The 66,649-nt window shown below is 43.2% G+C and overlaps 5 protein-coding genes across 7 annotated transcripts in view; 4 read left to right on the forward strand and 1 right to left on the reverse strand.

The window, feature by feature from the left end:
* gabarapl2 (GABA(A) receptor-associated protein like 2) overlaps positions 1-4,632 on the reverse strand; it is a 9,185-nt gene extending 4,553 nt beyond the window's left edge. The window contains exons 1-2 of the mRNA XM_071542014.1: positions 4,442-4,632; positions 2,695-2,750 (exon numbers count right to left, since the gene is read on the reverse strand). Coding sequence (XP_071398115.1) covers positions 2,695-2,750; positions 4,442-4,475 — 90 coding nt within the window. The 5' untranslated portion in view covers positions 4,476-4,632. The remainder of the gene's footprint in view (positions 1-2,694; positions 2,751-4,441) is intronic.
* A 1,530-nt stretch (positions 4,633-6,162) lies between these two features.
* Positions 6,163-11,526, forward strand: tmem231 (transmembrane protein 231). Of its 2 annotated transcripts, none has more exons than XM_071542013.1 (7): positions 6,163-6,604; positions 6,754-6,920; positions 7,111-7,239; positions 7,335-7,478; positions 8,411-8,492; positions 8,588-8,705; positions 10,147-11,526. In XM_071542013.1, exons 1-7 carry the CDS (start codon positions 6,466-6,468, stop codon positions 10,256-10,258), a joined length of 891 nt encoding a protein of 296 aa, XP_071398114.1. In that variant the 5' UTR covers positions 6,163-6,465; the 3' UTR covers positions 10,259-11,526. The 2 variants fall into 2 exon arrangements, with proteins under 2 accessions (XP_071398114.1, XP_071398113.1); XM_071542012.1 differs by having other exon boundaries at positions 8,588-8,693; positions 10,038-11,526.
* A 2,411-nt stretch (positions 11,527-13,937) lies between these two features.
* Positions 13,938-25,346, forward strand: chst6 (carbohydrate sulfotransferase 6). The gene is made up of 2 exons (XM_071542015.1): positions 13,938-14,061; positions 21,168-25,346. The coding sequence occupies exon 2, from the start codon at positions 21,254-21,256 to the stop codon at positions 22,451-22,453; it is 1,200 nt and encodes a 399-aa protein (XP_071398116.1). The 5' UTR covers positions 13,938-14,061; positions 21,168-21,253; the 3' UTR covers positions 22,454-25,346.
* A 4,480-nt stretch (positions 25,347-29,826) lies between these two features.
* spire2 (spire-type actin nucleation factor 2) lies at positions 29,827-52,938 on the forward strand. 2 transcript variants are annotated; one of them, XM_071542016.1, is made up of 15 exons: positions 29,827-30,205; positions 36,454-36,497; positions 37,743-38,132; positions 39,100-39,180; positions 39,282-39,446; positions 40,788-40,874; positions 41,269-41,386; positions 43,045-43,211; positions 44,651-44,873; positions 47,006-47,133; positions 47,416-47,553; positions 47,691-47,758; positions 48,753-48,780; positions 49,476-49,573; positions 52,088-52,938. In XM_071542016.1, the coding sequence occupies exons 1-15, from the start codon at positions 29,908-29,910 to the stop codon at positions 52,395-52,397; spliced, it is 2,343 nt and encodes a 780-aa protein (XP_071398117.1). In that variant the 5' UTR covers positions 29,827-29,907; the 3' UTR covers positions 52,398-52,938. The 2 variants fall into 2 exon arrangements, with proteins under 2 accessions (XP_071398117.1, XP_071398118.1); XM_071542017.1 differs by having other exon boundaries at positions 47,419-47,553.
* Positions 52,939-57,951: 5,013 nt separating this feature from the next.
* On the forward strand, positions 57,952-59,028 carry LOC139663370 (beta-2-syntrophin-like). Its single transcript, XM_071542018.1, has 2 exons — positions 57,952-58,876; positions 58,967-59,028. The coding sequence occupies exons 1-2, from the start codon at positions 58,150-58,152 to the stop codon at positions 59,026-59,028; spliced, it is 789 nt and encodes a 262-aa protein (XP_071398119.1). The 5' UTR covers positions 57,952-58,149.
* The last annotated feature ends 7,621 nt before the right edge of the window (positions 59,029-66,649 follow it).

Raw genomic sequence — 66,649 nt, forward strand, 5'->3', positions numbered from 1 at the left:
TCAAGGAATTTCTCATAATTTCAGATAGTCAATAAAATATTGTCCCACCACCACCGATTTTTTTCTACATTTATTTGGTAATGAGGAGTGATAGGTTCAGATAAATGAAGTTCCACTGTATTTTATGCGGACCTTGTTTCGGATAAATGAGGTTCCACTGCATTTTATGCCGACGTAGGTTCAGATAAATGAGGTTCCACTATTTTATGCAGACCTAGGTTGGGATAAATGAGGTTCCACTGTATTTTATTTAGACCTAGGTTCAGATAAATGAGATTCCACTATATTTTAAGCAGACCTAGGTTGGGATAAATGAGGTTCCACTGTATTTAATGTAGACCTAGGTCAGGGTAAATGAAGTTCCACTGTATTCTGTGTGGACCTAGGTTCAGATAAATGAGGTTCCACTGTATTTTATGCAGACCTAGGTTGGGATAAATGAGGTTCTACTGTATTTTATGCAGACCTAGGTTGGGATAAATGAGGTTCTACTGTATTTTATGCAGACCTAGGTTGGGATAAATGAGGTTCCACTGTATTTTATGTGGACCTAGGTTTGAATAAATGAGGTTTCACTGTATTTTATGCGGACCTTGCAATATGAACCTCATTATCAACACTGAAGGGAAATATCTTACATCTTCCACCAGTGATGACATATTGTATTTAATGCCCTAACCAATGCAGCGATCCTACACAGTGGGAGGAACCTTCATCTGCGCTCACCATCTCTGTGGCCTATTCTTTCCCAGTAGTGTTCCCATTGAACAGGTGCAGAATGAAAGAACCGGTAAAGAGGATCGAGTTTAACAGGCATTATCATCCACACAAAGGACCTTGAAAACAGCATACAATGAGGCATTTCTTCAGTCCGGTTTGTTTAACACCTACTGTTGTCCACACGTGGCACGGGGTCACTCTGTAGGCCCTCTGACCTGAGGTCAATTTGCAGCTCGGCTGTATTCCGCTACAATTGGCGTGGTGAAATTTGCCTCGAAGGCAACTGCTTTTCAATGGTGACAAGAAGGTGTGTGTGCTTTTGTTACCCAGTGTGAAATTAATTACACTACAATAGGGCTGCAACTAACGATTATTTTCATTGTCAATTAATCTGTTGATTATTTTCTTGATTAATCGATTAGTTGTTTGGTCTGTAAAATGTCAGAAAATGGTGAAAAATGTGGATCAGTGTTTCCCAAAGCCCAAGATGACGTCCTCAAATGTCTTGTTTTGTCCACAACCCAAAGATATTCAGTTTACTGTCATAGAGGAGTAAAGAAACCAGAAAATATTCACATTTAAGAAGCTGGAATCAGAGAATTTGGGCTTATTTTTCTTAAAAAATTACTCAAACCGATTAATCGATTATCAAAATAGTTGGCGATTAATTTAATAGTTGACAACTAATCGATTAATCGATTAATCGATGCAGCTCTACACTACAACTGTCCTGAAATCAGATCACAAACACAGTACATGATGGGTTTCTGGTGGCTCGAAACTAAGGTTCGACTGATATGGGTTGTTGAAGGCTGATACTGATATTCAGTATTTTAAATGTTTTCATTTTCCTGCCAAAATGTTACAAGTATTCAGTGTTTCCTCCAGAATTGTATTCTTGTCAGGGTGGAAAAGCCTCTGAAACAGCATTTAGACCATCATGGGACTAGACCCAGACTAATGAAATTCATTTTGGGTTAGCAGCTCTTTAAGGCGGGGTGACCACCACACCTGTTCAACGGTAGGAGAAACTCTGGCACACATTAGACTTTTTAAATGTTTAATCATCTTCTGTACAAAGAAAATAAAATTCATTGCAGCTTTTGCAGACTATTTTCCTCCATCGTATCAGAGGTGAAGAACTGGCCGACATCCAATATTTAATGTTAATAAAAGGCCAACACCGGCCTGATATATCAACAAACCGATACATGGCTCTACTCGACACATACATCTAATGCAGCAGAGACTCTCAGGCTAAAGCTAAAGCGGCCGCTAACTGCTGAGTCAAACCCGGTGGCCTAGTAACCCACACCGCTGCAGGGGACGGCAGATGTAAAGCTGAAACACAACTGGAGCGCGGGGGGTGTGGGTGAAATACTATAGGGCCTTCGCTAGCATGGGGGTGTGAAAGAGACAAGACAGTGACAGTGGACCAGAAGGAGCTGGTGGACTCCCAACTAGTCCTGGAATATCATGGAATTCTGAGAGGTAGATTCCAGACAGGGGAAAGTCAGGGAATTTGATCAATTCTCTGGGGAAAGTCAGGGAATATCATTGAATTTTACAAATGGGTCACTTTACAGGAATATAGCAGAATGTGTTTGATTACTCGTTTCACACATTCATTGCATTGGATGGTTTTCAGCCCAACTGGAGTGGAAACCAGACTGTTCCGGCCCTTTAGAAAAACATCAAACCAGGAAGGAAGGACATTTTTAGGTCATGGAAGACACTCTTAGTCATGTAAAGTCATGGAAAAGTCATGGAATTTTGCATCAGGGCCACAGTGGGAACCATGATCCTCTGAGGGGTGTCAAAACCCCAAATCTGTCAGTCATGACTTACTTGAGGTAATGCCACTCACTCACTCCTTGTATCTCTTCTTTTCCCCCCTCAATCCCTGCCATTCCCTCACTCATTCACTCCTTCTATCTGTCTTTCTGTCACTCAAGCCCATCCCCCTTTACTCACCGGTACTCTGTCAGGATATTTGTTGCGTATTTTGGCTGACTCCACACATCGGTGCTCTGAGGGGAGAGACAGGAAACAAACAGGAAGTCGAGAGATTAAATGGATGAGCAAGGCCTCTGAGGAGTCTCCCCCTGATGTGTCGCTGCCAAATACAGCCAAGCGTAGTCCAATATAGTGCTCCATATGCAAGATCAAGCACCGCATAAGGGCAGACAGGAGGCCTTGCTGGAAGTAGAAAACTGCTGCAATCTACGTAGCAGGGAGGAGTAGATGTTGGACACCAGGCAAAAAATACTTTATCAGAGAATTTCCCAAGGCTGACATCCATTACAAAGAGGTTAACATGCCACAAATCACAGCAAAGCCACTTGGTTCCCTGCCCGTTTCACACTGGAGAAAAATTATCTTTTATTATTCTTGTGTAATGGACCCAAACCAAGCCGTAATTGTCTAGTGAACATAATGAACTGGGACGGTATTCTCTATCAAGTGATACTCGCAATTTTTGTACTGTACTGACATTAGTGCCTCTCTATTCTCAATTCACTTTGCTGGCAGGGCCAGATGCATCAGGCAGACAGACTGAACAGAGACCCTGCAGGGGTGAGGAGGTGTGGTGGATCCATTTAGGTTCAACACATCACACTCTGCTTCATTAGCCTAGATAAGAGGCCTACTTTTGGAAGCACCTCTACAAAATTGGCAGCGGCGTTTCATCAAAAAAAAAGGGAGACCTGAGGTTATCTGAAGAGGGTAGAAGAACAGAAGCTGTGGAGGAGGAGTGGAGGGAGAAAATAGAAATTCAAACCCAAGCAACTCTGGGTTGTATTGGGTTTAAACTGCCAACAGCCAAACACAAAACGGGTAGACAATAACAGAAATGTCTATTTTAGCCTCCTTCTAAGAGTTGTCTTGACTTCTGGGGTTAAAAACCATCTCGCCCTGATAGTTGCCATTTCCTTTTATATGGAGAGAACGTTACACCAAACTGCATACAAAAATCAGGTACTTCAATATGGCCTTGATAATCGGAAAACGTGCATACCTGGTAGAATATGACTTAAGACCTTTAAGCCTTGCTTTGGAGCAATTCTTCAATTCGGCATGTGTCTAATACAAATGGTAGTACCTATTTCAATTCAATTTCAACTTTAATAATTGGTTCGCCTATAATTCCCACTCTTCTTCCATCAAAATACACCGTGGAGGGCGGTACCTAGCAGTGTGCACCAATTCTAAAAGTTGTCATTTTGTTGAAATTAAGTAGTGCTTGATAGATCATATGTACGCCGAATTTACCAGCAGGCTCTAAGGATTTGTGAAGGCCTCAAGTCGTGTTCTACCAGGTAGGTGCGATTGCCGATAAGCAAGGCAGTGTTAAATTGCCACATTTCTGAATAGAGTTTGGCGTACCGTTCTCTCCATATAAGAGAGAACGGCACGCGCCGAGGCTACAAGCCAACTTGCTAACATGATCTGTCAGCGCTGTACAAGGTGAGCCCCCGTTTTCTGAGGGAAGACGGCTGTCATTTAACTTGCAGTAAGCGCATATTAGCGTTTTTTTTTGCAAGCCGCGTAGCCATTATGGTTTTTACAGCAGTGACAGGGAGCCCAGGCAAGCATGCATGTCTGCACCTTCGGGATGACATGGCAAACTCCAAAACAGAGCACAGGAAACTACAGGAAAGGAGGATGCATGACAGTATCAGTAAGAGCATCTGTTTCATAACAATCAAAATCCCTTTACCGAGGGAATGATCCTCTTTAAACATCCATTTCATTTTTGCTGGATCCCCACACTGAGGCGTGATGCTAAATTCGGAATGCGAGCGTCTAAATAAGCGGCTAATGTCGATGCAATGGAGCAAAATCCCGATAGAAAAAGATGAAAACAAAACGTCAACAATGTCTCTCTGCCCAGAAGCTTCCAACCGTCCGTCTAGCTGTGAGGTGACGTCACTGTCTGCTCAAACCATTCGCAGCAGGGGAAAAGGGGTAATGCCGCCTTCACGGGCTGTCGGAAATATTCGAGTTGAGCTTATATGAACGACCCTACAACGCAGTTCACATGACTGGGAAATAGGCAATTTTCTATGATACCAATACAATATTTAATACATCAATTACATGACCGATGTGCATTTTTCTCCTCTATTCTGTCGATGCAATACAAAGTACTTGAATAACACTTGAAAATAAAAGCACTTGATTATGCCACAGTTGTTCTTTCTGACCTTGTATTCAGACGTACGAGCTTAGGAGGAGACATTTAGGGCACCATTGAGCATGTGTACTTCAATATTTTTTATGTACTTTGGTCACCTTTACATTTTTCTTTTTTTTTCTTTTTTTTTTACATTTCGCATATAGTGATGACTGTATTTGTTTTAGATTTTGTAAAGGTGAGAGTGTGAGTCATCAAGTGATACATCGCTCAAGCTGAAAAAGAAAGAGGAAATAGAGGAGGAAAAAAATAAGAAGAGTGAACATATTTGCATAGGCCTATATTTACATTTAATAACGGCCAGAACCATAAACATGACTGCTTTCCAAGCCTCCTCTGATATATCTATATTCAGTTCTTCTTCCCATTTAACTTTTTTTTCAAGAATTGTATAACCTGTAGCCTACTTTAAGATTTTGCACAACATTAATACAAATAATAGACTAATATCTTGATTCAAAGACATTTGAATTGTATTTCAATCGTATATTTTGTGCCTCCAACGGCGAATCCCCTCCTCACTTGTTTTTTTTAGTTGTCACTTTCATTAGACTCTTTTGGAATGACTTTTCTTTCTTTCTTTCTTTCTTTCTTTCTTAAATGCCACAGGTCACAATTTTGCTTTGAACTTGTAGCTTGAGCTATGTAGTTTTTTTTTTTGTTTTTTTTTAATAAAAAAAAGAAAAAAGAAAATTAATTCATCGTTAATTTGATAATGCCTTATATGGATAATAGTAAAGTTTTGGATGCTCTACCAAAACTTCTCACATTTACATTGGAAATTACCTAATTCCTGGACTACTTAAAATCAATTTAAAAGTCTACAATAACCTTTTTATAACCTGTATTCCTTTTTTGTAATTTTATGTTCTACTCACTTTGTTATGGCAATGGATTTTCTGACTGATCTTTTATTTTGTACTGAAGTGTTTGAATACCATTTTGTACTTGAAACTTAAAAAACAAATGTTACTAGTCACATTTTATTACATAATTATTATTATTATTATTAGTAGTAGTAGTAGTAGTAGTAGTAGTACTTGAAACTTAAAAAATGCTACTAGTTACATTTTATTACAGTTACATTATTATTATTATTATTAGTAGTAGTAGTAGTAGTATTAGTATCCGTTAGTCGTTGGATTTGGTGCCGTTGCCAGGATACCAGCGGCAGCCATGGTAACCGTGAGACGCTAAGCTAACAGACAGGAAGTAGCCGAAACATGGCGCGGCTTACTACTACAGTAACAAGCTAACGTAACTAGCAAAACAAACAACTTTGTTGCCTTAATTAGCCTCTCATACGCGATTTAATTCCGTAAGCTAATAGATGGGGGTTACTCGGTCCGAGTTAGCTCGTGTTTTGTTCTCACTCTGTAGTCTGTGACCGGTCGCTAACGTTAGTCCTCTGTGACAAGGACTCAGTTAGCATCCATGCTAGCTTGAATGTTTCCTAGCTGACTGACTGGTGGTCCACAGTACTACTCACAACTACATTTTGCGGGAACACAAGCTTATTTTTCTACCCCAAGTCTGTGTATTTTGTTATGGCTTTCTATGAAGTCTATTCTCACCCGGCTTTGATTCGGTACAAAACCAGCGTTTGCACGAAAGCCACTTTGTTTCTGGTGGCTGTTTTGTGCCTGACATACATCCCGCCTCTGCTGGTCGCTTACAGGAGCCAAGGTACATCATGTCAAACTCTAAGTTGTTGCTGTTGTGGCCGCTGTTGCCATTGCAGTTGAATACATAGGCTAAATAACATTGCCTTTATAAACGGTACTGTTTAGACCACCAGAGAACCTTGCTCGCTGTTTAAAGGCATTCTATTTTAGGTTTCTGGATAAAGAGGAGCACCTATGAGGAGCAGCCTGTCGTGAGGTTCCAGTACCAGACTCTCCTGGTCGCGGCAACCAGCACCAAGGGAGACTATGTTGCCTGGAGCACCTTTCCACATTTTAACAACATGCAGGGGGCCAACCTCCGGATCCCCGCTGTCTCCGTAAGAAGGGATCCTATTGGGTTCTACTTGAAGTGTATACCACAGTGTCAAGAATACAGTTAGAAATGTGGAGGCGGTTTGTCAGCTTGTCACTTTGATAAATGTTATAGTGAGTTTGTGTGTGTGTGTGCTGATTTGAGTCGTACGTGTGTATCGATGTACTTTGTGTGCACGCCAACACGCTCCACAGGTGAGAGAGGAGGACCAGAACCAGGACGGGAAGTCGGACCGCCTCATCTTCCGACTGCAGCTCCCTCTGAAGCCCGAGGAGCAGCTGTACGGCGTCCAGCTGCTGCTCACCTTCAGCTACCAGCTCTTTGTATGTATCCTGCTGCACTGCACCAGACCGCCTAACCACTATGTATACCGTATATAGAGCATAGATGCAGCTTCTGTCGTTCCACCGCTCTCCAGAGGATGTCCACGGTGGCGATGCAGAGCCTGGCCTTCGTGCAGCACTCGTCCTCCGTCCCCGGGGCCCAGCTGTTCATCAGCGGAGACCTGAGGCTGCAGCAGAGAGCCCCCCTGCCTCACCGCGGGCTCTACGACGTTTACAATGTGAGACCTGCCACCGCGACTCTCTCTCTCTCTCCCTCTCTCTCTTTCTCTTGCTCTCTCCTTTTCTCTTTTACACTCCAATACATGTGGAGTTTTGCCCATAGACGTGCATGTGAGTGCCTGTTTATCTGTGTCAGCCCTGTGACTCTGAAAAGGAATAGGTGGGCACTGGGTAGAGAAAAGGAATGAATGAGTGTGCGTATATACACACGTGTTCTGGTATTTTGAGGAAGATGTTGACCATTTGTCTTCACATACATGTCACCCCCCTCTCCCCCAAACCTATTACCTAAACACTAAGTATATGGGATAAAGCGGTGGTGCTCAACGTGGGGTCCGGGGACCACCAGGGGTCCTTGAGGGGGTTCCAGGGGGTCCCCAGCAAATTGATGAATTGTTAAACTTCACCATTGTTTAATTTACAAGAAGTTAACACAATTAGTAATGTGGAAGAATGACTGTTTTGATCATAGTTTCACTGTTATCTCTCTACCTACAATACAGATAGTCATGGAATTCTGGACAAAATCATATCTACCAATAAAAATATTCTCAGATTTAGGTCAGAGAGACCAAATCTCATCAAATGGGGGTCCGTGGCCTTAATGTGTGCTACATTTGGGGTCCTTGATATGAAAAAGGTTGAGAATCACTGGGATGAAGCAAATATTCCCTAGGTTTAAAAGAACTTGTCACTAATCTGCCGAGTGTTCAGTTTATTGAAATATCACCAGTGCACACCCACGCGATGTTCTTTAGCCCTCGTGCTAGTGACAGGAGAAATATTTGTACCTCACCTTATCGCACTGGAACTTTCCGTCACAGTGGCACACCTTTGATCGCGATGCGGAGACAACAGAAATGATAACGTGGCAGCTATTTCTAAAGGAATTGTTCTCTGCCTGTTGTTTTTCCCTTTCTCGGCGGCTCAGGTGTCGGTGATCGACGGCTCCAGCCCCTTCGCCAGTGCGTACGATCTCGTCAACATCATCGGGGCCTACCAGGATAGAAACCGTAAGTTGACGTGGTTCGTGCCTCAGTCCGCCAAACACCAGACCCCCCCCACCCCAAAGTGTTGTCACTCATCCCTCTCTTCTTCCCTCCCGCAGTGACCACAGTTCTGTCCTGTCCCAGCCCAGTCTGGACCGTGGGCCGGGCCGCCGGCTCGCCCTTCCAGCTGAACGCCGAGATCCGCTACCCTATGGAGGTCATTAGATATCCTTTAATGTATGTACAGTAAGTGTGTGGAGCGTATGTGTGTGTGTGCGTTGAAGGTTTTATTTACACTAAGATACACCACAATTTGAAATCAGATTTTTTTTTTTTTAATCAACACTGGAAAATGCCGTCCAACCTGTTAGACAATACAGTCTACGTATACTGTCTTCTGTCTCCCTGCCATTATCTGAACACAGTCTTTGTGTTATCTAGGCGTAGGAGTGGGGAAGCAGATCTGACGCTTAATGGACTATATTTATAGTGATGCAACATTTCACAACAACAATAGCAAAACAGACGCCTCCAGAATCATCGCCCTACTGAATTGTGCGTGAGCCTGTCGCACCTTTAAAAAGACGACAGTATCTTCAAACAAGCATATGAATGAATAAATAAGTAGATGGCTAGATACACGGATAGATAACTAAGCTCGTTAATTGTGAATAAATGAATAATATTGTCTAAGAAAAGAAGACGCTTGAAGTGTGCTCCTCAACATTTCCCACGGTCTTTGTGTTGCAATTCAATATGGTGGTTGTCCTTACACTTGTTATTGTTCATCTGGCACATGAATTGGTGGCATTAATAAAGATGGCAAACATTTAGACGGTGAATAGGTGATAATACGACAGCCTGCGCCAACAGGGAAAACCGGTGAAAGTTGAGATGGTGGCTGTAGTCGTCCATAGCTGCTACCTGCATTGTTTTGGTGAAATCAAACCAATAAATCTTTCTGATATCAGTTCAAAACAAAGCTGTTTTAATATAGAACTGTCAGAAGATAGAAGACATGTTAGGGGTACAGTTTTATGCAAAGTTTAATATAGTCTGGAGAGTTTAATATGTTCAATGCCAGTCTATATGAGGGAGGCACCCGCCTTAGGGAGGCACTGCTGAACTTGGCCACCTCCTGCATATCACCGTCTGTCAAGTGGGAAGTCTGTCAAACAAAGAAGAGCTGCCTTGTGCTGTTTTGTTTTTTAAATGTCACTCATCCTTAGGCTCATTTATCTGATGGAGTAAAAAAAACCCCGATCAAGTATTTGATGGGTGTTGCCAAGTCCAACATCAGCCCAAACAACATTTTTACACTGTGACATTAATACATGATAAAAATGAACCGCCTACTGTGCATAGAGATGTATCCGTTTTCCTATGCTTGCAAAGCCTAGCACTTTAAGAAGCTACTATGCAGACATTACGTTTCCTCCCTGGACCCAAAGACAGGGCCGGAAAAAGATGACAACAAAGGTTGTAAGTCAGATTTAACCCACAACATTCGTATGTTGCTATTCAGAGAATTTACCCCCACGGTTTTTGCCTTAACACCCCCTCCTCCACCTATCGCCCCGGGTTCTGGGAGACCGTCAAGTTTGCCTGGATCCAGTACGTCAGTGTTCTGCTCATCTTCCTCTGGGTCTTTAAGCGCATCCAGACCTTTGTTTTCCAGAACCAGGTCCTACCCACCATACCCATCCCACTGGGAAAGCCGCACCTCTCCTGATGGCGCCGGCGATGCTTTGACTCCCTCGTATACGAGAACGCCGCAGCGCAATAGGTGACACATCATTAGTTCAATGGTAGACAGCTCACTGCTGTACAGTACAATGGCTGCTTTGTCGTAAACACAGGAGGAAAAGGGATGGGAAACATTGTCTCATATTCTGTTATCTCACAGTTACTCTGGTACGACACTTTGACTGAGCCACCATACCAAACAATGACTGTTCTGTTCATGTCATGGAGGGAACAAGGACGGATAAGTCACTTAAAAGGAATCAACTTCCCTGTTAAGTGATGAGAACATAGGCACCAAAATCATCCATGTGTTCCCAGTACATCATTGACTCCAAACACTTTAGCATACACTATGTTGAGTGACAGTAGGCTCCAAGCTAACACTTTAGCATACACTATGCTGAGTGACAGTAGGCTCCAAGCTAACACTTTAGCATACACTATGCTGAGTGATAGTAGGCTCCATGCACTTAAGCATACACTATGTTGAGTGGTAGTAGGACACTAGCACTATCCAAAGTACGAAGACTGGCCTTTTACTAATAAAAAGGTTCTTACCTGTATAAAAAAAAGAAATATAATTAACTCAACCATGTATGGTAAGCAACAATGTATTCATCCATTATGCAGTGATTCCTAGCTGTACAGTCTCCCATTGCCATCACTTTTACTTTCTATAGAAACAGGGAAAGTAGTCCCTGCTAAATTCAACATTATGTTGAGTGATAGTAGGCTCCATGCTAACACTTTAGCATACACTATGTTGAGTAATAGTGGCTCCATGCTAACATTTTAGCATACACTATGTTGAGTGATAGGGGCTCCATGCTAACACTTTAGCATACACTATGTTGAGTGACAGTATCACTCAACATAGTGTATGCCAGTAAGTACCAGAACCTGTGATCTACTGGGGACACATGGATGATTCTGCTGTCTATGTTCTCATCACTTAACAGGTAAGTTGACCTATGGGACAATCTACTGAAAACTTGCTGTATTCCTTTAAAACTTAGCCCTCATTCACATTAACATTGGTTACTCATATAACACACAGGTACATACATTTCTGACCTTACATTTTCAAGGACAGGTATTCACACAGACCCTCCAGCTGTGCTATTCTTTGCCCTCAAAAATGCATTTCCTTCAGCCTGTTGACCTGCTCTGCACCTGGCTGCTTTATAGAAAAACTTCTGAATTTAGATTATTTGTACATTTGACTATGACAGATTGTGACAGTCATTAAAGAAAGAAAGTCTTTGTGTACCTAATTTTTCACCTATACCTTTTTGTAATGTACATAGCCTTAGGCCACGGTTAATAAATTTTTATACATTTGTACATTCTTTTCTTTTTCTTCTTGTCAGTTCTTTTACATGTCCTTTTACTTTCATCTTTGGATCCTTTCTGGATAATTTGATACTGTAAAGAGCCACATTTGAATGTCATCACACTGGCAAGATTCCATTGGTGTATTTCATTGCAGTTTTGCCGGGAGGGATGGAAAGGTAGCCTGTTGAGGACATTTGTACGTGCTCAGTCATCCTTAGTCCCTGCTAATATGTGACTGATTACAGTTACCCCTAACCTAAGATGCACATCGGCTACCATAACACACCTGACCATAAAAACTGACACCCCAGTGACTGAGTTGTTGACATGTTATATGTTTGACAGTAAATTATGAAGTCTTTTTGAGTAGTGTGTCGCCCGTAACCACTTCATTTGTTATGATCTGGGAAGAAAACCTGATTGTAGGTCAAAGCGTATACATGATACATGACAGGCGGCCGTCTGTACTGTAATCTACTGACTAACGAATTGTTGAGGGGTTTGTGGAAGGAGAATCAGCAGTAGCCTACTTTAGAGGCAAGAGCCATGGTTTAATTTTTCTATGACTCACTCTGTCCCAAGAGAGGCTTTGTGTCTGTCTCTGTGTTTGTGTACATGTCTATAGTCTGTTTGTCTGCCTGTCTAGCTATCTGTATACCATTCCTATACTGTATGTGTGTGTGTATAGAATGTGTTTGACATCTTCCAGTCGTAGGATGGCACAAAAACTCTTCTCGTCTTCTCCAGTTCTGGACCAGCACCAGTGCATTAGCTCATTTAAACCATGCAGTCAGCCGGTCCAGGTCCAGCCAGACTGTTCTGTAACAGTCACACCCTGTTTGTTTGACTCCGCTTCACTGTAGCACCTTATAAAATTCTCATTTGACTATAAAAGTCACATTTGCATTTTACATTTTAACCATTTCGCAGACACCCTAAGGTGCAGCCGCTGAATGACATTATTGTCGGAAGCAGTAAAATAATAAGAAGAGTGAAAGGCAGAAAGCAGTGCGAAGGCATGTCGAATAAGTACAAAACAATCCTGTGTTAACTACCAAGGTGAGTGTAATGGGATTTCAACTGGTGAGTACAGATGACTAAAGCAAAGAGAAATCTTCTCATTCTGTTTCAGGAAAAAAGCATCGGCAACCCAAAAATGGGGAAATCATTCTCTCACGAAAGCATTAAATGTTATGATGAGAAGAGTATGACGAATTTGTTTATTGTCACCAGGGAGCAATATAGGGAATGCAAACTGAACCGGTACGGTAGAGTGAACCGTAGCCCTGTCACATGGGTGTAAGTTCCTCCTGAGGGTGTCAGACCGGCTGAGCACCCTGGGGCAAAGTCACCCACTCCTCTCCCCTCCCCTCCTCCGCCATGATCCGGCAGCCTGTTACCGGTGACCACAGGGCTTCGGTGGTGCAGGATATGAGTCTGGCTCATGCAGGAACCAGGTGCATCCTTTCCCAGTGTGCATTATTTTTCTCCGGGATGAATCTCGTGATCAATTGTTTTCTCCCTCCATTCATTCGCCAGGACTGATGGGAGATGAACTGAGGTCCATTCTACTCCTTTCTTTCATACATGACTATAGTTGCATCATCTAAACAAGGGTGTCACTGTACTGGAAGAAGTACTCAGATAAGAGGTCAGCATCCAAAATAATCTACTTAGGTTAAAGTATTTGATATGAAATTTCCTTAAGTATCAGAAGTAAAAGTGTATTATTAACATGACATCCTCCTTTTTCAAAGCTATGAACGAGAGTAAAACTATGAAGTTCCCTAAAATGGAAATATGCAGGAAATCTAAATCAGGGGCCCTTGAAGGGTCCCCAGCAAAATGAGGAATAGTTTAATTTCATTATAATTTAATGATCCCAATTACAGAATGCCAAAGAGAGTGTAGACATTAAAAAAAAATCAATACTAAATCAACAAGTAAAATCTTCCCATATGGGTCACTGGGGCTAAATGGGGCCCAAAGTCAACTTTTCTACCATTGTGATGATGATGCGACTAATTTTTTTTTTTGACAGATAACTGTAATTACATGAGTGAAATTGAGACAGTAATTCGCAAACTTTTCCATAGATGACTCATCGGATGCCACAGACCATATGACATACAGGTTATCACGGCGGTGCGTCCTCTTTTTTCCGCTGGATTACGGTGCCTCGCCTCCCCCTGCAGAGGCATCGTGCCTTTTGGCAGGATGATGGCGTCAGGTCCCGCCCGCTGTAATACACCCCATCCTCCCTCTCTCTCCCCCTCTCTCTCTCTCTGTCCCAGCCCGGTTGTTGTCGCCCCCCCCCCCCCGCCTCCCCGCCCATCCCACTGCCAGCCAGGAGACCCACTGGCCACGTCTCAAAACTCCCCCCGGCTTGCTTTGTACACAACACCGGACAGTGGAAGAGACCCACAGCTGAGGTGGACCGCGAGCTGTCCGTAGAGCACCGCGCGCTCGCTGCCGTGTCCGTCGCCCAGGCAACACGGACGGGAAGGTAAAGGTAAGACAGTCCGGCTAAACATTGGTTCAAAAACCAAAAGCTGCAGTGACCGGACTTAATCTCTTCGGCCAGGAGCGTTATTTTTTCTCCTTCTTCTCCTCCTTGGGGACTCGTGTCGGGTTTCCGACGAGGGACCGAGAAGCAGCGGACGCACTTGAGCCCCTACGGCGAGGGAATATCAATTAACTTCGTGCCGTTAGTCCCCCAAAGCAAAAAAAAATAGCCTACAGAGTTCGTAGTTAGCTTAATGGAAATGTCGGTAGACTTCGCGGGATAAATGCATAAGTTGTGGTTTGTTTGGTGGCCAAAAGCTTGCCGTGTAGCCTGTCCGTACTGGAGCATAACCCCCGGCTTCTCAAACGGTTTCCACCACCGAATAGACCCACATTAGACTCCACGAACCCCCAATTTAACCAGATTTAGTCCCAGGGATCCAGTATGGTAAGATTTTTGTTGTTTATGATTGACTTTGGAGTTGTTTTACTGTGTCTACACTGTGCACTCTTAACAAAAAAGGTTCTATATAGCACAAGAAAATAGTTCTTTAGGCGTGTACCATAGTAGAACCGTTAGAAAGGTTCTCTTTTACATTTGTGTAACTGTCTACACGGTAAGCGGGGAGATAACAGCGGGGGAATTGAAACCAATGATAAGCTATTCCTCGTTTTGCTGTGGGACCTCCTGGAGGGCCACCGCACCACACTGTGACACCCACAGAAAGGCTTGTAATGGACTCTGGGAAGCGAGGAGGGGGTCATGGAGGTCATCCAAATGCACACACTACAGGTGGGTTACTCTTATGGCTTATATTCAGGGATGCAGTGGAGGGTAAACTCACCTGAACTCAATTTACCAACCTTTTTATTTGTAGAATAGAGTCTACCACCTTTATTCATAGTATTCCCATGATGTCACATGTATTTCCAACCAATATGGCGCTTTACAATACACACAGCTCAGTGGCTGTTTGTATTTGATTGTTTGACTGTTTATTTATTACAATCACCTGTTATTTCCCTACCAAGATAGCTGTGTAGTGATGTAAAAGAATACTATGAATAGGCTGACATAACTCTTTTAACATAAATTCAGAGTATAGGCTACATCACACAAGATGTAAGTTATATGGTACAAAAAATGATGATGATCGCTGACTCTATCTCATATAGTTGACCCACCTTTTTATTTACCACTGCATCACTGTCTGTGGTATAGGGATGGGACGATATGCTTATCTCACAATACAATATTCGATACTTTGATATGGGGTTCACAACCACGGTACGATGTAGTTAATATCACAATTAATTTTTCACATTTTGTCACATTTTTGTATTGCGATGCATTGAATTTCAATATAGTGTCCCATCTTTACTGTGGTATGTTTGCATAGAGAAAGCCGGCTTTGGACTAGATTTTCAGTATATTTTAGTACAGTTCATTTCCGATAGGGCCTCGAGAGCCGACTCATTCAAGTGAGCAGCTGTTTTCGGCTTGCTGAAGAAGAAGAAGAAGAAGAAGACGGCCTGGCTGAGTCGTTTATTTATCGTCTGAACTCAGTGCTCTTCTTTACGCTGAGATTCATGATGGCGCTCTGAGGCAGCTGCAGAAAATGTTCATCCCTTAACTCTTAACGGGCAAACATGCTCAATGAGTTGCTTCAGCGCTTCTGCACTAACCGTACAGGACGATCCGGGTTGTCAGGAAATACTGTTCTTGTCCGGAGTTTTGACTTTGCATGTCAGTGGCCCATGAAAAATTGGCTTCGGAAATCAGGCAAATCATTCTTGAAGTGATACTTGTTGGCGGAGTTGGGACACTCTTCTATGTTGCAGCCCCACTTTGCGATGTAGGCTGATAAGAGGTGTATCTTTTACATCAAAATCCTGCCTAGAGCCACTTTAACTCTGGCTCGTATTTCAGTTCACATTAACTTCTATGTAGTTTGTTGAACAACCTGATGTGGTTTAGGTTTCCAGGGAGCAGAAAGTGATTTGAGGCTGCCCAGGCTTCCTACTGCAACAGACATTTTACAATATTTATATATCTGAATAAGGCATGTGGCGGAGGGTGACGCCACCTAAACTCAGTTTAACCACCTTTTCTATTTGTAGAATAGTTTACCACCTTTTCAGGCAGACATAAATCTTTATGAGATAAATTCACAGTATCATAGTAAGTGGTTCATATTGGTGGCTGTTTGCCTTGATGATCACAAACTGAAGGTCACCGTTTATCCACCTTTTTATTGGACCACTACATCACTGATTGCAACATGTATAAATATGGCAACTTCACATCTATTCCAACAAAGTTATTACTGTATACCTGGATTGCAGGTGGACGGAGGGGCAGGAAGGGCGAGAGAATAAGATAAGAGATGAGAGGACTTTAATGATCCCTGTGGGGAAATTGCGCAGGGGAAATGGGCGGGTATTTGAGCAGAGACGCAACCGAGAATTACAACACTGGACCGATTTAAGCACAGATACACGAATGGAAAAAAGTACCGACAGTGACAGCAGGAGAGCACGCTGAGATGGAGAGAGGGAGAGGGGAGGAGAGGGAGAAGGATCTGTCATGAAGTCTGTTGTTTGCCTTTGTATCCTGAGGGTCTGGAGGTGAGGAGCTCATGTTGGGGCTTGTTCAATAAGCAGCGGAGATTATGGTACGCTTTCATGGATCCCCTCAGCAGTGAGCTTGGCCTCCCGACGGAGGCCTTAAGGAACAGTCAGCATAATCCTCCACAACCCTCTATCTCTCTTTCGCTTTCTTTCATTTGCTCTTTTCCGTTGTTGTGTCAACGCTTGTTTGGTGCGATTCGTGTTCCAAAATCCGTCTTCCTCTGGCTTGCGCTGCCTTTGTTTTCCCCTCTCTATTCAGCTCAGTTTAGTTTCCTTTCTTGGCATGAAAGTTAGATAAACAGTGGTGACAAGAAGGGCTCAGCTGATATATCTGGCCCGTTATTGGGCTTTCATTAAAAGTCGTCCAGTCAGTGTCGTCCACCACTGATATGATGGAGGTTCCTCCCTGACCACAGCTAAATCTGACATGACAGGCGGTAATGTGTCCCAGAGTTTCTCTTACCATTGAATAGGTGTGGTGAGTCACCCAGCCTTAAAGAGCGGTCTGGCTATCCTAACTAGTCTGGCTTCAAACGCGGACACTCTACCAAGACTGCGTTCTTGTCTGTAGTGGAAACACTGCAGTCAGCTAGAGCTGCCGGTCAGTCCTCTGTTCTAATGTTGCTTGACCTATCGGCTGCCTTTGACACGGTTACCCACCAAATCCTCCTCTCCACACTCGCTGAGCTTGGCTTCTCAGGATCTGCCCTCCGCTGGTTTGAGTCCTGCCTCTCAGGGAGATCCTTTAGAGTGTCTTGGAGAGGGGAAGTGTCTAAATCGCACTGCTTGTCCACAGGGGTACCTCAAGGGTCAGTGCTTGGACCCCTTCTCTTTTCAATATACACCACCTCACTTGGTGCAGTCATCCGCTCACATGGCTTCTCATACCATTCATATGCTGACAACACCCAGCTCTTCCTCTCGTTCCCGCCAGACGACCCCACGGTCTCGGCACGGATATCGTATGCCTCGCCGATATCTCGGCATGGATGAAGGAACGCCACCTTCAGCTTAACCTGTCAAAGACTGAGCTCCTTGTCATCCCCAGCCAGTCCTCTGTACAACAACAGATCAGTATCCAGCTCATTCCCGCAATGTCTGCCAGAAACTTGGGTGTCATGATTGATGACCAACTAACATTTAAGGAGCATGTGGCTTCTGTTGCTCGGTCATGTCGATTTGCCCTGTACAACATCAGGAAGATCAGACCCTACCTGTCTGAACATGCAGCACAACTCGTAGTACAGGCTCTTATAATATCACGCCTTGACTACTGCAACTCCTTACTGACAGGGCTCCCGGCATGTACGCTCAAACCTCTGCAGATGATCCAGAACGCGGCGGCTGGCATCTGGTCTTCAACCAGCCAAAAGAGCACATGTCACTCCGCTGTTCATATCCCTCCACTGGCTCCCAGTTGCTGCCCGCATCAAGTTCCAGTCCTTGATTCGATCCGCGAACACCTCCTCACTTGATGGACTGTGTAATTGCTAAAAAAAAAAAATGCACTGCCTCTATGACCTGCCTCAATGCACTGCCTCGTGGCACCTATGTCCTGTTGGACCAGAACTTAGCTTTATGGCACTTACTCTCGTTCTCTCCTGACTAGATCCTTGCTTGTGTTATATTAAAATCTCATGTGTACGTCGCTTTGGATAAAAGCGTCTGCCAAATGGGAAATTGAAATTGTAAAATTGTAGCTGCACACTCTAAAATAATTTCATCATCCTGGATTTCAATGGAGTTTTAGTGTCCCATGATGGTCTAAATGCTGTTTCAGAGGCTTTTCCATCCTGACAAGAATACAATTCTGGGGAAATACTGAATCCCTGTATTTATTTATTTTTGCGTGAAAATAGTCAAATTTAAACATGTTGAATATTGGCACAAAATATCAGCTATCGGCAGCTTCACTCCAAAAATACTGGTATTAGTATCAGCCTTCAAAAACCCATATCAGTCAAACCCTATTGACAGCATCAGTTCTAGTACATACTGTAATTTCCACTTGTTACTATGACAGTCACTATCACTGTGTTTGTGTTTTAACAAAGGATCAGAGATGCTGTGACTATCAGTATGTCTGTGTGTACAGAGTGTTTCCTCACAAAGACAAAAAAAAAAAAAGAACAAGTCAAGCAGAAACTCTCAGATAATGACTCCCAGAAAATGAATGATCAGTGCAGGCTGGACATAGAAAGGACAAATCAGATGTAATTGAAGATGTAATTGCTTCGATCAATTCAAATTCTCTCTGTCTCTCTCTTTCTCTGCCTATCGCACACACTCAGCTGCATTTACACATGCTCATACACACTCTGACACTCCCCCCCCCCCCCCCCCTCCTCATAGCGGAGGGTCGGTGGATGTCTGCGACTGTGCAGATCAGTCTTTCCAGATGTTAAGTGCCCACATGTGGATGCAGCGCCTTTTGGTCCGGTACAGTATGTTCCCTCTGCTGTTCTGGCCCCAAAAACTCACTCATTCTCTACTGCTCTGCAACTCACCTGTATGTTTTTCTGGTTTATTACCCCTGCTGGCTTTGATTTCCATATTGCACGTCAGCAGGTTGGATCATATAGTCTTGAGTTTAAAGTATATTCTGATGCAACAGTAGTGGAGAAAAAGGCAGTTTTGTAGCAGATTTCAAATGCAGTCAACAACGCCTTATGGTTTAGAACCCATACATAAAAATATAAATACAGTATGTCGCCATATAAGACCCTATACACCAGTCTGACATACATGTGAAAATGTAAGATACATTCAAAAATTGTCAAATGTATTATACCATGTATGTAAATGCATGTAGAACATATGTAAAAGTGGACATTTTTGTAATATTGACATACATTTCCTCCATGTAGGTTAAAAGATACAAGGTTTTTATATATCAGTGAAAACCTTGTATCTCCAAAATGTCAACTTTTCAGGAACTACGAAAGCCAACCTTGTTTTCAGCTTGACCACCATGGGTTTTGAAAGGGTTTCATAAGCACACGAGTAAACCTCTCTCAACCTATAGAGGAGCATGAAATCCTTCAGTTGAAGTGAAATCATCAAAGTCATTAAAGAGTTACAAACTTTTCACTCGACAGCGACAATATGTGTTTTCCATATGACGCCCCGTGAGATCGGTTTCACTGTGATGACTCAGGTTTGTAATGTGAAGCTTTAGGTGCCTCCTGTCTCATATACAGCGCACTCTTTTCCTCCTGGACTTTGTTCTCATAACAGCGTGTTACGGTGATCCTGTGCGGTGGCAGTGCCGGCGGCTCTTCCCTCCACTCGTTAGTCCTTCAGCAGGGGTTGGATGACTGGAGAAGTCACTACATCCAATGCTTAGTCACCTCTCCCTTTGTCCCGCGTTGGCAAGTCTTCACCCAAACAAATTCCTGCTGATCTAACCAACCCTTCCTGCGAATCCAGCCCTTACTGGCATTCATCTCTGAAGTGGACTTCTTAAATCTTAGACCAATATGCTTATTCAAACAATGTAGGACATCAGAAGTTGCTGGCATGAATTTTATTATAACTAAGGCCAAGCTATTGGACCAACCCTAGTTCTAGTTTAGACTAAAATGTTCCTTTCCTTTTCTAAAGAGATCTTCTTGGGCAAGTTAGCTTGATGACTGTGTGTGTAAAATGTGTGTGTGTCCATAAGTATATATCTATATGATCTACTAAAATAAGGTTTTATGAGTGACAGTGGGCCTTGTGTAAATCATGTATATACAGCTACTCGTAAAAAGCAGAGCCATCTGGATGGTAGAAGATGGGAAGAACAATGTCGACTAAGGTGGAGGTTATAAAGATAAAGCTGATTTATGCTGAGTTTGTGACAGATAGGTTAGACAGGATGCTGCAGGTTTATAATGATAATAAGCCGACTTCTGAAACCTTGACTTCTGAAACCTGTTAATATTTTTTGGATTTTTTAGGATTAACGTGCTATACTTGCGCTTAATAGTTCTCAAAGTGAGGTCTGGGGACTCCCAAGGGTCTTTGAGGGAGGTCCAGGGGTCCCCAGCAATGTGAGGAATAATAGTTAATTTCACTATAGCCTAATTCAGTAGCACTCATCCCAATTACACAATGTATCAGAATGACTATCATAGGTTTCACTCTTATCACGATTATCTCCCCACGTACAGTGTAGACAGTTCAGCAATTAAATACTAAATCAACAACAGTGGATGCATATGGATTGCTGGGGCAAAATGTGATGAAATGGGGGGCGGTGGCCTAATGTGTGTCTATTTGGGGGTCCCTGACATCAAAACATTTGAGAACCTCTGTACTACCTACTGCATGGTATACTGTTCACCACCTGTGATACAAACTATAAGAGGCGCTCTCCAGTGATTTGCCTTGCCTTAGACTGCAGGAACATCGCAAGAACACACATGTTGTCCATTACCTATTTAACCCCCCCCCCCCCCTCTCTCTCTCTCTCTCTCTCTGTCTCTCTCTCTCTCTCAGCCTCTGTGACTCACAGCTCCAGAGAGAGAGAAAGAGAGATCCACACCCAGCGACCTGACCGAGACCGACGGCGACTCCGACCCAGCATGAGTCCTCGCTGCAAGCTGAGCGTCTCCACCATGACCCTCCTGGTGATCCTGCAGGGGGCGGCGGTGGTGCTGCTCTGCGCCTGGTACGTCCAGCTGGGCCCGTGCGGCCACGCCCCCTCCGAGGGCAAGGTGCACGTGCTGCTGCTGTCCTCGTGGCGCTCGGGCTCGTCCTTCCTGGGCCAGGTGTTCAGCCAGCACCCGTCCGTCTTCTACCTGATGGAGCCCGGCTGGCACGTGTGGACCGCGCTGCCCAAGTCCGGCGCCCGGGTGCTCCGGATGGCGGTGCGGGACCTGTTCCGGAGCGTGTTTAAGTGCGACTTGTCGGTGATGGAGGCCTACCTGCCCGAGCGGCACAACCTGTCGTCCTTGTTCATGTGGAGCGACAGTCGCGCCCTGTGCTCCCCGCCGGCCTGCCCCCTCACGCCGCGCGGCCACTTCAGCAACAGCAGCGAGTGCCACCGGCAGTGCGACAGCAGGAGCCTGCGCGGCGCCGACGAGGCCTGCCGCTCTTACAGCCACGTGGTGCTGAAAGCGGTGCGCTTCTTCGAGCTGGAGTCCCTCTACCCGCTCCTGCAGGACCCCGGCCTGGACCTCCGCGTCATCCACCTGGTGCGAGACCCGCGGGCCGTGGTGCGGTCCCGGGAGCGGTCGGCCAAAGCGTTCATGTTCGACAACGCCGTCGTCCTGGAGCAGAAGGCGACGGCGGCGGCCGACGTGCAGTACAGCGTCATGCAGGAGATCTGCCGCAGCCACGTGCGCATCCACGAGAGGGCCGTGCTGAAGCCCCCGGACTTCCTGAAGGGCCGCTACAAGATGGTGCGCTACGAGGACATGGTGCGGAACCCGCTGCTCGCGATAAACGGCCTGTACGAGTTCGCCGGCCTGGAGATGACGGCGCCGCTGCAGGAGTGGATCTACAAGGTGACCCACGGGAAGGGCAAAGGCACCAAGAAAGAGGCCTTCGAGATCACCTCGCGAAACGCCGCCGACGTGTCGCAGGCGTGGCGCACCACGCTGGCCCACGACAAGGTCAAGCGTATCCAGGAGGTGTGTAAGGGCGCCATGTCGTTGCTGGGTTACAGGACGGTTAACAGCGACAAAGAGCAGAAGAGACTTGGCTTGGACCTCCTGGCGCCGAGGGAACGGTATTACTTCAGCTGGCTCCCGCCCAAAACAGAGCATCCCAATAATGTTTAAAACATAACTGACTGATGACAGAGACATTATTACTAAAAGAGTATATTAGAATCAATTCTGTATTCAATATAAGCAGTACTGACTATATTAGTATTAAATGATATAGTACTATTATAGACAGGTGTTGCTCAACTGAGGGAAAAACTGGCATGATGTCCTGAGCTGCTACCATCAGGCAACGTGTAACAGAAAAACGAATGTGAATCCGGTCCATTGGTATCCACATTATATTAACCTGGACATCATGCCAGTGTCCCACATGGCTCTGGTCCCACAGAGGAGGAGAGGGGAACCCGAGGCCAGTATTGTCTGGGATCGAGACAGGATGCTCGCTAATGTCACGGATTTACATCGGGGGGGGGGGGGGAGGTTAGGAAGCACGATTACACAGTTAGCCAGGAAGCTGTGTAGAAGGTTTGCCTATAGCTCCATGTATTGGATTTGAATCAGTAAAACTACAGCTGAATATTAAATTGAATATTAGATTTTTTATGTAAACATCCAGCGGTATTTTCAGCCTAAATCACAAAACAATTCAAACGATTTATCTCTCGCTGCCACTTGGGGCCGCCAAAGTGTGACGTTGCCTAGTGCAGCTTTAAGTTATGAAAATAGTCATACATACAGTACATATTGAAATCTAATATGTAACATGCTAATCATCTTCAACAGTTCAGGAGTTGTCTCGTGGTATTTATTTGAACTGGTTAAGTTTGCGTAATCCTGCTTCCTGGAATACTGCCTTACTCTTTATTTATGTGTTTACAGGGGTTGCTTGCTTGATTGATTAATAATTAGGATTTGTTTTATTTTCCATACACTAAATCTCTAGTGTTTGAGTAGAGAGTCGAGTACGTTTCAAATCACGTTGATTTACACCATCCACAGCCAGATTAAAGAGACAGGTTAACTACTCTTAATAGTTGGATTTAGTTTCTCTGAACCCCTTCCTTTATATTAAGATATTGATCAACCATATGTAGTTTCTATAGAGGAAATTGTCAGTATCAAGGCGTACATTCTGGAAAAAACTGGCTTCAGCTTTATAACACATAGCCTGTTGTGGGTGTCCCTAGACCAGAATGCAATGCACCCACTAGACACTAGACTGAGTGAATGTGTCTGCACCAAAAAAAAAACCCACTTCATCACAAAACGACACCTGGAATGCGTCGAACATCACATTGATGAGATGTAAAAGTGTAAGAGTAACATTTCACAGTGCCATTTGACATTTTGAATGCTGGCCTGCTGTTTTTTCTTCCGCAGACACTTGTCACATTGTTGTGAAAGCATTCTGCACCAGCACTTTTCAGCTAACTGGGAAAAAAACAAAAAAAAAACAACCTCCCTCAGCAGAAATATTCCTTCACCGCTACAGGATGCGCTTGTGGCTGCTGCATTGTTTTGGTTAGTATTCCCCTTTGAAACCAATAGGTAGCGTATTAGTTTGCAGCTGCCGACACCCATTGTGTTCAATGAGAAACGCTAACTGTGAGCTGTTTTCAGATCAGCTGAAAGACAAATGCCTGGTGAAGTGAAATAATGGGCTGAAATTCAACATGTCAAAAGTAGGCCTAGTGCTTTAAGAGGGCGACTGTTCATATCATTAAAGATGAGAAACTGTTAGGCTGGTGTGTGCTGTGTGTCAGCCTGAGTCAGAGCAATATGCAGCGCATGGAACAGAGTGTATGCCGAGTACATCGTGTTCTGTGTGTGTGAGAAAGACAGAGGGTGGGGGGAGAGGGAGGGTGAATGCAGAGTGTATGCAATTTTTTTTGTATTGGATTTTCCAGTTTTATATCGCACTAGCCAGCTAGTCAGGTACTCCGCTTTTGCATTAGTCGTTATCTATTCATCTGCTCGATGTGTTCAAGAGACAGAAGGCAGAAGTGAGCTGAGCGCTGCATTGTTAAATCAGTGTTTAATAGCAGTGTTAAATCAAGGTGATGTAATGTCTTGTTTAAAGCTAAAAAAAAAACAGCCATGATGCATGGGAAATACTCTGTTCCTTAGCTCTCTATTATCCATGTTGATTTCCCTGTCCCTATTTGCCAATCCATATCCAAGCTTAAAGCAATATTTGCCCATGTCCACTGCCCAAGTGTTTTAAATAACATGCACTCAACACCCATGGTGACTCTTAATACCCGTAGTGCTGTACTGCTGAATGATGAACTGAAAAAACACAGGTTTGGAAGCGTCAAAGTGCCGTTATTTGGCTTGAAAAATGGATCCCTGTTGTCTGATTGTGTGGAAATGGATGGGAGATGATCTCACCGCTGAGACGCATTTGCAAAAACAGCGAAGACAGATGTTGCTCAGCATCTCCTCTTATAATTGTCCACTGTTTCAGAGGGAAATAGAGGGAATTTCTTTTCCTCTCTGTGCTGGGTTGAATTTGTCACGGATTGAACAACAATTGAATTTCCCCGCAGTCCAAAGTCGAATGTGTAGATTTCAGTGAATGACGCATTTCAGGTTGAGCCTGTCAGTCAGATGCTTAGAGAAAATCCACCACTGATCCCATAAAGTGCCTTAACAGCTAGCAACAGGTCTCCCTATACAATGTGAATAATATGAAGCATCCACTATGTGTGTGTGTGTGTGTGTGTGTCTTGCTGTTTGAGAGTTTCAAAAGCAATCACTTTGGTTACAGTGACTTCCTATGATACTGAACTACCATTTGTAACTACATGATTTGTGCCTTTCTCCTAGACTTGATCACATTGTAGTTTCTATGTGCTGTCAGTTGACAATGTCAGTGCCTCACAAGGGGATTAGCTGACAGACTAGCCAGTTTGTTCCTGTATTTATCTGAAGACAAAATGATTTATGAAGCAGAGGTTATATGGTACTCATGATTTTTAGACTAATGATTGCAATAAACATTTCCTTGTAATCTTTGTCTCTCGCATTACTGTTGCCCGTTTAGAAAAAGATGTGTGTAAGCTTTGTTGATTTGGCTTCATAGCAGTTCTAAAAAGATGACAGTGAGACATCAGTAGTAGTATAGTTTTTACAGTGGAGTGTTATTTACATAAGAGCGCCATCTGCTGGCTCAGTCTAGTAAATACTGGTGTCTGAGAGACCAGTGAACTGTGTTTTACATCTCTTCACCAGGGATGTAGTGGAGGGTAAACCCACATCAACTCCTTTTTATTATTATTATCAATTACCTATAGTGCAGGAACAAACCCTCAAAAAGGGCCTTAGTTTTTGTTCTACCCCTACCTTGTTTTTTCATAACTTTGACATGTCCCCTTCATGAAATGGATGGTCATAATTTTTCTTTTTACTGCAAAAGTCATTAAATTCATCAATGAAGTGATTCACCACATAGGCAAAAAAAAACACCTGCCCTGAAAGAGGGAGTACCAATTTAATCCCATGTCATTTTCTACCTACTGGTTGTATTTACATCATATTTGCACTGATGGTCTACAGGTAGTGTCCCTACACTCAAAAGCAACCAGAATGTCAAAATATGGTTCTATTGTGAATCAGCAGCCTTTTATATAAGGCCTTATTATAGGCGGAAATATCAAACAGTTAATTTGTCTGAGAAATACTCACTTCTAATCCTAATCCTAATCTAATAATGCTGTAATCAGTACCCAATTATGATAATAATTCATTTCAGGTAGTCCCTGACATTGTCTCATCAAAAACAAGAAGTAATAGTTTGTCACTGAGCACTATTATTGTGACTATCCAGTGAGTATAACCTAAAAAAGTACACAAAAATGCCTGCCTTGTAACAGGGAATACCAAGTTGATCCCATGTTTTTTACCCACTGGTTGTATTTACATACTTCATATTAGCACTGATGGTTCTCAGGTAGTATCTCTAGACCTCAAAGCAACCTTAAATTAACAACAATGTCCAAATCAAGGGCTTGGAGCCAAAGGGGCGATTTTGATCAAATATGAGTATTATATATCAATTGAAAGGACTCAGTGAGATCTTTTCAGTGCCAAAAGGACACAACTGAAATCATGACTCGTTTTAATTAAACAAAAACTGAAAGCCATAACAGTAAAAGTAGGGTTTTGTTTGCTGCCAAAAGGGCGTAACTGCACTTACGCCCTTTTGACACCAAGCAAAATCCCACTTTTGACACTGAACAAGCATTGTGGGTAGAGGATTCTAACAGCACTTAGGTCAACTCAAAATGCATGCTGACGTAAGTAATGCTAGCATGGCAGCATGATCACATCATTTTTAGTATACTATTCATATCCTAATTAATATTCTAGCTCAATATTAGATGAATGTAAATATATTAATAGGCCCATGAAATACTTAGGCCTATAGATTCAAAATGTTATTTTATAATGTTAGGAGTGTGAACTGGTCAAGATGAGCTCTGATAGTCAGACTGCTGGTAGCTGAAGTTCTCCCTCAGTGTTATGAGGAGTTTTACAGGTCTGTGAATGTGCCCCAGGACACATCAATAAGTGATGTGTCCTGGGGCACATACAAAGATGTATTATGCTAGCAAAAGAAAAAAAAGTAGTAGTTTAGAATCAAAAGTAGTTTCTTATGTCTATAGAGCTTTATTACAAAGGTTTATTAAAAGCTTTTAACAGAAAAAATGTATCAATCAATTTGATATGTTCCATGTAGCCTACAATTTTAAAGGCCTTGGTGAAAGTTGCTGAGCATTACTTCAAGATGAAGATATTCATTCTGATCTTGTTTTATATTTCAGTGTTGATTGAAGTGTAATTGCTAGATTTGTATTAAAATGAATGTGTTTTACAATTGTTTACTTACATACGCCCATATTCTGCATGGCTGTACCATGTATTTCACTCTTTTGCCATTTTTAAAAAAAAGTTAACAAATATAATTCAACTTAAATTGTAGCAGTAATGCTCAATCTGATAACACAAAAAGTTAAAATATTGTGCTTAGTATGTGGTAACGGCAGCTGATCAGTACAATTACCAGAAGAATTCCATAATTCAAAATAAACAGTGATAAGAAGAAAAATATGAGAGAAAGTAATAAAGATAAGGCAAAACATTTAAATAAAATAGGTTATAAGACAGCACAATGTAGGAAGGTATGGAGGTCCACATCAGAAATTAGGGGCAAAACCAGACCAGACAAAAATGAAAGTTATATATTCTCATATCCAGTCAAACATCCACACACCTGCCAGTGTCCTATACCTGACAGACTAGCCAGTATATCACACATTGTACTAGTTGATTTAATCCTTGATGAATTTCCCATATTGAACGCAAGTCTCGTCTAAAAGTGAGTGGAGGTGGGAGAAGACCCTTTCAAGTCTGAACTCAACTCTTTTATTGCAGTAGTTCATTTAATCTAATCTCAAAGGCCACCAGTCACTGGCCCTAATTAGGCCATCTGTTTTAATTATCTTTAGGTTGGGATCCCATGCAGGGTTCTGATATGAAAAAGGGTCCCTAGAAATACTAAATAAAACTAAAATAGCTGTAAAAAGAGAGGTGGAATATCTCCTGAGTCTTTAGGACAGAACACTATAAAAGCGATGCAGCCTGCCCATTATAACTGTCACTGTCCAGTTTGATTTCTGATCTCTCTCCTGCTGAGGAATGTCAAATGTATGTGAATACATGTGGAAGATGTATAAAAGTGGGCGTTTTATAATCATGATATATTGGTTTCTTCCATATATATATATGAACACATCAGAAAAATGTTGTAAAATATATGTATATATATATTTTGCTCTGAATGTGTTCAGTGTTAGTGTGCTGGATGATGCTCCTGCATGTGCAACACAGTGGTGGAGCTGCAGAGGCGAGAGGAAGCTGCGTCAAGCTCACACAAATAGCCAGAGTAAGACCGGAAATAGGCGGTGTTGCCTTCAAAATAAAAGCTTGCCTTGATAATCTGTCCAGGAGGGCTTTCATCCTCTGGCGGCCATATAGGAGGTCATCGGCTCTTGGCAATAATTGCTGTTAACAGCTGCTTTTATTTTCTAAACTTACAACTTTCTGCTGTTTTTGACTGGGAGCTGAACTTTATTACTAAGCTATCTGACAGATTCTTTGTTTAGATAATGCTAGCTAGCTAACTAAATCCTGAAACTAACGTGTGCTATGTGGAGATTTCCGTGAAACATAATGCTATAAACAAATAGCCACACACCGGAGCCATTAGCCTTTATGCACAGTTTGTCCTTAAGGGCTTCCGTCGCCCGGTAGCTTTGCTGTGTGTGTTTACAAAATGTGTAGCGGTTTCTGTCACCCTCTAGTGGTCAGAAAATCGCAAATTTGATCTTGTCGTTTTCTGAGAGCAATAATTTTACTTTGAAAGTTGTGAGCGGAAGTTTTATATAGTTGTATTCTGTTCAGTTTGACACTGGTGAGAGAAGCTGAGAGAGGGGAGGACAGGGGAAGGCTGAAATACCTGGAATTAAACCGTCACCTCCCACACTCGGCATTCCCTCTCGTTTACATCGACTCTCATCACCATAGTTAACAGTTATTCGTGTTGCAGTTGACCATTTTCAACAAGTTCCAGTCCTTCCCTCCCTCTGCTGGCTGCTGGCAGGTGGATGCGACACCGGGAGGGAAGGTTTCCTCCGCCCCGCCTCCCCCTTTCCTTCACCGGCCGTTGATTGGCATGTTCCCGCAGATCAGACATCGCTCTCATTTGCTGACATGGCAACAAGCGGCGTCAAGTCGGCCACAGTGAGCCAGGACAACACCGGAAATTAGGTGGATTTACTGTCAAAACAAAAGCGGAATTGTCTCGCGCTTGGAAAAAAGCGGGGTAAGGTGAGATGGGGGCTATTGCAGGAGCAAATAGTCATAGGATACTGTAAAGAAAAATAGAATATCAATAAGACAACTGGGGGCTATTTAAACATAATGCAACAATTTCAACACTAGAATGTGCTAAGTAGAAAGGTATGATTGAAAAGTAGAAAAAAAAATGAACTACACCATTGTGGTAAGAATGGTGTAACAGCAATAGAATATACTGACACACAGAAAAAACAAATGAAAAATGTCAGATATGAAAACACCAAAAATTATAAAATGTATAAATATCAAGATGTGATTTTTTTTTAACCTTTGTTTCTCGAGGAAAAGTCAACTGAGCTCCATGCTCTTTTCCAGCAACACCCTTATTCAAATTCCTACAATTACACATATTCAGACTGGGAGCAGTCACAGTCTTCTACAGGTGGAAAGAAGCAGTTGAGGGTTAGGTTTGCAACATGTTTGACAAAAAGGGTTTTATTTTGAAAATTCAGACCGGAAGTCCGGCTGTTTATTGTGGCTAACCTGACACTGGTTATGGTAACGAGGTGCATCTGCGGTAGTTGAGTCTAGGTAGACGTCTGCCGCCGTTAAAGATCGGACAGGAGCCTGGGCCGGACTCAGCGCATAGCCTCAATGGCCACGGTGCCTACCGCGTGAAGAATGGGCTCCACGGCATCACAGCCATGGCCAGATCGACGAACAGAAGCGCCGAGGACGGGGAGTCACGGGTGTCCGCTCCCACGGACCGCGGAGAGCAGCGGGACCTCGCCGACCCCCGGGAACTGTCTCTGGAGGAGGTGCTGAAGTCCTACGAGCAGCCCATCAACGAGGAGCAGGCATGGGCGGTGTGCTACCAGTGCTGCAGCGGGCTGAGGATGCCCCGCCCGCCGGCCGGTAGAGTTTACCGGGTGAAGGACCCGTCCTCCATCCTCCTCCACAGAGACGGAACCGTGTCGTTACAGCTGGAGTCCCGACACAACGGTAGGACAGCTGTCCGTTTGTGCTTCTCTAGTTGTTCATCCCCAACTTCCCTCTGCCCCGTCCCTCGTTTGGAGACTGTCACGCCAAACTCTTGTCAAAAATATTGCACTTTAGTGTGACCTTGCTTATCAACAAGGTACATACCCCTTGAAATATGACTCAAGATCATTTCTGATTCTTTAGGAGCCACTCGTCAATTCGGCATACATATAATCCACAAAGCAGCAGTTAATTTGAATAAAATGTCAACTTTTTCAACTGGTTCGACCGTTATTCCTACAGTCTTCCACCAAAACAGACCGCGGTGGGCGGTAGCGAGCAGTGCGAACCAATGCTAAACGTTAAAATTTTATTAAAATAAGTGCTGCTTGGCTGATTATGTAAGGGCAGAATTTAAGAGTGACTCCTAGTGTTTCGTCAAATATCTTGAGTCATATTTTATTAGGCATGAACCTTTGCCGAAAAGCAAGGCCACGTTAAATTACCCGATTATTGTTTGGAGTCTGGCTTCGAGTAACATTCTGCCTCTAGGAGAGAAAAGGGTATCGGGGCTACCCTGTCCCGTGCCAACCAATATGGTATTCATTAATAATCTATCATCAGCTACATAATTTGTTAATTTTATTCAGCCTATTTGAGCTTTGGGTTCCCTTCACACAAACGGCCACAGTGTTTTGATTGTGACTGTTGGTGTTTTGTCGCACTCCGTCTTGCCAACAGGGATGACTTGGATTATGCCGGTAAATGATTAATTATTCATAGAGCACAGCTTCACCCTCGTATCCTCTCTTGGAGAGTCTGTTTAGAAGACTTCAAAGGGGCGGGTGGAAGCCCATAGGATTCACGCAGTGTTTTGATTGTTTTCCTCCACTGGAAATACCTGCATAGTGTCCTGTGTGGAGCAGCCTATGCCCTCACTGCGGGCCGGGGCCCAAGGAACCAGTTTCAGGAGTCTGCACCTGCCTAGCCCCACAACACATGCTGTTCTCACTTGTTTGGAGAGATGTGACCACCAAACTTTATTCAAAATCTGTTTAATATTTGCTTGCTGTCGATAAAGACGGTTTACATACCTCGTAGAAAATAACCTGAGAGGTTATACGAATCATTAGGAACCACTCTACACTTCGGCATACATCCAATGCCCCAAGCAGCACTTATTTCCTTTTTTAATTTATTTGCCTCTTATTCGCCCAGTCTTCTTCCATCAAAATAGCTTACTCCGCGGTGGGAGGTAGCGAGCAGTGTGAACCAATTTCAAAAGTTGCTATTTCATTGAAGTAAAGTGCTGCTTGGTGGACTATATATATGCCCCACTTTCGACAAAACTCAACTATTCCCCCCCAAAAAACTCTCAAGTCATGTTCTACCAGGTATATACTTTTGCCTATAGGCAGGCAACATTAAACTGCCAGATTTTTGAACGGAGTTCGGTGTGATTTCCTCTGGGCTATTAACTGCCAAGAAGCTAGAGTTCCTGACGGCGGTTACAGGTCTACTTAAAAAGACAAAAGGTAAAAAAAAAAAATTAAAGGAGAGGAGGGGAAGAGTTTCAGACAGGGCAGGGTACCACTACTACAATAGGAAAAAATGTCGCAAGCAGAAAGAGATGTTATCAAATTTCAGCTAGAAAACGGATAGTCTCTGCAGAACAGCACACCTGCGTGCTAATGTGTCGCCAAGCAACAACCGTTAGCTGCTGTCAAGAAAACTATGCTATCTCCAATCAAAGTTCACGCGCATGGCTCTGACGCACCTGCCTTTTCCTTCACAATTAGATTCCTTGCCTTCTGTTCAAGAACTATGTTGCTTGGCGGAAGAACAAAATTTAACCATTATTCGTCTATTACTAAATTACTTAAACTAATTTAGTGGCATGTAGTGACCTGGGTCAAATGAAACTATTCCTCATTTTGCTGGGGACTCATAACTCTCACCAAGAGTGTTGTTTATCCTAGTAGTCTTTTGTTTGTTTACTCCCTACTGATCCATAAGCAAACAGAGAGACCATAACTAAATCCCTCCACCACCATGCTATATCATTCTCCTATTGTGACTCTACCTACATTATTAATGCAGCTAGTCAGCGAGAGGACCATTTGCTTAAATTTGCTGTGAAGTGTTAGCGACCAACAACCTCCCAAAACATTAAGCTAGTATTAGAGAAGTTGACTTACACTTTTTTTTTATTGGGCCATTATTCTAGAGTAAACACACAGCTGAGATGAACAGTAATCCTAGGTCATTTTAACTTTTTATAAGAGAGTTTAAAGCAGTTTAAGGGCATTGCAGCAGCTTTATTATTAACAGGGACTTTAATTTTTATTGTGTGTGTTTTTTAATGGGCATTTTTATTACCCCGTAATGCAAACCTGGGGTGAGTCAGTCACCTCAGCCAGTTCAGGAATGCCTTCCCCGGTAAGATAAACACACACTGTGGTATTCTTCACAGTAAAAGACATGAGTCAAACACTTGAAAGAGGATCACCCCGAGTGTTGCACTTGCTACTTAACACTTATGTGGTTTTGTCATGTCGGTGTCAGCAGATAACCAGCGTGTTCAAGTTTTGATTGCTTTAAAGCTGCTGTAGGCAACATTTTAATGTGGAAAATCCAGCTGTCTTATCAGTCTAAAATGACAAAGTGAAGCCTCCCATCCCCTCTAATCTAAACTGTATTCTGCAAATAAAACTGGGTATACCACTACATCCCCTGATTCAAATTCAAATACATCAGCACTGTAACATGTCTATTTGCAGTAGGAAGCCCGTGCATGCCTCGAATCACTTTCTCCTCCCTGGACACCTAAACCACATCAGGTTGTTCAACAATCCACACAGGGGCGGGAAAGTTAATGTGAACCGAAACATGAGCCGGAGTTAAAGCTGCACTAGGCAAGATTTTGATGTAAATGCTTTAGTGCGGTTTTAAACAGACCGGCAACTGTCGTGCGTCATCGTTTTGGTTTTTTTTGTATTCAGATTCCTGTCTAAGAATGAGAACAAGATACCGATAACATGTTTGATTTTCTGTGCTGGTATCTCTGATAATTGAAATTTAACGACCCTTTTTTTTTTAAAGTGCAAATGCAGCGCTGTCTGGGTGAGGATCACTTTAACGGCACGAGAACCCCCCCCCCCCTCATTAATAGATGCATGACTAAGGAGGCCTAATGGACATCGCATTGTCCCTTGTAAAAAAAAATGACTGTGCTCACTGCAGCTGCAAAAGTCCCACATTAAAAGAAATGCACTCGCTCCTGGTGATTTCTGAAAGCTCCAGCTGGAGTGAGGGATAAGATTTAGGAACAACTTATAGTGTGTATAGATTCTGTTTTACAGGCTATGGAAAGGCATTGCAGGGTAAAGGTAAGAGGATGAGGTCATGGTTATTCACTGGGTACAGTTGAGGCCAATAGGAAGTCCAGCTACTATCATATTGGGTGAAAACCTCACATCTCCAAAAAAAAAAAAAAAAAGAGTTTATTCAATGAGGTTTTGAAAGGGTTTCATCAGGGGTTTGGAGGTTTTCCCTCAACCCATAGAGAAGCATGGAAACCTTCAGTGGATGATAAAACATGAATATCATCCCTGTGAGTTTATGCCAAAAAGTCCAACTACACACAGATGGATCTTTGAAACCTCAGCTATGTCAAATGTCCCCGCTTCTAACATCATTTACCAACCACAAAATTCCAGACCCACTTATATAAATAGGCTTAACTTGTGGGGACAAAGTGGAGCAGATATTTGGCCCATGTGATAAATTTATTAGACTAGGCTTAAAGGGAGCATAATTGGTCCCGAATGCTCTCTCATGTGAATTTTCATTTTTATTTTTCCCGATTCGGCTTCCAAATAGATCTCCAGTGATTCCTGTTTGATCTTTGCTCTCCATTTTATAAAGATAAAAAAAAAAAACGACAAGCTCCAAATTTTTGGACTCGCCCAGGCTGAGGTGTGGCGAGCCCAACCCGCTCACGCTCGGATGAAGCGGTAGTTTGAGGTGACGGCTGTATTCGTAAAATGTCGACGTTCCTGTTTCTTCTTCTTCTAATTCTTTAGTTGTTCTTTTTCTTTAATTCCATCCTCCTCCTCCCTCTCTCCCTCCATTCAGTCGCAGCCGTCGCCTCCGTTCCTCCCAGCCCCAGTTTTTTTTTTTTTTGCTCTCTGTCACTTTGTAGTTTCTTTCAATTTCATCTCCTAAGACCTTATTACCATGGCAACAGATGGCGAAGTCCATCTTTGGAGAGTGTGTGTGTGTGTGTGTGTGTGTGTGTGTGAGTGAGTGAATCAGGGTTATGAGGACAAAATCTTCTCCGTCATTAGCCTGATGAAACTGTGTGTGACTTGAAGCTAATGAGAGCCAGCTAACACCGGGGTGGGGGGGGGTGGGGGGGTTATTTCAAGGAGCAGCGTTACTCAGCCAGATCACTCTAAAAATATAATACAATAACTTCCCCTACTGTTGTTCATAATGAGAGAACATTGGTTGGTATAAGACATCCATAAGCACAAAGATTCAAGTTTAGTCTGACAGATTCATTTTGAATTTGCTATTGTTCTAGGTTCTAACTCAAGTTAACGAGCACCATTTAATACCTATGGGGCAGAGGAGGGGGCTGGAGTCACATGACTAGGACTCGAGTCAGACTTGAGACTTGACTTGACTTGGGTTCTGGTGACTTGGGACTCGACTCTGACTTGTACTCTGATGACTTGAAAAGGTTTCTAAAGTCTTGACTTGAGATCTTGTGTTTGTGTAAATGACTCAGATTGAAAAGTGATGAGATTTGTTCCAGCAGACGACTGAATTGAAATTCTGTTTTCTGAATTTGTATGGAATGATTGAATTTATTGAAGTTGAAACTTGATTCTAGAAATCAAACTCATGATGCTCTTACCAAGTTCTTATCCTATTAAAACCATATTGCATTGAAAAGTCCTAGATATTTAGTTTTCTTTAAGATATTAAATTGATTCTGGACTCTTGATTTGTTCTGACTTGACTTGCTGTTCTACATTTAGACTTGGGAGTTGACATTAATGACATGGACTTGACTTGGAGTTCTACATTTAGGCTTGAGACTTGACTTGGGACTCGAGCAAAGTTGACTTGCTCCCACCTCTGCTATGGGGGTGTTTCAATAAGCAGGATTACTCCGCCAAATAGCTCAAAATGATCATAAAATAAATTTTATCAATGAAATTTCCAATACCCACATTGAATGGCTATTGGTTCCTTTTCACAGTCATGCGGCCAATAGGGAAATCTTGTGCCCTGGACGTGTCGTCGATGCGGATTCCTCCTCTCCCCCTCTTTTGTGCTGACCGGCCCGGGCAACTGTGGGAAAACCGCGGTCGGTTACGCGACCCGACCCAGTATCTGTCCCATTATCCGAACCTGTCGGACAGGTTCGCAAGGGGGCTCGCGTTATCGTCCCCCCCCCCACCCCCCACCCCCAGAGAGTCTCTCCGCTCTCCTCCGGTGTCGGCCGCTGTCTTTGTTGCGCGTCTCTCTATTCAGACAGAGGGAACAGTGTGACGCTCTGTGTCCGTCTGCTCTCGCGTTCGAAAGCCCTCGCTCTCATCGCTTTGTTATCCACAGGAAAAGATGCTGTGACAGGCTGACCCCCCCCCCTCCAACCACCCACACACACACACACACCACCACCATGCCCAGGCCTCTTCTCTCTGTGTCTTTCACTCTCTCCACATCTCTCTCTCTCTCGCTCTGCTGTAACTTTCTGCTGATCTCTCCGCCTCGCTTTCTCTCGCTCCGTTCCTCTCTCTCTCTCTCTCTCTCTTTCTATCTCTCCGTCTTTGTCTCCGTCACTCTTTCTCTCTCTCTCTCTCTCTGTCTGTCCGTTCTCCCGGTTTCTCTGCAGTGAGAGCTGCTGAACGAGGAGTTTCAGGCCTCTCGGGTGTCGTTACTGACATCTGAGCCGGGGAGAGAAAGAGCTTTTTCACACACACACACACACACACATGCACAGGGCTGCGGCACATTAATGCATGGCCCGAGTTGTGACTGGGGGACACACGGAGTACAATATGTGATTTAATGACTCCGAGATTGAAATCGGGCCCCTCTCTCGCTCCTCTTATCGCGGCGATAACGTTAGCAGCACGGTAAGCCGAGGGTGGGAACGTGAGGTTTTTTTTGACAGTGAATCATATCCAGTCACATGCTGTACGAGTCTCAAGTACTGACCTGCTGCGTGTCTCTCTCTCTCTTGTCTCTAGCAGATGACACCGACGGGCCTCCCCTCGCACCCGTCGCAGAGCATCAGGTGAGCATCCGGGCCCTCGGAACACTCAGAAGAGGCATCACTGTCAAAACGGTGGCCGGTCGTAAAAAAAATACACACCGTTACGGGCTTTATGGAAGCTACGAGCTGACTTAAAGCCTTTCTTTGCAAAGTCATGCGTTTCGGGAAGAAGTCATCGGTGTTTTATGGCAATATTGAGTCATGAATTTTTACCTTGCACTTGTTTTCCAAAACGGAACAGGGTCTAACACCGCCATCCCCCCTCTTGGCATACTGCAGACTTAACGTTAAAGCTCATCGAACAGCTTTTCTTATTCATTCCTTTCTCTCATTTCATCCATCTTTATTCGACGTAAGGGCAGCAGGTGATTGGTTGAGCAGAGAGGAAGCCTAGTAGGTGATGGATTGCTGGTTCTATCCCCAGTTCTGATGGTGCCAAAAACACTGCTGAGGGGAACCTAAATACAGTATATAATGTGTATCAACCTGCATTGGACTGCCATTGAAAAGTGGCTCACATTAGTTAAAAGGCTTTGATACAATCTCACATGCACAGTCAATGTTGGATCAAATAAATCAAGCAATTTATCCAATTGACTGGACAAATCAAACGCACTATAAAAGCTTGTTATATCAAACTTATAAATGTTTTATGTCTTTGTCAACCATGATGAATAAGTCAGTCTCCAGCCATTTGTTTGTTTGTTTATTCATTCATTCATCTGTTCATCACATGTGATATCTCAGATGCCTCTGATTGGATTTGAACAAAACTTGGCGGAATGATGCATCTCACCACTGTGTTCTGGTGCTTTTCACATTACACTGATTAGCCCAAGGGGGATGCTACATGTTTGTTTATTTGTTCGCTCATTCGTATGTTTATCTCACATGATATCTTATTCATCACTGTTTGGATTTTGACAAAACTTGGGGAAATGATGCATCTCACCACTTTGTTCTGGGATTTTTTTTTTACTTATACTCATTAGACCAACAGGGGTGTGAAATCATTTCTTTGTTCATTCATTTGTCTGTGCAACACATATGATATCTGATTGGATTTTGACAAAATTTGGGGAAATGATGCATCTCACCACTGTGTTCCAGCACTTTCAAAATGACACTGATTGGCCCAAAGACGGCGCTACAATTACAGGTCAAAAGAAAGTGACATATTTTTAACTTATTGGCTCAGAGGGGGACTGCCATCTGTGGCGGAGGACATGCTTACTGTTTCTTTTCTGCTTCATCTGTCCGACCCAGCTGGTCCAGTCGCTGGGCGTGGCCATCTACCGGGCGCTGGACTGGGGGCTGGACGAGAGCGAGGAGCGCGAGCTGAGCCCGCGACTGGAGCGCCTCATCGAGCGCATGGCCGCGGGGGACCAGGGCCCCGAGGGAGACAGGACGGCCGGGAACGGCACGACGGACGAGGGCTACAGCGGACAGGAGGAGGAGGAGGAGGTGGAGGAAGAGGAGGAGGAGGGGGGAGCGACGAGGCCGGTGTGCACGTTCCTCCAGGTGATGGCGCTGTGCGCGTCTCGCCTGGCCAACCCGGGCCTGGCCCCGGAGCACTACCAGGCCGTCTGCAGGGCCCTGTTTGTGGAGACCCTGGAGCTGCAGACCTTCCTCATCAAGATCAGAGATGCTAAGGAGGTGCGTTTGGTTGGATTGTTAATCGATCATTCATCATCACTGGTTTCCATAATAATACATTCCGTTTTGGAGTAGACATGGATAAATGATCTATGATGATTAATTTCCAAATGTTTCGTGTTGAAATTTAATTGTAAAAACTGAATTTGAAAGGGCATTGAGGGTTCGAATTTTTACCTCAAACTAGTTTGAAATAAAAGCTGCAATAATGACCAAATTCAAACTATTACAGTCACTTTCAAATTTGTATTCAATTCAAATTTCAATTTAAGCATAAAAAATTCAAATAAATGCTATTCCAATTCAGTTTCTGCTGGCACTAATTTCTGCCCATACTTTCATCTGCCTCTGCCTCTTTCATTCTGTTTTGTATCCTTTGGTACAAAAGCAATCACAGTTTCAACTCTCACTGAAAACAATAGGTACTGCTAGCAACAAGCCAAAGGATAAGTTAAAGGACGAATGCAGAAGCTTTTTTTCTCATAATGTGACAAGTGTTTGGAAGAAAAATGAGACTAAATTCAAAATGTCATGGTATTCCTTTAAATGAGAACAGTAGTTTGCAGTGTTTGTTTTTTTCACATGGTAATCAAACTGTGTTTCAGTCTAGTTCTGACACATCTGTTACCACCAGAGTAATGTGTTCAGATCACAGGTGGAATCCAGTATCTAGCACAAATGCTTTTGATGTAAAATGCAGTGATAGAACTTACTGTATCTCCTGCACAAATCTCTGGGGAAACTCCAAAGGGTGAGGCCCGGGAAATGAGTTTTGAAAGCCATAAATCTCAGAACCTGAGTCATTGGTCGTGATCAGCAACCCTGTTATGGTCACTATGGGCTCTGAAGCAGTACAAATCTTACTTATTGCCCCTTTAAGACCATTGCTGCAGCTCATACTTCTGTTATGTTACTGTTATCACTGTTGGACAGGTGCAGCATTGTAAAAAAAAAAGTTTGTTTTCAGATGCTGAAGAAGATCAGAACCGAAGAAACTCAGGAAGACAGATCCACGGCCGAGCTCGACGCGTTGAAGCACACGGACTGGGTGAGATGAGGGGACAATATGACAGTATGTCTCATTGGAGAAGGCAGGGTTGTGTAACGTGTGTGTGTGTGTGTGTGTGTGTGTTATCCGTCCCGTCCCAGGCACGTCTGTGGGTGCAGCTGATGAAGGAGCTGAGGCAGGGGGTGAAGCTGAAGAAGGTGCAGGAGCAGCCTTTCAACCCGCTGCCCACCGAGTTCAGCCTCACGCCGTTCGAGATGCTGATGCAGGACATCCGGGCGCGCAAGTTCCAGCTACGCAAAGTCATGGTGAGAGGGAGAAAAACCTGACTTTTTAATATATATATTTTATATTTACAGTTTGTTTTTGAAGGAACACAAAGGCTTTTAAACCTGCAATAAGCAATATCAGACCTTATAACCAATCCTGAAGCTAATGTGTGCTATGTGGAGATTTCATTGAGACATAATGATATAAACCAATATCCACACAGCAGCCAGCTGTGTTGCTGTTTTCACCTCTTTTCTAAAGCTTGTTGTCATATTCGGTTCCTGAACGAAGCTCCTCTCGGACCATTTAGAAGCTTTTCATGTTTTTTAAAACTAGCTTGTCTCCTCCCATTCCTGGAAAAAAATTCTGGTAATGGCGGATTCAATGAAGCGAGCGAGTGAACTTGTTAAACTAGTAAACTTGTTACCTGCCTCTTCACTTGTCACTGTGGGACATGTAACCTTCAGCAGGAGAAAGATCTGGCAAAGTGAGACTGGTTAACCCATGACACTTTATGCACGGTGCTTTGCGATGTTTGTCCTTGGTAGGCCTCCGTAGTGCAGCGGCTTTGCTGTGTGTTATTTACAAATGTGTTGCTGTCTCCGATGCCTTGCAGTGGTCGGAAAAATGTGGTTATCGCAGCTTTAATTTGCAAAAATGATCCATTAAGTAAAGCGCAGTTCTAGTTAAAGGGGCATTAATGAATCTATGACAGTTATCGACCTCTATGGACGACCAGTAGGAACAACAACACTGATAGAACTTGTCTCCTCTTCCACAACAATCTGGCACAGACCGACATAATGACACAGTAAGAGACAAGACCTGGTTAGTATAGTTGCAGTTGCAGTGCTAAATGCTAAAAATTCTGTATAAATAATAAAGTCATGAACTCTTTCCTTCCTTTTCTGCAATCCTCACCCTCCTGAAAATGTATTTGCACCATCATAGAGTGTGGTGAGATGGCCCTCTGGAAATGGGGCATACGGACTCAGAGGGCAGACAGGAGCGAGACTGTTGTGACTCCCGGAGTTTGTCATTGAAAGACCTTGCTGTGCTCGCCTTCCCCTTTTTCATGCACTGCACTGTGCCATATATATACTAGGCTTTGTTACAGGTAATAAATATGCCGCGTATCATCATATATGTGACAGAGTGTCACCTTGAGGCCAGTCAGACACAGAATTCAGCCAGGAGACAAATGTTAAGAAAGGGTTTTTATGAGTGTCTAAGCACTAATGAATGTATATCACTATTACTATGCAGTAACATTATAATTACTTCGCTTTAAAAATCTTTCAAGTGCCAAGACTTATTGCATCTTACTGTGTTATTACAGATGGTACTTATTCATGATGTTCCTCTCTTGTCTTTCCCAGGTGGACGGTGACATTCCTACCAGAGTGAAGAGAAACGCCCATGAACTGATACTGGACTTTATCAGATCAAGACCTCCACTCAAACCGGTGAGTGGCCTTGACTGGTAGTAAGTTACACCAGCAATGTAGTAATGGAGGGTATATTCAATTAAATGGGAGTATAGTCATCCGTTTTTTCTGGGTATCTCCACTGATATCCGCTGAGGTCCAGTAGAGATTATTCTCCTGGGTTTCAGTGTCCCATGGTGGTCTAAATGCCGTTTCAGAGGCTTTTCCACCCTGACAAGAATACAATTCTGGAGGAAACACTGAATAATTTTTCGGATGGTTTTTTTTCCCATGAAAAGACATTTGAATATTGCCACAAAGCCACAGCCCTGAAAACCCATAACGGTTGAATCCTGCTTTTTTTTATCCTAGTCACCTCTCCCCAGATTTGTCAGGAGTGTGAAAGTCCTCTCCTCGTGTTTTCTCTCGCCAGGTGTCAGAGCGCAGCCTCCCTCCTCCCCCTCAGGAGCAGCAGTCCCTCCACGAGCAAGTCCTGGCTGAGATCAAGCAGGAGAGAAAGCTGAGGCCCGTGGTCCCGCCCAGCCCCAGACGTAAGGAACAAAGTATTCACCGTGGCCTGCTTTCCACTGCAAATATAGACACAGCTTGACACATAAACCTTCATCCTGATAGGGATGAAAGGGATTTTTTTCCCTATTCACCTGTGGTGCCTCACCTTAGTCAAAGTCTTGTGTTGAGAGACACAATGGACAGTTTTGAAGTGGCCACCGAGAGGCAGTGTTGAATATTCTACTAACTGTGTGCATTTGTCAACATAGAAAACCAGTTGGATGACAACTGGGAAACTATTAAGCTATTGTGTCCTTTGTTGTTATAGTAGCACAGTGCTGACATTAAGTGAAAGTTAATGATAGGGTTCATTGGGCTGCTCTTGATGGGTGTGTGTGTGTGTGTGTGTGGGGGGGGGGGGGGGGGTGTAAATTGCCTATATGCAGTCACTGCATGACTTTCAGTTGGACCCATGTTATGCTTTCACTGTGCTTTTCAGATAACAAATGATATAGTGAAGGTGAGCCGACCACCCACTCTGCTAAATACTGACATCAGGGCTCACACTGTAGACTGCACACCCTGTACTGCAGCCTGTGAGGGTCGCACTACAGTCAAGTACTGCAGACTAGTTTGTAGGAACAAGGGAGTTTTTTTCCTTTTACAGCTAAAGTACATGTGGAGGTGGTATTGTATTTCATATATATATTGATTAGCTATTTACAGATCAAGGTCAGGGTAATGCAGTGTGTGGGCTGTGGATAAAGGTGGCTCATTTTGCCGAGAGGGTCAATACACACAGCACACAACCTAAACAAAACAAAGAAAACACTGATCAATGCCTTTACTGAAGAGGATAAACATGTTGGAAATGAGTTTTCCATCAGCCTCTCCTTCCACCATCTGCCATTACCAGAAAGCTTTAGCTCCGTTTGTGCTGGAAGAACAGCAGCCTGTCCTGTTTTGTGCTGTAAAGCAAGACAGCAGATTTCCCACCGAATCCGACCCAATGCTCCACAGTGTAAGATGTGTAGCATTGGGTCAGTGTAGAGGCTGCCAATCTTCTCAGCAGTGGTCTCATTTTGTTAATGGCAATTATACTAATGTCTTAAAATGAATGCGGTAAAGATTTAATGATGTTAAAGGAATAGTTCACCCAAGAATGAAAATTCTGTCATCATCTACTCACCCTCATGCCAAATGAAACACAGGTGGAATTTGTTAGTCCATATAACACACAGGGAGGTCGCCAGCACAACTTGGTAGCAGCCTTCTCCAAAACAACTGAAGTCAATGGGGACCTGTTCTTTAGAGTTCAATCAATCAGCTGTAGTTAAGATTTGATGGTGTAAATATACTGTAGGTCTTTTTGGAACTCTGAAGAACTGGTCCCCACTGACTTCAGTTGTTTTGGAGAAGGCTGCTATGGAGTTGTGCTGCAGCCTCCCTGTGTGTTATATGGACAAACTTCACCTGTGTTTCAACTGGCATGAGGGGGAGGAGATGATGACAGAATTTTCAGTTTTTGGGTGAACTATTCCTTTAAAATGCTACACATGGCACCTTTTTTCAGTCGAAATAAAGAAATAGAAAAAATAACCGAAAAATGAAATGCTCACATCCAGAACCACTCTGCATATTCTCAGTGTATCTGACGTACTTGTTCCCTTGTTGCCGTGTGGCTTTCTCTTCTCCCCAGCGTTCGGCTCTCTGCCCTGCCTCGCTCAGACGTGTCCCTGCAACGCCAAATCCACCTCGTGCATCGACCTGTCCGTCTCGGAGCCGGGGCCCCGGCCGACGTCCCGCCCCCGCGTCCTGCTCAAGGCCCCGACTCTCGCCGAGATGGAGGAGATGAACATCTTCGAGGTGAGGCTGCCGAGGAGAAAAGAAAAGGAGTCATTCTTGTCGTCTCCAAGGGCCGGCTTTGAGAATACAAAGCGTGCGCCGCCGCGGAAGAATGTCAATGTTCTAGTCAGTGTTTCAGATCTGAAGTGGGCTAAAGATGCGTCTGTGCAGCTGCAGAATGGCACAGTGGGTGGATAGTCGTGATTAGGGCTTAAGCGTTTCAAAAATAACATTCATTAGCCTAAGGGGAGCGCTACAGTTACAGGTCAAAACATTTGTTATTGATTGGATCATTCATGGGGGATGTCATGGTTTGTTTTGTTTTGGTTTTTGACATGGGGATAGTTCAAAACCATCCTTTCTTGGTAGCTTCCCCCCCCCCATCTTTCTACCTTTTCTTTACCTTGCATGCAAATATCTGTGAGTGAGGTTACAGAAAAGTCTTTCACAATAATGAAAGCCTCCCCTCTAGCCACTGGTAGGCACTTCACATCCGACGCTTGTCCTTGGCCTGTCGAGCGCTGTGCTCCCTCCGTCCAGCAGCACAGACGTTTAGTACAGTACTGTAAAATCACATTCACCACTTGAAAAGGAACCAATTTACAGCAGATTAGAGTTTTAGTCGTACAAACATTTCTCGGCGGCAGAGCTGCTCTGGAGGCAGAAATAATTATTGGTTGAGTTAAACCTCAGTGGGCGGAGCCAAAGAACCACAGTTTTTCCGGCTAAGTAACATTAGACTGAAGCCCAGTGAAAAAGACAAGAGGTAAGAGAGGAGGAAGCTAATATTATGAAGCCTAGCGCTCTGCTGCTAACTGAAAAATGCTATCTAGCCATACTAAGTTACCTAGGTTAGCTAGTTAGCCGCTTCAAACTAGCCATACTAGCCTATAGCTAGCTAGGAAAGCTAGTTAGCTAACCTGCTGACCTTCCAAAATCTTGAATGTCATTCATATTTTTATGTATATTTTGACCAGAGTTTTGTCCTCGCTATTTTTGCTAGTTAGCCAACTTCCGAACACTCTGAGAAACTGTGGTTCTTTGGCTCCGCCCACTGAGGTTTAACTCAACCAATCAGATTATTTCTGCCTCCGGAGCAGCTCTGCCTCTGAGAAGCTAAAACTCCCATATGCCAGTTTAAATGGAGGAGCATGTGTATTTCAGCTTAGTGAGTTGACACAGAGTCTAACATGTTACATAATGTACCTCTACTCTTCCTCCCACTTGTTCTATCTCTCCTGCCCTTCACCTCACCCCTTCATTTCCTTTCTTCCTCCTTCCTCCCTTTCCTGTCCCTCCCTCTACCCTCCGCCTCACCCCTTCTCCACCTCCAACCCCCACTATCTCCACTCCCTCACTTCTCCTCTTCCTCCTCCCTGCCCTACGCCCCCACACACTTCCCTTCCCCTCTTCCTCCTCCATCCTGCCCTCCGCTCCCTCCTCCTTCCTCCCATCCCCAGGAGGAGGAGTCCCCGGACGGCGGGGAGCTGCGGAGGACGGAGAGCTCCCCCACGCCTCTGAAAAGGGACCGCTCCTTCTCCGAGCACGACCTGGCCTTGCTCCGCGGGGAGATGCTCCCTTCGCTGTCCGCGTCGGGCCAGCTGGGCGGGGCGGTCCGGCTGAGGGGCGAGCGGCCCCGGGCCCAGACGCTGACAGGCGCCGGGCCGCCTCCCACGCACAGAGGTCAGTAGCGTAAATGTAGACCGCCCATCCCGGCAACGGCTCCTCGGTTATAAAGGGTTCTTTCTCTAAATAGAGCCGCAGTGACACAAAGTACCCTCTGATTTGTGGGATTCCTACAGGTAATGTCATTTCTGGAATATCATGGAATTTAAAGAGGTGCATTCCAGAATTTGTTCCAGAATGTATTTTCCAACTTGCTTCACGCATTCATCGCATTAGATGGTGGTTTTCTTGCTGTTTTTCTCCACAGCAAGCCCAGCTGTAGTGGAAACCAGACTGTTTACCACTTCAGAAAAACAACAGTAATAAACCAGGAATGAAGAACATTAGTTATACAAAGTTATGGAAAAGTCTTGGAATTCCATGGGCCACATCAGGGCCACAGGCGGCAATGGTCAGTCCGCACAAATAACCCAGTGCAGGTCTTAAAGTTTAATATTTCCCATTTGAGCATGTTGCTATAGAGAAAACCTTTATAAAAAAGGGTTCTTTATAGCATCCGGAAAGGATTCTGATGTGGTACAAGGCTAAAATACTGGGCAGTCGGGTGGCCTAGTGTCCTGTAGCTGACCCCGACCTCTGACCTTTGACCTCCCTGTACAAGGCAAGAGAAAAGAGAATTTTCCTATGAGGATCACTAACGTAAAGGATCATTTCCTGGTAATCTATCAAACCCTTTTTCTTAAGAATTGAGATCAGTAACTTGGTGTTTTAGGGCTGGATTACATCCCGGATAATAGGGATGTAATTTTTGTGTTTTTTGATAGATAACAACTCCTCCGTTTCACACCAATGGACTGTTTACATTGGCTGCAGTTTTACCTCTTTTCCTACAGAGGGAGACACACTGTCACACTGTACTACAACCACAGGCATGCCAGCCTACAGCTTGTGGTTTTCAAGGATCTGCACATTCACACTCTTTAAAGGATTTAATGAAACAGTGAACAAGATGTGCATGATTTCACATAAATCTGCCAATAAACTGATATCCAAGCTTATTCCCACAAAACCAAAGCAATGCAGTGGGTATCAAAAGTCTCCACACGCCCGCTCAAGTTTTCTAGTTTTTATTGCCTCGAGGCTGGAATGAAAACCCGTTCAATCAGCCTTCTTTTTTTTCCTCCGCTTTCATTTATACATCATAAGCAAAGTCAAGGCAAAAGCAAAAAGACTACAGTGTGTTAAATTAAAAAGCAAAACACCTTTGGTTGCAGAAGTGTGCTCCTTAATTATTGTGGCTTTTAATGAAGGTGAACAAAAAGTCTGATTTGGCTTTCATGTGTCGGGGGCCTCAAGGCAATAAAAAAAAAAATTTCAAAGGGGCGTGGAGGCTTCTGGCTCCGAGGTGAAGCTCCCCCGCCCCCCCCCCCCGAGAGCCGTTCATCAGGAGTAATGTGTGTCCAGCGCGGGGTAAACTGCTTACAGCGCTTCGGTCGCAGCGGGGGTTGAGAGGGATTACATCCGCCGTGTAATTGAATCGGAGTGTTGCGGATGGATTCTAATCAACTTATAAAAAGATGTGCCGATCGAGTATGACTCAGTAAAGGGGGATGGTGGAAGCTAATGGGTTTGAACGGGCTTGGAAGATGTTTTCTTGCAGTTTCTCCCTGCCGTTATCATGCGTTATTATTTATGATGCAGTTTCCCCGCTCCGCCAGCAGGGGGGGGAGTCTCGAGCCCTAACCGTCTGAATCCGAGGCCCGTAAAGCCTGTAAGCCCGCAGCTGATCCAAACTCTATGTACTGATGATGTTTACCCAGCCGGTTGTAGCCCGTGTTTGCTTTCCATTAAGAGCCGAATCGACACCTTCCATTTGCAGGATTGAAGAGGCACCCAATCTCTTTTGTCTTCGTCACACTTGCATAATTTAAAGCCCCTCGCCCCCCCCCCCCCCAGGGGTTTGCCGAGCGGGACCCCCCCCCCTCGCTGCGATCTGAGTTACAGAAGATTCAGATTAATAATAGACGGGCCCCGGCGTTAGTGTCCGATGCCGAGATCTGAGACTCTCTCTCTGCTCTCCTTTCTCATTTTGATTCCATTCGATCTTATATGTTTTTTTCTCTCTCTCTCTCTACGTCCCGTTTCCCCTATCTGTCCCCCCCCCCCCCCCCCCACCCCCTCTCCCCCAGCCTCGTTCCCGGTGCACGGCTGGGCGCCCCCCTCCCCGGCCCGCCTGTCCCTGAGCTCGGTGGACGAGACGACGGAGGGGCCCGGCGCCGCGTCCGGCTCCAGGGCGGGGAACGAGCACCAGTGGATGGTGAGTTTGAAATCGGAGAGATCGGAGACTTCGTGATGTCACTTCCTCTTTAACACAAGCACACGTACTGTATAGCCTCATTTCCACAGACAACATTATTCCACATTAACATTATTTCCACTCCCTCAGCTGAATTCAAATCCCTTCCCTTGACATGTTATACTTCAGTTTGATGTTTGATGTTTTCCTGGTGGTCAGTGGAAATGTGAAAACCAAGCTTTCTAGATGTAACGACCCCCCCTCGTCAACCTCCTCTCTTCCTCTGCTGACGGCCACGCTCAGGAGGAGTTCAGCCACCCGGTGGAGAGTCTCGCCCTCACGGTGGACGAGGTCATCAACGTGCGCCGCGTGCTGGTGAAAGCCGAGATGGAGAAGTTCCTCCAGAGCAAAGAGCTCTACAATAACCTGAGGAGAGGCAAGGTAATGGGATGGAAATCTACCGATGCCCTTTCTCTCTCTCTCTCGGTGCGGTGTGCTTTGATAGACTCGGTAATTGTGTGTGTGTGTGTGTGTGTGTGTGTGTGTGTGTGTGTGTGTGTGTGTGTGTGTGTTTTCAGGTTTGCTGCTGCTGTAGAGTGAAATTCCCCCTCTTCTCTTGGCCATCCACCTGCTTACTGTGTAAAAGGTGAGAAATATTCTCCTCACCATTTATATGAATTCACAATGTTTAATTCCTATCATTGGTAACACTTCTATATTAAGTGTTCATTAACTAATGTTAACTAATGCATTAACTAATATGAATTAAACATGAATAACAACATTAACAAAGATTAGGTAATGTTAAATGCACATGAACACACTATACATGTTGCGTAATGCTTGTTGTGATTCACTTTAGTTATACTTTAGTTAAGTAATACTACTTTATGCAGTTGTTTATTGTGCATTTAATATGAACTCATCTTTGTTAATGCCACTGTTCATGCTTAATTCATGTTAGTAAACATTAATTAACATTAACAAACATGTATAACAACTAGGGCTGGGCGATATGGTTGAAATCAATATCATGATAATAAGGATTTTTCTTGAAATCAATATATATCACAATATGGTTCATGTATGCAAAATAACGTTGTATAATCAAATTAATGTTCATCTCATTGAACCGAATGGTAATGTTAGGTGTGATGTCAAACAAAACGGAAATATTCAAATAATATTCCTACCATACCTCATTTTATCAGAGTTTTTATGTAAAATTTGCTTGTCATCATCAATTCAGACAGCAGAAATGTGTGTCACGATATTAAAATATCTTCATATCATCATATGATTCCACTGAAAGACGATAAACGATAATATTGAATTATCGCCCAGCTGTAATATGTGCATTTAACATGAACTAATCTTTGTTAATGTTGTTATTCGTGTTTAATTCATGTTAGTAAATGCATTAGTTAACATTAGTTAATGAATATTTAATGTAGTGTTACCACATCATTAGAGAGCTTGTGTGTAAAGGGTTTCATTCCAAAATGCTATCAATTTTTTTTTTTTTTTTTTTTTAAATGGTGGATATCGCCTTTTCAACAAACTCATCTTACGTTCACTCATGATATGTTCATTAATGTTCAGGCATGCTGGTGTGTTCATTCATGTTATTTCCCTTGCAGATCTGTCTGTGGCTCCTGCAGTGCAAAGGTAACTTGCATGACTTGTGTGTGTGTCGCACTGATGCCAATGCATAGTCATGTTTTTTTTATTTATTTTTTTTAGAACGCTTTCAATGCCCTGTGCTTATTTGCCTCGCTATTTGCTTTATAAAGCGTGAACAAGAACGAACATTTCCTAAATGGGATATTTCACCATAAAATATGTTATTTGTAGTATATTGTTTGGTGAGGTGGCTGGTATTTCTGCAGATGTTAATTCTTTTGTTGATTTTTGATTTGTTGCCCCAGTCCCCAGACCGTGTGGATGTGTGGTTCTGTGCTCTGTAGGTTTGAGATTTTGGGTGTTTGTGTGTTGTTTCTGTGCTTCTGAATTGTTTATTTTGTTTTTTCTTCCTTTTTTGGGGGATGCTGTGACTCCTTTGTGTTGTTTTGTACTGTGAAACATACTTGTGGTTTGTCATTATTGAACTGTTTGGGATAGTTCCTGTATGTGACTGTGTGATATTAGTATGTGATATGTGTGCTGTGATCATGGACCAACTGATGACTGTTGGTTAATTCGTGTGTGTAGTGTGGAGTCTGTCGTTTGTGCCTGTTTCCAGTCTTATTGGTTTTGTTTGTGGACTCTGCTGTTCAACCTAATTCCATTAACTGTTTGCCACCAAGTCTCCTGTTCTCCCCTCACAATGCACTTTCTGTCTTTTCTTTTCTCTCGCGGCCCAGATGAAGATCCCCTCCAAGAAGATGGCCCACATCCCCGTGTACACCGTGGGCTTCCACAGCACTCCAAAGAGCCACGGGCACAAAAGCCAAGTCTACAAGTGAGTCTGTGTTTGTTGTGTGCCAGGGAGAGGAGAGTTTTGGAATTCACCTATGCCAGAGGCTGGGTTTCCATCCAAGTATTTTTTTTTTATGCAAATGATGTGTTTAGTTAGAGAAACTGAAACTGCAGGTCTGCTGCAACTCTCACTTCTTTTAAATCAAGGACTGAAGGCTTTTCTGTTTGCCGCTGCCTTTTATTAAATCAAATAATTATTCATCTCTTACACTGCACTGTAACTTTTATTCTTGTATTTTATACCTGTCTTATTCTATTTTAGCCTACTTTTGTTTTCTATTCTCTTAGCTCTTTAATGAACTTTATTTCTATTGTTATTATTTAGGGGGTTTTATTTTACAAAACTATTCATCAATTGGCGTCAGGAACAGGATCCCAACAGGAGTCTAGAGGAACTCTCCACTCTGATGGGATCCACAAACCTGTATTGAGAACTGAAGGATTGCTTGAAGTTTATAATTGTAATTGCTTAGCTGATCTGTGTACTGTTCTAAAGGAACATTTGACAAGTCCTATAGGGGCTGTAGGGCCTGCCTATGCGGCGGGGTCAGACCACCGGAAAGAATCTAGGCTCCTTCTAAGAATCCTTCATGATCTCATCTAAATTTCTTTTTGAAAGGAAGAACTGAGGGAGTTCTCTTTCCGAAAAGTTATAGCACTATACATATTTTTGTCCGGTGAGGCCGAGAAAATGTCTTTTAAGTTGTGATTATCTTTGGAGAGGTAAGGCACACTTCATCGTATACTGGTTGACAGTGGCACCAGTGTGAGAGTGATGCAATGCATTTTGCTTCTTCTTTTATACGAATTCTATCTTTTTCACTTGGTCTCGATGCTTTTAATGTTTTATGTAAAGCACTTTGAATTGCCTTGTTGCTGAAATGTGCTATATAAATAAATGTGCCTTGCCTTGTTAAATCCAAGGACGAGCGCACGCCTCACCTCAAGAACGCAGGTTAAATCTAGTTAAGTCCCTCCCCCCCCTCCCCCCCCCCCTCGCTCCCTGCAGCCGCTGACTGCTAACCTGCTCCAACCTAAAGCAGAGGCAGCCTCCGTTTCACTTCAACCAATAGGAGATCGCACACTCAATCCAATCACCAGCCTCTCTCTCTCTCTCTCTCTCTCTCTCTCTCTCTCCCCTTCCCATCCCGTTGTTATATAACGCGCGCAGTGCCTCCTCCAAGGCCTCTAAGCAGCCGTTATGTAATAATTAACCAGCCGTCTTTAATATCCTCACTCCTCGCCCTGCCTCACGCGACGACGGACGCGGGAAAGAGAGTGCGCGGAAGGGGGGGGGGGGGGGGGGGGAAGAGAAAGAAAGAGTGAGAGGGATGGAGAGGGGGGGGAACATGTCGGCATCGGGTGCTTGATCTGCCGCCCAGCACCTGTCGTCCCTACCCGTCCACGCCAGAAAATAGCGGGGGTTTCATAACGGCAAATGTTTGGCGTTATTTTTAATCAGAAAAGCTGACCTTAATCTTTGTGTTAGTTGACGTTCGTCCCACACCGCTTTACACATTTCATCATCATGTGCCGGGTTTATATTCACTCAGAATGCCAGATCATAAAAAAAAAAAAAAAAAAAAAAAAAAAAAAGTGCAGCCAATTACGCCGCTCTCCCAGATGCTCCGCTGATTTTTTTTTTTTTTTTTTTGTAATGCGCCGAATGGGATATGTTTCAGTTTATTGTTTTGATCGCAGCTTGAATGTTAATCGGGTTGAAGTGCATTTTTTTTTTTTTTTTATGGGACAAGACAAAATGACAGCAATGAACAAAAGGACAGAAAAATAAGACGTGAGAGATGAAATTTTAGAAGAAGAAAAGTGGCTGTTTTTGAATGTGCCATTGGTAAATTTGTAGGTTTTGAATGACTTTCTTTTGTATTCTTGTGACCAGCTTTTTCCCCCCCTTTAAAGGAATAGTTCACCCAAAACTGAAAATTGTGTCATCATCTCCTCCCCCTCATGCCAGTTGAAACACAGGTAAAGTTTGTCCATATAACACACAGGGAGGCTGCCAGCACAACTCCATAGCAGCCTTCTCCAAAACAACTGAAGTCAGTGGGGACCAGTTCTTCAGAGTTCCAAAAAGACCTACAGTATATTTACACCATCATTTAGTGCAAATCTTAACTACAGCTGATTGATTGAACTCTAAAGAACAGGTCCCCATTGACTTCAGTTGTTTTGGAGAAGGCTGCTACCAAGTTGTGCTGGCAACCTCCCTGTGTGTTATATGGACTAACAAATTCCACCTGTGTTTCATTCGGCATGAGGGGGAGTAGATGATGACCGAAATTTTCATTTTTGGGTGAACTATCCCTTTAAAAGACCCAATCCTTGTATAACTTAACATGAGTTTGATCCTATTTACTATGACGTTTACTATGAATTGAACTGAATAAAGGTGGATAAACTGTATTCCTGCAGCTGAAAAAGGCGGGTAAACTCGACCAATAACATCTCCCCGTCTCCCCCCCCCCTCCCCCCCGCCCAGGTCCCTCCGCAGCCTGTCCCGCCGCTCGGTGGAGGAGGAGTTCCCGCACCTGTACGCGCACGGCGGCACCCTGCGGGACGTCTGCGCCGACTGCACCAAGTTCGTCGCCGACGTCATCTCGTCCAGCCGCCGGAGCCTGGACATCCTCAACAACACGCCCAAGAGGGAGAGCAGAGCCGCCGCCCCCCCCCACCACCCCCAGACTCAGCCTCACCCCCACCCCCACCCTCCTCCTCCTCCTCCCTCTCCGCCTCACCCGCAGCAGCCTCACGCGTCGACGCCTTCGAGGATGAACAATGTGACCCAATGAGAAGACGGACTGTCGATTTACCCACATCTCACACACACACACACACACACACTGCTGCACTCGTTTAGCCGTGCACACGCAGAAAAAAGGAGGGGTTCCTCAAGGGTTCTTTGGTTAGGGTTAGGGGTTCTATATAGAGCTGCAATGACTCAAAGAACCCTCTGATTGGTTAAAATAAAAAATAAAAAATGGTCCAATGTAGAGCCATTTGAGCATGGTGCTATAGAGAACCTTTTTAAAAAGGGTTCTTTAATTCACCATAAAGGGTTCTGCTGTGGTACAAGCCCTATAGAACCACTTGCCGGTGCTGTATGGAACCCTTTTCTTTGGTCAGAGTGTAGCTGCTCCCACCCCACCCACCCACCCAATTCCCAGCCCCTTGCAAGTACTCCATTATCCTCCATACCTCACCTAGCTGAAGTGCTTGTGCCCACACACACACACACACACACACACACACACACACACACACACAAAGAGCGGCACCCCCCCCCCCCAGGCTCTCTTTTCTTTGTCGAGGTTTAAGTAGGAAGCAGTTCCCATCCCGTGTCTGCCTTATCTTTCGCACCACGACTCCAGTTCCCAACGCTCCCAGCTGGAGAGAGCGATGAAGTGAGGGGAAGAAGAAGAAGAAGGAGGCAAGCATATGGGGGGGGGGGGGGGGTGATTTGAGGGGAATAAGAGCGGAGATGTAATCCTAGCATTTTAGCTCCCTGTGTTTTTTGCCATGAATGTAACTTTTACTCTTTAAGTGACACCAAAAGAACACACTGTACAGTCGTAAGCTCGTACGCCCGCGTCGTAAAAAAAGTTTTATTTTTTAATCGTCCAGAAAAAAAAGGGGGGATTCGTATCGAGCGGCTGCTGCGTTAACAAGGTCTATTTTTGATTTTTGATTTTTTTTTTTTGGGGGGATGTGCTCGAAAAGATGGGAGGTCCAGCCGGAGGGGGTGGGTGGGGGGGCGGGGGGGGTACGACGGCGGCGACACTGTGAATGTAACGCGGGTCGAAGCTGCTGGCCCGACGCAGAGGGAACCGAGCAGATGAAGCTCCCTTCTCTCTCTCTCTCTCTCTCTCTCTCTCTCTCACTCTCTCTCTCACTCCCCATGGACGCTTGCAATCTGCTCTGGTTTTTGTAAACACTAAGCAAACCTCAACTGCAATAAAAAATCTAACGACAAACACGACCACGCCGTGTCTGAGAGTTTTACTGTCCCGGGTTCAGCTGTTCCGTGTGTGCCCACATGAAGGCCTCGGCGGTCAGAAAGCTGCATTTCAATAATAAACGGGAGTATAAAGGGGAATATTTCAGTGTATGGATGTTTTACTTTTCCTGTTTGTCACTGTCTTGTCTCTGCTGACCCATTTGTCAATATCAGATGTGAAAGAGGAAGAACAAATTCATCTACACTTGGAGGCTAATTGATGCTCTGATAAATGTCTTTATTGGTTAAAAAAAAACAACACATTTCAGAAAGTCTTCATGGTTACATTACAAAGAATCAATGAATTCTAAATGGATTTACAAAATGGCAATGGTAGTGGATTTAGGTTTTGGCAGATTCAGTTCTGATTGGTCTGACGATTTTTGTTTATCATCTTTTTCATTGAAAACAAGTTAGTAGTAACAATGTTTCAATGTAACAATGTTTCAGTGGTCACAGAATACAATAACACAAGCTGTCAATTTTTATGTTTTTATGCCTTTAATTCACTTTATTCCCATGGCTGCCATTTTGAATTTACGTCAACTCATGGTGGGATACACTATCCAGAAAATGACACACACACACACACGCACATATATATACTGTATATATATATAGACACGCTTTTTTTTTAACTAGTCTCCTCTCTCGCTGTTTAAAAGCAGTCCCCCCCCACCCCTTTCCTGAAAAGTTGATCATATTGGCGGAATCAATGAAGCAGGTTGTTAAACTAGTAAACCTGTTAAACTAGTTAACTTGTTAAATTAGTAAACTTGTTAAAATTGTTAAACTAGTAAACCTGTTAAACTAGTAAACTTGTTAAATTAGTAAACTTGTTAAAATTGTTAAACTAGTAAACCTGTTAAACTAGTAAACTTGTTAAAATTATTAAACTAGTAAACCTGTTAAACTAGTAAACCTGTTAAACTAGTAAACCTGTGAAACTAGTAAACTTGTTAAATTAGTAAACTTGTTAAAATTGTTAAACTAGTAAACCTGTTAAACTAGTAAACTTGTTAAATTAGTAAACTTGTTAAAATTGTTAAACTAGTAAACCTGTTAAACTAGTAAACTTGTTAAATTAGTAAACTTGTTAAAATTGTAAAAAAGTAGTAAACCTGTTAAACTAGTAAACCTGTGAAACTAGTAAACTTGTTAAATTAGTAAACTTGTTAAAATTGTTAAACTAGTAAACCTGTGAAACTAGTAAACTTGTTAAATTAGTAAACTTGTTAAAATTGTTAAACTAGTAAACCTGTTAAACTAGTAAACCTGTGAAACTAGTATACTTGTTAAATTAGTAAACTTGTTAAAATTGTTAAACTAGTAAACCTGTTAAACTAGTAAACTTGTTAAATTAGTAAACTTGTTAAATTGTTAAACTAGTAAACCTGTTAAACTAGTAAACTTGTTAAAATTGTTAAACTAGTAAACCTGTTAAACTAGTAAACCTGTGAAACTGGTTAACTTGTTAAATTAGTAAACTTGTTAAAATTGTTAAACTAGTAAACCTGTGAAACTAGTAAACTTGTTAAATTAGTAAACTTGTTAAAATTGTTAAACTAGTAAACCTGTGAAACTAGTAAACTTGTTAAATTAGTAAACTTGTTAAAATTGTTAAACTAGTAAACCTGTGAAACTAGTAAACTTGTTAAATTAGTAAACTTGTTAAAATTGTTAAACTAGTAAACCTGTGAAACTAGTAAACTTGTTAAATTAGTAAACTTGTTAAAATTGTTAAACTAGTAAACCTGTTAAACTAGTAAACCTGTGAAACTAGTATACTTGTTAAATTAGTAAACTTGTTAAAATTGTTAAACTAGTAAACCTGTTAAACTAGTAAACCTGTGAAACTAGTATACTTGTTAAATTAGTAAACTTGTTAAAATTGTTAAACTAGTAAACCTGTTAAACTAGTAAACTTGTTAAATTAGTAAACTTGTTAAATTGTTAAACTAGTAAACCTGTTAAACTAGTAAACTTGTTAAAATTGTTAAACTAGTAAACCTGTTAAACTAGTAAACCTGTGAAACTAGTAAACTTGTTAAATTAGTAAACTTGTTAAAATTGTTAAACTAGTAAACCTGTGAAACTAGTAAACTTGTTAAATTAGTAAACTTGTTAAAATTGTTAAACTAGTAAACCTGTGAAACTAGTAAACTTGTTAAATTAGTAAACTTGTTAAAATTGTTAAACTAGTAAACCTGTTAAACTAGTAAACCTGTGAAACTAGTATACTTGTTAAATTAGTAAACTTGTTAAAATTGTTAAACTAGTAAACCTGTTAAACTAGTAAACTTGTTAAATTAGTAAACTTGTTAAAATTGTTAAACTAGTAAACCTGTTAAACTAGTAAACTTGTTACCTACCTCTTCACTTGTCATTGTGGAACATGTGACCTTGAGCAGGAGAAAGATCTGGCAAAGTGAGTCTGCTAACCGGTGATATTCCTCCGTAGGTACGTTTAGCTTAGCTGTTAGCCTTTATGCTAAGTGGCTTTGCTGTGAGTTTATTTACAAATATGTTGATGTTTTTGTCACCCTCTAGTGGTCAGAAAATGGCACTTATTGCAGCGTTAAAGCTACATTCACTAATATTGGAATGTGGACCATGTAGAATCAACCATAATACAATTACACCAAATATGCGTGTAATTTAATGGCTTTTGCATGGTTCTCAGTTCACAAGTCTCCCAGCAAATTCGTTAATTCGACATATTTGTATCGCTTGATTCTACATGCTCCGCACTCAAATGTTAGTGAAGGCAGCTTTAAAATATGAACTATCTTGTGATCCATTTGTCTCTAAGAGTAGCCTCATTTGCTCTTCCTTTCTCCCTTTTTCTAGTTCATGCATCTTGGATGTAAGACAAGGTTTTGTTTTTCTTTTCAATATCCAATGTGGGCACTGCCTCACTTCCTGGTCCTCTGTCCAGACCGGTCCAGACCTTATTTTCACGGTCTATGGTGCAGATATTGTGAATAATGCATCTTACAGGCTTAGACGAGGCCTTGAGTAAAACCAGGGCCAATGCATTATGAAAGTATAGGGCTATTATTGGGTTTAATGACAGTAGGTCTGCAGTTCTATCGATTGGCTATTAATGGAGATGGCTTCATAACCTCCAGAATATGAAAAGAGCCTGGAGCAGCCATAGCAATATCCACTAATAGAGCCCAGACATGAGAGCAACTTGGTAGTGAACTGAAGAAGGCTTTGTACCCAGTCAGAGGATCTATAATGCCTCTATTAAACCCCGCCTCTATTATCATGAATAAGTAATCTAAAGGTCTAAATGTCCATTGGCTGTCTCTGTCATCCGGCGCCGAGTTTACTCCTGACAGACAAGCTGCGTCAAGTCAGGCAGAATTAGCCAGAATAAGGCCGGAAGTTAGGTGATATTGCTTTCAAAATAAAAGCTGAAAATTGTATGACTTTTATGAAATTATTGGGGTGTACAGAACAGCAATAATATTTTCATTTTAGTTGTGTTTGCACTTTACTGTCCCCTGTGATGAAGTAGAGGGGAATCCATGGATCAGTCATAGATCAGGTTCTTCCATCATGCCGTTATCAGACACATGCTGATCAGGTTTGGACAAAACTTGGAGAAATGATACATCTCACCACTGCTTTCTGACATTTCAAAATGACTGTGATTGTCCCAAGGGGGGCGCTACACCTACAGGTAAAAAAAAACCTTAGTAACCAGTCATACTATACCTCACACACTGCAGGTTTGAATGATATGAAATTTGGTCCACACATCCAGTTATCCTTGCCCTACAAATTTACCTCAAGGACTATCAGTGTACAACATATGGGATTTCCCACCAGTTTTAGTTTCTTGAAAAACGAGAAAACATTTTTTTTTTTTTTTACTGATTGACCCAAGGAGTGACTGCATCATTTGTGCTGTAATCAACCAATCCACCAAAACCAAGCACCACAAGAAGAAAAGACTAGCAGACAATGCACATGGCTTTACAAAAATGTATTTACATTGGTCCATAACAGATTTAACTTTGATTTATTTTACATGTATAACTTGATAGTGATTGATCCAAAGGGTGACTGCGTCATTTCTAGGGAACACTATGTTTACTGTTATCTTGTTTTCACTTTGGCACTTTGTAGCCTATTACTCAAAACACTTTGTAACCTGTTGCAAATTGATTTAATAAGGGATTTAATATTAAGGGATTTATTTTTTTTATTTTGAAAGTTTTGTACGGAAGTCTAATTGTTTTATTGTGGCTACCTTGACAGTGATAGTCGGACAGCTTAGAGCCTGAACTCAACAACAAGCCCTCTCCGGCTGGCCCATCACAGCCAGTTGTTTTTTCTTTTCCTCCCTCTCTTTTTTTTGGGGGGCTCTCGCTCTTTTTTCTCTCCTGTTTCCTGCAGTCAGTGTGTGAGTGGGTGTGTCGATGCGGGCCAGTGTAGCCTAGTCGCTGCTTGTGCGCACTCTGAAAAGAGGAAAAAAGTTGATGATGAGTTTAGTGTGAAAGCGGCCCGCCTCGGAGCAGGCTAACCGTCCAGGAATGGCAGTTTGGACCAGAGCGGACAAAAACGGTCAACTGGACCTTCTGCTCCGCGACCGCTGGATCCGAGTGGCCGCCGAACTCACCCGAGAAACGCTGACTTTAACGGCCGAAGCGGACGCGACCGGACAAGGGGCCAATCACTTGGATTACAACTCTTCGGCGGGCCTGCGAAATGGCATGTCGAACGGAAACGACCCGGGAACGGCTCCGGGGAACCCGAGCCGCGGTCCGAGCCAAAGTCAAGACCAACACCCGAACCAGAACCACGGGGGGCGGGGGCGCAGCGGCAGCCCGGGGCGCGGGGGTGTCAGCCGGGGTCAATACGACGGCAACTACGGTCTAAACAGCCCCGGGAAGTACCCGAATAACGGCTCAAACTCTGACTTTGGAAGCCCCGGGTCCAGCTACGGCAGTCCCGGGTCCAGCTTCGGTTCTAGGCAAGGCGAAGTTCCCGTCAGTTTGGACGGCTCCTCGGAAGCGGTGCGTAAAGTCCGAGTTGTCAAACAGGAGTCCGGCGGGCTGGGTATCAGTATCAAGGGGGGGCGCGAGAACCGGATGCCCATTCTCATCTCCAAGATCTTCCCGGGGCTCGCCGCGGACCAGAGCCGGGCTCTCCGGGTGGGCGACGCGATCCTGTCGGTGAACGGGAACGACCTCCGGGAGGCTACACACGACCTGGCGGTGCAGGCGCTTAAGAAGGCAGGCAAAGAGGTGACGCTGGAGGGTAAGTTGGCCAACGCGAGAGCGGGGATTTGCAAAAGGCCGAGATTAGTCTCTTGTACTGTATACTCGTCTTCCCACTTCTCTTTCCTAGTTCCAGCTGCGTTATACTGGCACGAGCGTCAGTTGGACATGGCGAGGTGTGGCGCCAAATAGCCTAAGCGAATTCACATTTGATGTTTTATCACTAGAATGGAGAGCGAAAACATAAAGCAAAAATCAGCAGAAGTGCATTTGGAAGCCATATCTAAAAAATATGTCACACCAGGCGAGCATTCGGGACCAGTGTTCCCTCTAAGCTGATAGTTTGGTGACCTAATTTATCACATTGACTGAATAATAAATCTGCTCAGTCATCAGTCATTGCTCCACTTTGTCCTTAGAAGTTTTGTTAGCAAGTGAGCAAGCAGGAACTTTGCCATATAGCCTAGCTTAAGGTGGAGTGAACTGACGCCCCTGGTATACTGACAAGATAGCACCTTCATCAACACACGACCCTTTGGCCTCTTTTGAATGGGAGCAGCAGGATGCACATTGCTACCACTAAAGCATGGCGAACTTTCTAGATAACTCCTGTCACTTTCGGTGTATCGTAGCTTTCACCGACACAAATAACCGTTTCTATAACTTATTAAGATGTAACAACAGCCTCACATAAACAAACACTCCACAGACTTGCAGCTGTTGATGTTTCTGGCAGCATGGAGGCAGGGGGGGGGTTAAATAGTATCAACAGAACAGAAGCCTTTGATTAGTGTAAACAGGAAAAGTAACCACAGTCGTGGTCAAAGTCAAAGTTAGATACATTGTACTGTATATTTGAGTGAGTGTGGGTTCTTGTAGATAAGAGGTCACTGTAAACATGAGCAAATCACATGTGTCTCTGTGTGGCTGCAGTGACATGGTCCAGGAGGGGGAGGGACAAAGCAATAAAAAGAGAAAGAGAGAGAGAAAGAAAGAAAAAGGGACAGGGTGATGCAACTGAAGATGGAACTTTGGGGGAATTTGGGTGATTGCAGCAACAAATAATAGGATACAGCTGGGAAACTGGAATGAAAGTAAGAATATAGCAAATGAGACGAGGTATTCAAACATAACAGCCAACAATTTCAGCAGGGAGTAGAAATGTAATGTAACTACAACTATGTAAATGTACTATGTAATGGACTAAAATAACATACTGAAAAAAGTGTATACTATATGGAAATACACCTAAACTATTAAATGTGCCCAGTATGTAAGAAGCAAGAGACAATAGAAATATCAAGACGTAGGCAATATGTAGTAAATGAGTAAAGCATTACAATATGAAGAAATCAAATGTGTATTTACAGCATATATAAAGAGTAAATGTGCATCGTATTCACATTAACAGGTCTACAGAAGGTCATTCATATGTACTGGAAGGGTCTAGGTGTGCAGACATGCACTGTAAAAACTATTCACCTTATCAAATATATTCAATTTACAGCTTATGTATTGCTGTGCAGACTTGCATATGTGCATTACTAGCTGTTCGCCTTATCAAAACTTCAGAAAGAGGAACCATATGTACAGAAAAAGCGACGAGTACATTGCTGTCTGTACTCATTAACGCATTTCTCTCAAATATATTCATAGATGGAGGTAGCAGACATGCAAAAATGTGTTGGGAGAAATGTATATATAGATCTATGCGGAGACATGTGCACACCAGAAAGTGCGCACGCCGCCGTCGAGCTGTGCCATCAGTAGAAAAGTGGAAAGAGAGCGAGTCGGGGAGAGAGAGAGAGAGAGAGAGAAGCCACAGGGCCCTCGGGCTTAGGAAACTTAGGGCCAGGAATGGCTAAATGCAGCGCTTAATGGTTTGGAATGAACGCCGGATGAATACTGACTAGCTGGAATTGTAGGAACTAATCGATGTGCGACACATTTCCGCTCCTTTGAACAAAGTCGAACCCAGATCAACCCCCTGTCCGCCCTGTCCGCGGAAAGACCGATGGGATTCTGACGCTGCCCGGCCGTAGATAGGAGGATGTGATGTGAAGCCAGACATGGCAGTCTGTCTGGAGGAATGTGTCAGCTGCCTGTCATTGTTTGCCGGTTCGACAGGCGCCGAGTTTGCGTTGTTTGTGGACTGACTCTTCCTCCCAGTCCCCCTCTCTCTCTCTCTCTCTCTCTCTCTCTCTCTCTCTCCCTTGTAGGCTCTGAGGAAACGAATGACGGCCGGTCGGAGCGAGGCTTGAGTTTCCAGACCTCTGTGGCGTGTACACACTACAGAAAACCCCCAGATATTTTCACAATTAGCTTAGGCGCCCCACATTCCTGACCCCCGGTTGTATGCGCGCATATAGGGCAAAGGTCAACACCGGCGGCTCCGGCCTGTGCTGCTCCGTGCTCGTAACACTCTTTCAGCATTGCGTGAAGGGGGAGGGAGAGGGAGAGGAGATATGCAGTAGAGGAAGTGATGGATGGAATGGAGGGGAGAGAGGAACAGTAAGTTTATTTTATTGGTTTGAATCAGTGCTCAACCTTGCTTATCAGAACTGGCAAACATTACCATAGAAAAAAAGCCCATTTGGCCCATAGTAGCTCAGCAAATACTTACACACCGCAAGAAATATCCAGAATAATCACTTGCTTCTCTTGTTTTCAATGCAAATCAGCTTTTCCTGAATCAAGTCTTATTTTCTCGATGGCTAGTGGAGTGATTCTGCCTTGTTTCACACTATTGACACTAATGCTGAAATGATTAGTCGACTAATCGATTAGTCGATCAATAAAAAAGTAGGCTAATTGAATGTCATTTTGCTAATCGATTAATGGTTTTAGTCATTTAACAAGTAAACGTACCAAACATTTGCTGGTTACAGCTCTACAAATGCTAAGATTTGCTGCTTTTCTCTGTTTCATATTATTATTTAGGGCTGCAACTAACGATTATTTTCATTGTCGATTAATCTGTGGATTATTTTCTCGATTAATCGATTAGTTGTTTGGTCTATAAAATGTCAGAAAATGGTGAAAAATGTGGATCAGTGTTTCCCAAAGCCCAAGATGACGTCCTCAAATGTCTTGTTTTGTCCACAACCCAAAGATATTCAGTTTACTGTCATAGAGGAGTAAAGAAACCAGAAAATATTCACATTTAAGAAGCTGGAATCAGAGAATTTTGACTTATTTTTCTTAAAAAATTACTCAAACCGATTCATCGATTATCAAAATAGTTGCCGATTAATTTAATAGTTGACAACTAATCAATTAATCGATTAATACTTTGGTTTTTTTTTGGCTGCTGGTCAAAACAAGCAATTTTAAGAATCGTTTTAAGCTCTGGGAACTTGTGATGGGCATTTGTCATTATTTTTGACATTTTATAAACTTAAATGACTAATCAGTTAATTGAAAAAATAATCGATAGATTCATCGATAATGAAAATAATGGTTAGTTGCAGCCCTACTTGACACTGGAAATTCCAGAAAGAAGCAGGATTTTTCACTCTTTTTAGGATTTCAACACTGAAAATGACTTGTTAAGATGGCCATTTTTTGCAGTGCAGGTCTGTAATCAGTCTCCTGGTGCTTGTATACAATGGCAGCCCCAGGTTTGTCATCTTGATGACATCCTGTTAGGGTCAAGGTTGTGTGATTTGTGGCTTCGGGGAGGGAGCTGCAGACTCCAAGGCCAAGAATATGAATTCCTCTTAAATCGAGTGGTTTCGCCCCGTTAACCCATGACACACACATCCTAGACATGACATACTGCTAGTTACTACACCCCCCCCTTTCACCAGCTGACAGACTGACATAATGTCCCATATGTTCCGGTGATTAGTTAAAGCTCGTTGCACCAGCCCCTCATGTCTTACTGGGTTAGCCTGCTGGTCAGTGGAAGGAGACGCAGGATGAGCCCATTGTGCGCATAATTGGGGGAATAAAAACAGCACAGAAGCAGACAAAGAGGCCATTGATGAAACGGGGACAGCCCTGATGAGGAACAGCTCTTTCCTTTTGTTCCGGGGCCAAAACCCAGGCCGACCGCCCGTCCGCTCGGCCGCTCGCCGTCCTCGCCGGGCGAGCGTGAATCCTGCGCCGCCCGAAAAAATAGGCCGTGCCAGTTTGTCAGTTCTGTCTCATTATGAGCTCCGCTGCAGGGTGGGCCTTGTTAGAGCGACAGGCCTTTGATTTCCCTCCATAGCCGCGTTTCCTATTCCAACTGTCAGGCGAATTCGAAGCCATCTTTTTGATGTCGCAAAAAAAAAAAAAAAAAAAAAAAAAAGAAACGCGAATTCGGTGCGTTTCCGTCAGTCGGGTTGAAGTGAATAAATCAAAAACATGAAAACGCAACATCAAAAACAAACGCGTTCATGAGAGAAATAGAGTCTTTGAGGAACGGAGTAGTATTTATTTGAGTTATTATTGTTCTTTGGTGTCAGATAATGTTGGCCATATTTCATGCTGTCTTAAGGTTGTCAATACAACCAAGATAGAAACTTACACATGGGAGAAACAGCAGGTTTGACATTTCTGGAACATTACAGAACATCCAAAGCCACTTCTCAACTGTTGTGCCATAAGACTGAACCAAGCCTACGTCATTACTTATTATTACATTACAAATCACCCATCACTACTTAATGCATAATGTCTTTATTGAGAAAACTTCTCTGCCACAAGTGAGCATAAAGACTCTTTGGCCAAACTGAGGAAATTTTATTGAAACTTGCCATTTCCTTTAAGCTTCCTGATTTGATAATAAAATACTTGCATGGAAATCCAGCTGTGCCAGCCAGCCAGCCAGCCAGCCAGTCACATTCAAGGTCCAGGCTTGGTCCTCTAGATCAGCGGTTCTCAACGTGGGGTCCGGGGACCACCAGGGGTCCTTGAGGGCGTTCCAGGGGGGTCCCCAGCAAATTGATGAATTGTTAAACTTCAGCATTATTCCATTTACAAGAAGTGAACACAGTTAGAGAATGTAGAGATAGTCATGTGGACTAATGTGGACTAAATTAGTGGACCTTGATATGAAAAAGGTTGAGAATCACTGCTCTAGATTGTCAATCAATAGAAAAATAATATGTCTGTTGGATCAGCATGACAGAGAGCAGAAAGTGATGGGACTGAGTTTTTGTCCATAACCTGCTTTAGCCTTTCGTAAAATGTGGCACGGAATATTCAAATGCTCATTTAGACCACGCACTGAACAGTCGACCGTGAAAACAATGGATTTTTGGGCATCCCTGAGTGTAACGGTGTGGTGTTGCAGATGAACAGATTCATCACACACACATCAACAGCATCATTGTCCCAAGCCTTCCCTCTGAACCAGGTCAGAGAGGACCGAAAAACAGAAGGGGGCAGGTGTGACATTGTGTGTGTGAGGAGACGAGGGAATTCATTTTTCCCTTGTTATGATGTGTGTGTGTGTGTGTGTGTGTGTGTGTGTGAGAGATATCGGACCCGACCATGTGTGACCATGTGGGCATCTGCGTGTATGTGCAGTCTTGTGTATGCAATTATGCTTGCATGTGTGCATGCATATGCATTTGTGTGTGTGTGTGTGTGTGTGTGAAGAAGGCACTAGTCACTATTCTGCCAGTTAAAAGACACTAGTCACTAACAATTAGGCACTAGTACTTTTTTAGTCACTAGTTATTATTCTGCCAGTTAAAAAGCACTAGTCACAAAAAAAAGGCACTAGTACTTTTTTTAGTAACTAGTCACTATTCTGCCAGTTAAAAGACACTAGTCAGTAACACTTAGGCACTAGTGCTTATTTTTTTGGTCACTAGTCACTATTCTGCCAATTAAAAGACTCTAGTCACTAACAATTAGGCACTAGTGCTTTTTTTTTTTTTTTTAAAGTCACTAGTCACTATTCTGCCAGTTAAAAAGCACTAGTCACTAACAGTTAGGCACTAGTGCTTATAATTTAGTCACTAGTCACTATTCTGCCAGTTAAAAGACACTAGTCTCTAACAATTAGGCACTAGTGCTTATAATTTAGTCACTAGTCACTATTCTGCCAGTTAAAAAGCACTAGTCACTAACAATTAGGCACTAGTACTTATTTTGTAGTCACTATTCTGCCAGTTAAAAGACACTAGTCACTAACAATTAGGCACTAGTACTTATTTTGTAGTTAGCAGTCACTGTTCTGCCAGTTAAAAGACACTAGTCACTAAAAATTAGGCACTAGTACCTATTTTCTTTAGTCTCTAGTCTAGTCACTATTCGGCCAGTTGGTGTGCTGGTTCATGTCTGGTTCAATTCTCGTCTGGCACACTGAAGAGCGTTACGTAACACATTGAACATAACTGCAACAGGTGGCTGAGTGATTGCATCTCCGCCATCGCTCTGCATCCATCTGTGTGCCATTTTATTATCTATTCCCTAAAATGTACTTGTCACTAAAAATAGCCACTGGCTCTGTTCTTTTTCTCCCTAGTCACTGTTATGCCAGTTAAAAGTTACTAGTCACTAAAAACATACCCAGCAGTATTTAATAAAGTGCTATCTTATCTTAGTATTTATTTTTTAGTCATTAGTCTCTATTCTGATAGCTACTAGTAACTACTAGTTTTTTATTACAGGGTGACCATTTTAATTAGCCCTAGTCTCTAATCCAATTCTACTAGTTATTATTCATTAGTTATTAGTAACTATTAGAGTAGTTGCTATTCCACTTCTGTTCAATAGGGACTAGTTTTTCAATAATGGCTAGTTTTTATTGCATTTGATGCTACAAGTAAAACCTACAATTATATCAACATCTAGTTTTGAGTCATTAGCATTTTAAAAGTAATAAGTCTAGTCTAGTAATAAGAAAAATGTTGATATCTTCATTTGGAATAAAAAAAGTTATCAAACTTCTAGCCACTATTTAATAGCTGCTAGTAACAGAAGAATAGCGAACAGTAAAAATTAGAATGGGAACTAGTGTTAAATAAATAAATGCATAATAACTAAAATAGCTATATAAAATGTGTAGCCCTATAGAATTCAGGTAACAATATTATTATTTTATGTCATTTTATGTTTTATGTTCTAGTAAAAACATAATAGTGAATAGCAAAGAATTAATTAGTCACTAGTAAGTATGAAAAAGTACTAGTCTTAAATTGCTAAATTAAATTGTTACTAGTAAAAACAGAAAAGTGACTAGTAAAAAACAAATTAGTTACAAGTACCTATTAAATTGGAACTAGTATATATTATATAAACAACTAGTAAAATTACTAGTTGCAACTAGTAACTGGCAGAATAGTGACTAGTGACTAAAACATAAGAACTAGAGGCTAATGTTTAGTGACTAGTGCATGTTAGGGATTCAATGACAAAACAGTCTGCCATTAGAAGACTCATACATCCATGCAGCTGTTTATCTATGTGCTCATATGTGTACTTGAAGGGGAACCCCATGAGAAAGGTGTAGAGCAAAGTACAACCAGCACTACACACACACACACACACACACACACACACTGCTCCCTCCATAGGAGCTGCATTCTGACACATTGTTCTCATTAGGGGTCTGGCAGAGACAGACTTTGAGGGAGGGGGAGGGAGAGAGGGATGGGAGTAGAGGAGAAAGGAGGGAGGGTAACAATGTGGGAAGAAAGCGCGCGAGAGAGAGAGAGAGAGAGAGAGGGGACTGAATGAGAGAGGTGTGGGAAAGCGAGAAGGAGAGGGAACGGAGGAGGAAGAGGGCGAAGAAGCGGAGAGCAAGAAAGTGAGAGAGGGAGGAGAGGGTGTACAGAGGGAGAGGAGGAGAGAGGAGAGAGAGAGAAAGAGAGAG

This window comes from Centroberyx affinis, unplaced genomic scaffold (assembly GCF_046629955.1).
Source record: "Centroberyx affinis isolate AG114_WGS23_722 - 3 ecotype Tasmania unplaced genomic scaffold, CSIRO-AGI_Caff_v1 ptg003990l_1, whole genome shotgun sequence".
Classification (NCBI taxonomy): Eukaryota; Metazoa; Chordata; class Actinopteri; order Beryciformes; family Berycidae; genus Centroberyx; species Centroberyx affinis.

Coding starts and splice junctions, on each gene's coding strand:
- tmem231 (XM_071542012.1), top strand. CDS start 6,466: ATGGCTTTCTATGAAGTCTATTCTCACCCGGCTTTGATTCGGTACAAA. Junction 6,605..6,753: donor GGTCGCTTACAGGAGCCAAG/GTACATCATGTC, acceptor ATTCTATTTTAG/GTTTCTGGATAAAGAGGAGC. Junction 8,493..8,587: donor GGCCTACCAGGATAGAAACC/GTAAGTTGACGT, acceptor TCCCTCCCGCAG/TGACCACAGTTCTGTCCTGT.
- chst6 (XM_071542015.1), top strand. CDS start 21,254: ATGAGTCCTCGCTGCAAGCTGAGCGTCTCCACCATGACCCTCCTGGTG.
- spire2 (XM_071542016.1), top strand. CDS start 29,908: ATGGCCAGATCGACGAACAGAAGCGCCGAGGACGGGGAGTCACGGGTG. Junction 41,387..43,044: donor GGTCCCGCCCAGCCCCAGAC/GTAAGGAACAAA, acceptor TCTTCTCCCCAG/CGTTCGGCTCTCTGCCCTGC. Junction 43,212..44,650: donor AGGAGATGAACATCTTCGAG/GTGAGGCTGCCG, acceptor TCCCATCCCCAG/GAGGAGGAGTCCCCGGACGG.
- LOC139663370 (XM_071542018.1), top strand. CDS start 58,150: ATGGCAGTTTGGACCAGAGCGGACAAAAACGGTCAACTGGACCTTCTG. Junction 58,877..58,966: donor CAAAGAGGTGACGCTGGAGG/GTAAGTTGGCCA, acceptor TCTCTTTCCTAG/TTCCAGCTGCGTTATACTGG.